A 60,948-nucleotide genomic window follows, 5' to 3' on the forward strand; every position below is an offset into this window, starting at 1 on the left:
GTCCCAGCTTCTCCGGAGGCTGAGGCAGGAGAATGTCGTGAACCCGGGAGGCGACGGAGTTTGCAGTGAGCAGAGATCGCGCCACTGCACTCCAGCCTGGGCGACAGAGCAAGATTATGTCTCAAAAAAAAAAAAAAATAAACCAACATATTACAAAATGTTACCTGAACAATAGAAAGAGGTGATAATTTAAATAGACACAAAAAGTACAACAGATCCAGCACCCATTCGTGATAAAACACTCAGAAATCTACTAGAAAGGAACTTGTAAGACTGGCTAAAAAGCATCTATAAGAAATCAATAGCTAATAGTATACTTAAAATGGTAGATGATTGCAGGCTGTATCTGTAAGTTTAAAAATGGAACAAGAATGTACACTTTTTCCACTCTGTTTAACATTGTACTGGAAGTATTAGCCAGAAAACTATACTGGATAAATAAATAAAACCTTCAGATTAGAAAAGAATTAGAATACTGTTTTCTTGCCATAATGTTATATAAAAAACTAATTTATCAAAAACGTACCTGAGTTAATAAATAATTTTATTAATATCACAAAATACAAGATTAATAAACAAGGTTAAATAATACTGTTATATAACATAACCAACAGACTGAAAATTAAATTATGAAAAAATAACATAAAAACCATTTAAGAATATATTAAAAGCAAGTACACATGCTTTACACTGAAAATTATTCAAAATGCTGAAAGAAATTTTTAAAACTAAAGATACATCTAGTATTCAAGATTATCAATGAGAAATATTAAGATCAAAATACCCAACAAATGTATCTACAGATTCAATGCAAATTTCAGAGTGAATTATTTTTCTTTTTTTTTTTTTAAGATGGAGTTTCGCTCTTGTTGCCCAGGCTGGAGTGCAATGGTGCAATCTAGGCTCACGGCAACCTCTGCCTCCTAGGTTCAACCAATTCTCCTACCTCAACCTCCTGAGTAGCTGGGATTACAAGCATGCACCACCATTCCTGGCTAATTTTGTATTTTTAGGAGACACAGGGTTTCTCCATGTTGGTCAGGCTAGTCTCGAACTCCCGACCTCAGATGATCCACCTGCCTCGGCCTCCAAAGTGTTGGGATTACAGGTGTGAGTCACCGCACTGGCTAGTTTCATGGAAATGGACAAGCTGCTCTTTCTAAATTCTATATGGACATGCAAAAAAAATCAAACACACATGAGAATTTTGAAAATAAAAATGAAATGTATTTCTGATATTAATTTTTACTAAAATGTTATACTAACCAAACAATATGGCATTACCATAAGAATTGATTTTGGGGGCCCACCCAGGATTGATACAGAGCCATAGGAACCCCCACCTCAGCCAAGAAAAATGGTGAGTGAATGTGCAACCCCAGGAAACCACACTTCTCCCAAAGATCTTTGCAACCCTTGCATCAGGCGATTCCCTTGTGAGCCCACTCCACCCAGGGTCTTGGGTCTCACACACAAAGCTGTGTGGAGTCTCAGTAGAGCAGCTGCTCAGACACACACAGAACACACACAGAGACCCAGGAACTTTACATACTTCAGCCTTGGGACATCCAATAAAGATGACCGCAACTCAGGCAAAGTGCATACCCCGAGGAAGGGAGTTGAATCCCTGGGGCTGTGCAGCATCAGTTTGTGGATCCCACTTCCATGGCACTTCACAATATAAGACCCACTGATTTGGAATTCCAGCCAGTTACTGGTGACAGTGTAGTACCTGCCTGAGATGGGTCAGAGCTTCTGGGTGAGGGGTGGGCTGCCATATTTGCTATTTGGATGACAAAGTCCTTGCAACCTGTGGGCTTTGGAGAGTCCAAATGATCTGAATGAGGAAGGGACCCCACAGCACGGCACAGCTGCTTTACCAAAATGTTGCCAGATTGCTTCTTTAAATGGGACCCCAATCCATTTCCCTCACTGTGTGAGTTCTCTCCAGCAGGGGCCTCCAGCCACCCCACCCATATTCTACGAACAGAGTTCTGATTTCTCTCTGGGATGGAATGCCTAGGGAGGAGGGGTGTGCTGCCACCTTGGCTGTTTGGGGACTAAGTCATTTAAGCCTGAGGGTTTGGAGATTCCAAGCAGACTTGGGCAGAGGTGGTTCCCCAGCATGCCATGGCTGTTTTGTTGAAGCATAGCTTTACTGCTTCTTTAAGTGGGACCCCGATTCACTCCTCCTTGGTGGGTCCTCCCAGCCAGGGCCTCCGTCTACTTCTGCCCAGGTTCTAAGGCCAATAGAGTTCTAATTTCTTCCTGGGATGGAGTGCCCAGGGGGTGGGGTGGGCCACCATTTTTGCTGTTTGGGCAGGTAAGTTAGTGCAGACTGTGGGCTTTGGATAGCCCAAAGCACTTGAGGGCTGAAGGGATCCACAACACAGCACAGGTGCTCTACCAGAACACAGCCAGACTGCTTCTTTAAGTAGGCATCTGATCCCATTCCTCCTGATTGGGTGAGACCTCCAAAGCAAAGCTGTCAGCCACCTTCTACAGGTGTGTTCAGGCAAGCAACAGGTCAGTATGCATTCTGGAATGGAGATTCCAGAGAAAGGGGCAGGCTGCCATCTTTGCTGTTTCACAGCCTTAACTGGTGATACTTCCAGATACTGAAAAAAACAAGGTTACTAGGGTCTGGAGCAGACCTCCAGAAAACCACAGCAGCCCTACACAACAGTGGTCAGACTGTTAAAAGAAAAACAAACAACAAAAAATAACCACAATAACCCTATCCAAAAGTCAGCAACCTCAAACATTGAAATAGATAAGGCCACTGTCTTAATTTAGTTTAGGAGAGCTAAATAATTAAACATGAGGCCAAAGTACATAAGAAAGCAGCAGCCTTTTATTGCAAATATGCATACACTCTCCGGGGAGATTCTCCAGTCCTCAAGTATGGGGCCAGGGAAGTCGCGCTGGGGCTCTCGGGTGAGGTTCTCCGGTCCACCAACGCGGGGGCCGAAGAAGTCACACCGGCTCCTGCCTCCAGGGACTTTTATGCATTGTTACTGGAAGTGGGAGGGCAGTGGGCGGGATAAAGGCGTGATAGGGGCATCTCCATAGGCGTGGCCAGGTAAGTTTCGATCTCTTCCGATTGATGTCACCTGGCGCATGCTCGGTTGTCCTGCACTTTCCCGGGCATGGGAGAGTTGGTGATGAAGAACCTGGAAGCAGTCGGGACTGTGCCATCTTGTTCACCTTCCTCCATTTTGTCCCTTCTCCCTCACCCAAACACCCACAAAGATGAGAAATGGCACAAAAATGATGAAAACTCAAAAGTCAGAGTGCGCCCTTTTCTCCAACCAACTGCAACACCTCTCCAGCAAGGGTTCAGAACTGAGCTGAATCTGAGATGGCTGAAATGAGAGAAGTAGGCTTCGTAATGTGAATACAAATAAACTTGGCTGAGCTAAATAGGCACATTGTAACTCCATGCAAGGAAGCTAAGAATCATGATAAAACAATGCAGGAGCTGGCAGCCAAAATAGCCAGTATGAAGAGAAACATAAATGACCTGATACAGCTGCAAAACACACTACAAGACCTTCACAATGTAATCACAAGTATTAATAGCAGAATAGATCAAGTGGAGGAAAAAACATCTCAGAGCTTGAAGACTGTCTTCCTGAAATCAGACAGACAGGCACAAATAAAGAAAAAAAAAGGAATAAATGAAACCTTGGAGACATATGGGATTGTGTAGAGACTGAATATACAACTGATGAGGGTACCTGAAAGAAATGGGGAGAATTGAACCAAGTTGGAGAACATATTTCAGGATGTCATCCAGGAGAACTTCCTCAACCTAGATAGATAGGCCAACATTCAAATGCAGGAAATGCAGAAAGCCCTACTAAGATATTCTATGAGAAGATTACTTCCAAGACACGTAATCATCAGATTCTCCAAGGTCAAAATGAAAGAAAAATATCTTAAGGGCAGCTAGAGAGTAAGGCAAGGCCACCTACAAAGAAAAGCTCATCAGACTAAGAGCAGACCTTGTAGGGGTTCAGACAGACTGGTGGAAAAAGTCTTAGTTGTAATAGCCATAAACCCTCTTGGAAGGCCTGAGGGTTTTGCAAAACTTTGGTAATAGATCTGGCTGAAGGCAGCCTGGTCGCTTTACCTTAAGTTATTAACTTAGGATGCAAATACAAAGGGAGGTAGAGTAGTTTATCTAACTAGCTTATTTACTCATGTAGTCCTAAGACTAACCTTTGATCTACGGTGGTTCCTAATTGCTTTCTACTCGGGAAGTCAGCAATATCAATTACCTTCTAGTGGTGTTTACTCAAAGTTTTGTTATTTAATCTTTACTGAATAAATGTAAGTTTCGCTGGCTGGTTGGGGCTGTTGCTGCTACTCCCTACAGCACCTCTGTTAGTCTGTGAAGCAGCCTGGACCCTCAGCTGCACTGGCAAAGCAGAATATCTGTGTCAGTGTACATTGTTCATCCATTGTAGAGTCAGGGTCAGCGGGTTGGACCCCTGCAAGATTTCTCACTGGAAACCCTACAAGCCAGAAGAGACAGAAATAACAGACTGGGTGCAGTGGCTCATGCCTGTAATCCCAGCACTTTGGGAGGCTGAGGCAGGCAGATCACTTGAGGTCAGGAGTTTGAGACCAGCCTGGCCAACATGGTGAAACCCCGTCTATAATAAAACTACAAAAAATTAGCCAAGCATGGTGGTGCATGCCTGTAATCCCAGCTACTTGAGAAGCTGAGGCAGAAGAATCGCTTGAACCTGGGAGGTGGAGGTTGCAGTGAGCCAAGATCATGAATTGCACTCCAGCCTGGGCAACAAAAGTGAAACTCTGTTTCAAATATATATATACAATATACCTATGTAGGGACCAGGCCACAGGGTCTGTGGGTTTTTCTCCCCGTGTGCAGAGACAAGAGATCATAGAAATAAAGATACAAGACAAAGAGATAAAAGAAGAGAGCTGGGCCTGGGGGACCACTACCACCAATACGCAGATACCAGTAATGGCCCCGAATGCCTGGCTGTGTTGTTATTTATTGGATACAAAGCAAAAGGATCAGGATAAAGAGTGTGAGTCATCTCCAATGACTGATAAGGTCACGTGAGTCACATGTCCACCGGATAGGGGGCCCTTCCCTGTTAGGTAGCCAAGGCAGAGAGAGAGAGGACAGCTTACATCATTATTTCTTCTATGTTATTTTCAGAAAGGTCAAATACTTTAATACTTTCACTAATTTTGCTACTGCTATTTAGAGGGCGGAGCCAGGTGTACAGAGTGGAACATGAAAGTGAAACAGGAGGGTGACCGCTGAAGCACAGCATCACAGGGAGATGGTTAGGCCTCCGGATAACCGCAGGCAGGCCTGACTGATGTCAGGCCTTCCACAAGAGGTGGTGGAGCAGAGTCTTCTCTAAACTCCCCCAGGGAAAGAGAGACTCCCTTTCCCGGTCTGCTAAGTAGCAGGTGTTTTTCCTTGGCACTGATGCCACAGCTAGATCACGGTCCACTTGGTAACGGGCGTCTTCCCAGATGCTGGCGTTACCGCTAGACCAAGGAGCCCTCTAGTGGCCCTGTCTGGGCGTGACAGAGGCTCACACTCTCTTCTGGTCACTTCTCACCTTGTCCCTTCAGCTCCTATCTCTGTATAGCCTGGTTTTTCCTAGGTTATAATTGTAGAGCAAGGACTATTATAATATTGGAATAAAGAGTAATGCTACAAACTAATGATTAATAATATTCCTATATCATCATATCTATAATTCATGTCTAGAATAACTCTTGTTATTTTATATATTTTATTATACTGGAACATCTCGTGCCCTCCGTCTCTTGCCTCAGCACCTGGGTGGCTTGCTGCCCACATACCTAAATGATTTTTATGATATTATTATTAAATGTGGTTTTTAATTTTCAGTATGTTGAATACTGTTATATAAAAGATGTATTTAACCTTGTCTATTAATCTTGTATTTTGTGACATTAATAAAATTTTTTATTAACTCAAGTGTGTTTTCGGTAAAGTTATCATAGTTTTTAACCCAATATTGTGGCAAGAAAATAGTATCCTACTTCTTTTCTAATCTGAATATTTTATTTATTTTTCTAGTATACTTTTCTGGCTAATGCTTCCAGGACAGTGTAAAAACAGAGTGGAAAAAGTGTATATTCTTATTCCATTTTTAAACTTACAGATACACCCTGCAGTTATTTACAATTAAGTACATTGTTAGAAGCTATTGATTTCTTTTTTTTTCTCTCTCTCTTTTTTTTTTTTTTTTTTTTGAGACGGAGTCTTACTCTGTCGCCTAGGCTGGAGTGCAGTGGCTCAATCTCGGCTCACTGCAACCTCCACCTCCCAGGTTCAAGTGATTCTCCTGCCTCTGCCTCCTGAGTAACTGGGATTACAGGCACACACCACCACACCCGGCTAATTTTTGCATTTTCAGTAGAGACGGGGTTTCACCATGTTGGTCAGGCTGGTCTTAAACTCCCGACCTCGTGATCCGCCCACCTCTGCCTACCAAAGTTCTGGGATTACAGACGTGAGCCACCATGCCCAGTCAGCTATTGATTTCTCATAGATGCTTTTTAGCAGGTCTTACATGTTCCTTTCTAATAGATTTCTGAGTGTTTTATCATGAATGGGTGCTGGATTTGTCATACTTTGTCTATTTACATTGACACTTTTTTCTATTGTTCAAGTAACACTGTAATATTTTAGTTGATTTTTAAAATATTAAGCCAACACTGCACTTGTGACAAACTATTAGTTGGTTATGGTATGTAATCAGGTTTACATGTTGCTGGATTTAGTGTGCTAACATGTCTTTTTTTTTTTTTTTTTTTTTTTGAGGTGGAGTCTTGCTCTGTTGCCCAAACTGGAGTGCAGTGGCACTATCTTGGCTCACTGCAACCTCCGCCCGTGTCCCAGGTTCATGCGATTCTCCTGCCTCAGCCTCCCAAGTAGCTGGGACTACAGGTGAGCACCACCACACCCAGCTAATTTTTGTATTTTTAGTAGAGACAAGGTTTCACCATGTTGGCCAGGATGGCCTTGATCTCTTGACCTAGTGATCCCCCTGCCTCAGACTCCCAAAGTGCTGGGATTACAGGCATGAGCCACCATGCCCAGCCATGTGCTAACATTTTTAATAACTTCATCAGGAATTCTATATTTATATGGAATTTTGGTCCATAGTCTTCTTTACTTGTGATTCTTTTGTCTGGCTTTGGTATCACAGTACCCCTGGCTAGTGAATTAATAGAAAAATGTTATCTCTGCTATTGATGAAAGTTTTTGTGAAAAAAAATTATATTACATTTTTATTAAATGTTGGTGAAATTTAGAATTAATGCAATTTGACACTGAACTTTTCTATGGAAAAATAATTTAATTAATACTTTCTCCTTTTATGTGGGTATTCACTTACTCTCATTTAATATATGTGAGTATATATTCTTCATTTTTGCATGTTGAAAACTGATTTCTCAGCATTATTTGTTGGACAAATTTCCCCCATTGGAATTTTGTGGCATCTTTGACAGAATTATTTTTACCTCAGATTAATACCTTCAACTTTATTATTTTAATTTACATAAATCAATTCCTATAGTAGTACTGTATTCTTTGATTACTATAACATTGTAACTATAACATTACTATCATAATCTTTACCTATCAAGAGGCTTTTTTTGCTTTTTTTTTTTTTAAGACAGTGTCTTGCTCTTGTTGCCCAGACTGGAGCACATTGGCACAATTTTGGCTCACTGCAACCTCTGCCTCCTGGGTTCAAGTGATTCTCCTGCCTCAGCCTCCCAAGTAGCTGGGATTACAAGTGCCCACCATCACACCCAGCTAATTTTTGTATTTTTAGTAGAGACGGGGTTTCGCCATGTTGGCCAGGCTGGTCTTGAACTGCTGACCTCAGGTGATCTGCCCGCTTTGGCCTCCCAAAGTGCTGGGATTACAGGGGTAAGCCACCTCGCCCGTCTGGACATTTATTTATTTATTTATTGAGACACTGTCTTGCTCTGTCACCCACTCTGCAGTGCAGTGTGATGATCTTGGCTCACTCCAACCTCTGCCTCCTGGGTTTGAGGGATCCTCCTGCCTCAGCCTCCTGAGTAGCAGGGACCACAGGCATGCACCACCACACAGGACTGACTTTTGTAGTTTTGGTAGAGATGGGGTGTTGCCATGTAGCCCAGGCTGGTCTTGAACTCCTGAGCTCAAGCAAAAGACAGTTTTTTAAAAAAATTTTATACTAGTTTACAAAAGTTTATATCCTAGGTACTTGACATGAAATAGTATGAAATAAAAATATAAAATAGGCCAGGTACAGTCACTCATGCCTGTAATCCTAGCACTTTGGGAGGCCAAGGTGGGAGGATCACAAGGTCAGGAGATCAATACCATCCTGGCCAATATGGTGAAACCCTGTCTCTACTAAAAATACAAAAGTTAGTTGGGTATGGTGGCAGGTGCCTGTAATCCCAGCTACTCAGGAGGCTGAGGCAGGAGAATTGCTTGAACCAGGGAGAAGGAGGTTGCAGTGAGCCAAGATCATGCCACTGCACTCCAGCCTGGGCAACAGAGCAAAACTCTGTCTTGAGAAAAAAAAAATAAAAAAAAAAAAAAAAATATATATATATATATATATATATATATATGGCCGTAACTTAATCAATAAATAACACAAAATTTACTCCATTATTAAGATGGAGAATATGACTATAATTGTGTTAGTTAATACTTACGTTTACTGTGGGAGACCAATTAGTTACTGAGTAGAAATGAAGTTAATAATATTGCAATTTGACTTTTGACTTTGGAATGCATAAGGCTAGCAAACCAAGCCTCCCTTCTATATTTATCAACATTTAAGTAAGACAAAATGAATTTTAATAAGAACAAATAAAAAAATAATAATATTGTATTTAAAGAAAGCTATGAACAAAAGATAATCTGACCATCACAGTCATCAGTATTTCTTCATACAATATGTAAGACAATATTTTAAGCCATTAAACATTTTTAGATTTAACACCCAAGAGTTTAAAGTGAATATGTTAAATATTTATTGAATAAAAAATTGGTACCTTTAAAAATTAGATTTTAATTGAAATAAAATTAACAGGCCAGGCATGGTGGCTCACACCTATAATCCCAGCACTTCAGAAGGCCAAGGCGGGCAGATCACCTGAGGTCACGGGTTTGAGACCAATCTGACCAAAATGGTGAAACCTGGTCTCTACTAAAAATACAAAAATTAGGCAGGTGTGGTGGTGCGTGCCTGTAATCCCAGCTACTTGAGAGGCTGAGGAAGGAGAATCACTTGAACCTGGGAGGCAGAAGCTGCAGTGAGCCGAGATCACGCCATTGCACTCCAATCTGGGTAACAGAGCAAGACCCCATCTCAAACAAACAAACAAACAAACAAAAAGATTATTCACAAAAATGGAAGTAAAATTTCCACAAATGTATAGAGCCAAAACCAGAGAAATAAATACAAATGGAACGGAGAGAAATTGTCCTTAAGGCTGGAAATGGGTTCTTACAATACCTTCAACAAAAAAGGGTAAATTATTTTCAAAATAAAAACATTAATTTGGTTATCAATAGGAGCTTCTTAAGTGTGTAGTTCAAGAAAAAAGAAATGAATATGAGTGAGAGAGTATGCACGAAAGAGAGAAGGGAAGGTTACCAGGGCTGGGCCCAGCCAAGGCTTTGACATCACCTTATTTGCCTACTATAGGGATGAACTAGGTGGACACGTGGCCGTATTATTACACTATATTAATACAAATACACCTTCCAGCCCTGGGAAGCAGCATACAATTCTGTAGCCAAGAGATGTTAGAATGCTGCTGGAGGATTCCAGGATCTCACAGGCTAGATTTCAGAGTTCTGAATTTTAGACTTTTCAAGGACATGTGCCCATCTGGGGTTCAGGCATAATCGACTATATTTACTGATGGTGACTGTGTGCATGCCACCAAAACATATTACACTATTAACTCACTTAAAGGACTCCATGAGGCAGATACTTCTATCTTGACTTTACAGAGGACACTGAGCACAGGCAAGTAAATTCCCCATGGTCACACAGCTGGAAATAGCAGGGCAGTTGGAATGCGAACCCAGAGTCTGTGTGCTTAGCCACAATACAGTCCTGCATAACTGCAAAACAAGCTTACGTGCGTGAGCATCTATCTGCCCAAGCAGACAAGTGTCAAACTACGCGAATGCCGTCCGAGCACTGCGTGAGCATACACTTCTCTGAAAGCGTTCTGCTCATCAACAGAGCCAGCCGGTGACTTTTCTGATCACTTAATGCACCTATCCAATGTCTCTCCACAGGCGGCCCCTGGGTCTGCCGGGGTGCTGGCGTCGGGGTGGCCCTGGCGCTGTCCCCAGCCCCATTCCCCAGCCCATGCAGCGCCATGAGGTGGGACTCCTGGGAGCGTTCTGGGCTCTGGCCCACCCGCGACGCCAGCTACCTGCGGGGCCAGACCCAGCTCCACGCCTCTGGGCTCCGCGGATCAGGGGGTCGCCCAGGGGCGCGGGCCCGGCTTCGTCCTCGACGCCCACGGTGTCCGCCCCGGCCCTGTCTTGGCCGACTGCGGCCGGGTCCGGCGGGGACAGGGGCTGCGCAGCGCAGCCTGGAGTGGGGGCGGCGGGGCCCCCGGGGGCTGCTCGGAACCGAGGGTCCTGGGGCCGCCCGCCCCGCACAGCTCCGAGCGAGCTTGGGGAGGGAGACACACTCTCAGCCCATCTCGCCGCGCCCGACAGCGCTCCGAGTCCGGAGTCCCTTACCCCCATTCTACAGACACGAAGCTGAGGCCAAAGACCGGACGCTCACTCCTGAGTATTTGCTGCCTACTGCTTGGACACCACCGACCTACTGTTTACAGAGGTCAGGGACCCGGCCCCCCAGACCCCCAGGACCCGCTTCCGGGGGAGGAGGGTGTCCTCAGCAACGGTGACCCGCACCACAGCGCTGCTCACCCGGGTCACTGCCCCAGCCCGTCCGAGGCCCGCAGGGCGCTGGGGATGAGCGACCGACTCCCGGGAACCTGCGCCTCAGGGTAAGGGAGGGCTGCGCACCCAACTCGGCTCTGTGAGGACCCACTGAGGTCGGCATGCGGGCTGCGGCCCCCAAGGCAGGGTTTCTGGAGAGGTGGTCCGAGAGCCTGGAGGAAGGATGGGCTGTGCGTGTGTGTGTGTGACTCTGTGTGTGTGACACTGTGTACGTGGCGTGCGACTGTGTGTGCGCGCGCGTATATGTCTGTGTGTGTACGTCTGTGTGTGCGTGCGTGTATAATTTCTAAGTGGACATCACCTTACACATCACAAGGTTAAAAAATGACCCCTGGGCTGTGCCAGGCCAAGCAGGGAGAGAAAGCCCCGCTTGAAAGTGCCTGGAGGACCCAGGCTGTCACTCTCGCCACATTCCGTGGAGTGTGTGGTTACAACTTCTGTCACTCAAGGCCTGAGGGCGGGGAGATTGGAGCCATATCCAATCAGGGCGCTGGAATGAGAACTGCCCAGTCAGGCACGCAGCCAGAGAGGAGGCGGTGGCTTCCGGGATGTGGCGCGGTCTTTGCGTCTGGCTCCTGCCAGGCCTTGGGTTGGGGGCTTCATCTCTCTGCTTAGTCGGTTCTGGGAGTCCTCAGTGATTTGGCCACAGCCTCAGCCTCCGTTGCTCTGTGACCTGCGGGTATTGGATGATTCCTAGCTAAGACTCCCGGATACCCCTGAAGTGGGGAAATGGTGAGTGTGCGGGGCAGGGCGTCCCAAGGCTGGGGAGGTCTCATCGGAACCGGCGGGAAATGGCGGCGGCGGGACCGAGTCTGCGAACGGAGTCCCCGCTGCTGCCGCTCAGCCCTCGGTCCTCAGTCCCCTCCGGTGAGGGACCCGGGCTCCTGTCGGTCCCCGCACGGCGGCTCTGCCCAGCCTGCAGCCCTCCTCGTTCAGCTCTGCGACCGCAGCCCCGCACCTTCCCCGGGCTGTGGGGTGAGGAGCTCACCGGGAAGACGCCGGCGAGGCGTGCGCGGTGCCTGCCTGGGAGGAGCTGTGGTCCGGGGTCCTGTCCCTTCTTTACTCTTTTCAGAGTGAGATGGAGGCCCCGTCAAAAGAGAGTTCATGTGAGGAAACGGGGACTCATTAGTGAGACAGCGCCCCCGTGGCTCGTGGTTTGGGCCAGCGGTCTTGAAGGAAAGGCTTTTGTGAGGTGTGTGAGGAAGGGAAGCAAATCGCCCGCCCGCCCCAACTTTCCACCGGTCCCCTTGCCCTGAGCGCCTCCTCCGCGTGGCTGTTCCTGAGCGGCATCTTTTAGAATACGCTGGTGTCGTGCGCACAGCGCTTCGCTGGGTTCTGTGAGTGGTTCTGCCACATTATGGAACTTGAGGAGGGTGTGGGCGCCCCTGGTTTGTTGCAGGTGTTGAGAAATGAAGACGGGTGTCCAGAGGCAGGGACTGGTGTCTTCAGGGGGGCAGTTGCGGGAAGAGCGCTGAGCTTGTGGGTCTGCGCTGACTCTGGGTGGGGTCGTTAGTGAGTTGCTGGACAGCCCGTTGAGGTTGGAGCATTGACGGGTGTTGAGGAAACTCCGCAGGTTTTCTGTCAGAAGAAAGACGTGGCTGAGCCTGGACTGGAGGGAGTCGCCTAGTGTCTGCGGGAGGCGCGGCCGGGTTTTGCACATGCGCGGTCCCGCTGGGCACTGTCCTGTTCCTCCAGGTCTCCTCCTGGGGAGAGGGGACTGGGAACTTAGAGGAAAGGAGTTCTGAGAAACGGCCCTTCCCTTCACCCTGCTGCCGGCCCCCACCCAATGCTAACCCACTCCTGAGCACGCCCACTGGGCATTCGAATGGCCACACTCATCCCAGGACAGGTTTCTACCCTCAGGAATTGTGGCCATGGCAGCTTTGCTCCTAGCTTTTTCTGCCAAGAACTCACACACTGCCCAGAAGACTCCTGGTTCATTTCAACCCCAGATCTGTAGCAGGAATCTGTTTTCTTCACCCACCTAGGCTTCTGGACCACCTGATCCTAATCTCCTCTGCCTTTATGGACTCAGGAATCAGTCAGAGCTTAGCCCTGCCTGGGCTGAGCTGAACTTGTAGCACAAACCAGTCCTTTCGTCAATCCTGCCTTGTCCCCACTCAAGGATCTTGATAGCACCTTTCTTCCGCGCTTTTCTTCGCCACAAATCCTCTTTCTTGTGCACACAGTTTGCCCGAGTGCATCCCTCATGTGCCACAAGAATTCAGACGTTGGTGAATTCAAGACAATGCCTTTAGACCTGGCTGTTATAGGACCAAATACAAATCAGAAGAGGCTTAATGCTTTCTCTTTAGAATGAGGGAAGAATTTTTGGTCTTCTCCCTTAAAGTATTTAGTTTGAAATTTTTTTTTTTTTTTTTTGAGACGGAGTCTCGCTCTGTCGCCCAGGCAGTGAGTGGCCGGATCTCAGCTCACTGCAAACTCCGCCTCCCGGGTTTACGCCATTCTCCTGCCTCAGCCTCCCGGGTAGCTGGGACTACAGGCGCCCGCCACCGCGCCGGGCTAATTTTTGTATTTTTTTGGTAGAAACGGGGTTTCACCGTGTTAGCCAGGACGGTCTTGATCTCCTGACCTCGTGATCCACCCGTCTCGGCCTCCCAAAGTGCTGGGATTACAGGCGTGAGCCACCGCGCCCGGCGAAAATTTTTATATTTAAATATTTTCTCTGCTTATTTGAAATATATATAAATCATTTTAATCTGTTAACTAGGTGATTTGTCTTTTTTGACTCAAAATTGTCTTTATCTAGGACATGGAACTATTGCTTTGAAATATGAATAGCAAGAATATACACCTTATTCCACAATTTCTGTAGAAGAGTAGGAGGTTGCTTTCAGCAGGTACCTGCCTTCACGTTTCAAAATCTGCCTTCTGTCACTAAGCTGTGGAAAGTTTATTTTCCCTTTGAATATTACCAATTAGAAAACCCAGATGACCTTCCACATTACTAGTGAAAGTGTAATAAACTGTGTATGATACATGGTACTGTCAAGTCTTCTACTTGAGAGCTAATTAGGGTGTTTCTCTTTGTTTTGGAAATCTCTTAGTAGATTGCCTGTAATGCACATCACATTTTGTTTAATTCTATAACACATTTTCTTGCAGTTCTATTTTTATGGAGAGTATTTTAGGATTGTAGATGATTTTGCTGTTAGTTATATTTTCCACACACTGTCAAGAATTACTAGATCTTATACAAAAAGTGCCCACCAGGCTTCATCTTACAGAAAAATCTTCTTTCTCAGGATTACGGTCACAACCCACAATTGTGTGACAAAGTGCAGCAAAGTGCTCCCCAAAGCTGCAAACGAAATGATCTCTCTATTTGGGATCTGCAGTCCCTTCTATAGCAGTTAGACTAGTTTTCTACAAAAATAACTTTTTAAGATAGCAATCAGTTTTTGTACCTCTTTCAGTGCACCAGGCATCTTCAGATCTGACACTGAGTCAGAGATCATGGGGCCCATAAATCCAGCCAGGATCACACATGTGCATTGATTAAACCTGAGAACTTCAATTCTCTCCCTTCTCCCCTTGCCCAAATGCCCACAAATGTGCGTAGCTTACCAGCCCTCCAAGTCTTAAATGTGCAGTTCCAAATTCTGAGTTTATGTCCTGGGATTTGAGAGAAGAACAGAACTTTTATTTGAGAAATACAAGTTCTTTTAATTATGAGAACCAGTGATGTGTTAAAATGAGACCACAGTCCTACTCTTCCCCTCCTTGAACTATTTGTCTTTTGAAATTACTTGCTATTGCCACAAATGGATATAAATTAACCTAATAATGCCATACTGGACACTATAACCCACACCTTATAGCTTAACAACATATATAGCCAATCACTAACCAAAGTTACTTCTATAAACCAGTAAGAATTTCTGACAGCTTTCTGTCAGTTCCCCGTGCCTTTCTTTTTGCCTTTAAAAATATACTTGTAATGGCTTCTAATTGGAGTGTATATTCAGGGCAGCTTTATGGTCCAGGGTTGCAATCTTCAAGCTTTGGCTCAAATAAACTCTCTTCTTATATTATGTTTACCCCAACTTTTTCCTTTTAGGTCAAAATGGTTTTTTTGTTTGTTTGTTTGTTTGTTTGTTTTTGAGACAGAATCTCACCCTGTCGTCAGGTGGGAGTGCAGTGGCACGATCTTAGCTCACTGCAACCTCCGCCTCCCAAGTTCAAGTAATTCTCCTGCTGGGACAACAGGCACATGCCACCATGCCCAGCTGATTTTTATATTTTGTAGTAGAGACGGGGTTTCATCATGTTGGCCAGGCTGGCCTCAAACTCCTGACCTTGTGATCTGCCTCCCAAAGTCCTGGGATTACAGACGTGAGCCACCGCGCCCGGCCAAAATACTCTTTAGAAAGTGTTGAAGGAGTCTCCGGGAGGGGATCTCTCCTAGTTTTACTCTGCTTGCTATAACCCGTAAGAATGCTGAGGCACATTAATCCTACCTAGAATCTGCACATAAAAGCTGGCCTCTGCCTAGGATTCCCAAGACTGGGCCAGACTTTGGGCGAAAGACATACAGAAAACTCACAGAAGGCATTTTCTGCATCACGAGAGGTCAACATAGACATCATAAGCCCCACTTTCAGAGTGGAGCCCTTTGAGTTTTCCAGATCTTCTCCAATTACCTGGTATAGCTGTGTGCGAGACTTCTGGTGTAAACAGAATCCTGTGGCAGATTCTGTAAGTGTAAACAAGCACTTTAGCAGTGGGAGCTCAGGGCCACAAAATCTCCAGAGCCATAGTCACAACTATGCCTCCCTGTAGACTGTGTTATTGGAGTAGAGTGCTTTTGTCCTTCCCCTTGCCTTAGAGTTAGTTGAAAAGGGACAGGGCTTTCACATCTGGATCCAGGATCTGCAGCTCCACCAAGGCTGTTCCATTTTCTGTTTGCACTCCACAGTCAGTCTGTCTCTTCTGCCTGGATCACTATGGGGGCAGCATCTGCCCAGGGTCGCTGGGGACACTCTCACCAGCATCTGTGAGTATTTGAGACATTTGACGATGTCCTTTGCAGACTGGGGTCAATCTGACCCCAAGGTCTGATTCTGCTTCCATTTCAGAGAAAGAGAAATGATTCATCCAGGGTTTGTTCCTCCCCTCACAGAAAGAATCCCCTTGGTTTGTACCCAGATAAGAGTTGCTCCAGTTTTCTGGTATTGGTGAAAAATGAGGAGCTCTGAAGACTCAAACTGATCAATAAGCTAATTGCTTCTATTTCAGATGTTCATTAGAAAAAGGCATGAAGCAGTCATGGTTACTACCATCAAACTTGCAGTCTAGAGCACATGAATAAATGGTTGAATTCAGCATCATGTGTTCAGTACAAAGATGGAAACTGTACAGGCAACTTAAGCTTCCTTTGGGCTACTTCCCCTCTACTGTGTTTGTGAGGTTTTTTTGTTTTTGTTTTTTTTTAAATAGACAGTATCTCTCTGTCACCCAGGCTGGAGTGCAGTGGTGCTATCCTGGCTCTCTGCAACCTCCACTCCCCCGGTTCAAGCAATTCTCCTGCCTCAACCTCATGAGTAGCTGGGACTATAGGCGCCCTCCACCACATTGGCTAATTTTTTTTGTATTTTTAGTAGAGATGGGGTTTCACCATATTGGCCAGGCTGGTCTCGAACTCCTGACCTTGTGATCCACCCATCTCAGCTTCCCAAAGTGCTGGGATTACAGGCGTGAGCCACCGCACCCAGTCTGTTTTATGAGTTTTGATGCCACTACGTGAATGGCTATTCATTGACAGAAGAGAAATTGTTATTATTTGTATTGTGTTTACCTTGCTAAGAGTAAATATTTAACTTCTAATATAATTGCTCTAGAGAAACATAAGGATTTTGGTTAAATTCCTTGTTACTGTATGTTATACAAAAGACAGAGAAGTGGCTAAAATAGATTAAAATTTCACAAATTCTGGGAATCAAATTTGTCTTGGGCAGGCTTAGAAAAGATAAAACGAAAGTACTTAGTGACATAGAGAGCAGAAGCCTAGGGCCCACTTTCTGTCCCATCCCTGCTGAGATCCACCCTCTTCTAGTCCTCGTCCAGGTCTGAGGCCACACTGAAATCTCTCACAGAACTGATTAGTAGAGGAGATCAGAGTTTCGGGTGGCTACTCCTACCTTCTCTCCAGAGCTGGTGCCCACAATTTTCTGAAACCCAAAAGCCAATAAATAGGGAAAAACTATTTACCTTGAGGCCTTAAATCTTTTCTATAAAATTAAAACTAGTGTTTCTAGAAACATCCCACGTAGCAACCTGTTCTTCATCCCTGCAGTTTCAGTGGCTTTTTCTTACAAGTCTCCAAGTAAATACAAACACAAAAATAAAAAATTCCTCTGAATTGTACTTAACACTTTCTTTCTGGCTCTCTCCCATCTATTTATATTTAGCTATTATTCTATACATTGAAAAAAAATCAGTCAGGGGAAACAGAAAGGAAATGAAAATTCTGGGCCCTGCATTTAAATCTGGGAAGTATGGGACACTTAGTGTCTACCTCCCAGAATGTTATGAGAATTAACACACATAATGTGAGCTTCCCATCACAGTGCTCTGTGACATACGTCTGAGCACATATTACATGCCCCATAAAGATGGCATTAATGCAGGTGCACATGTTGTTTTTCAGATGCAGACTTAACTCAGACATTGCCACCATTTCCAACTTCTGTAACCTTATGGGGTCTACAGAGAATGCCATGTTTCAGAATGATGATTGGTGGTCTTGTCTTGGGATAAAAAGTATTTGTGTTGTGATAATGGTGTTGGGGTAAGGGACTCTGTGTGCTGTGTCTGCTTTCTCTAACTGAGTGGTACTATAATGGGTCTAGAGAGAGGAGCATCAACATTAACAGGAGACTTGCTGTAAAAAGCTAATTCATGGACCCTTTTCAAACCTGCAGAATTTTGTTACTTACAGTGACACCTAGAATATCAAATAATTTATATGTACATTGAAGCTTGAGAGGCAGTGCTTAGCTCAGTGACCCTCAGCCCAGTCTTCCAGTAGGATCACATGGACAGTTTGAAGAGAAACTATCAGCTGTGCCCTCTTCACAGATCCTGTCTATTTTTCTGGGTGAAAACATCCTTATTTTTAAAATTCAGTTCCTTGCATGATTCTACAGTGAGGCCAGGGTCACACATGAGGGCTTCCAGATACTTTACTGAAAGGTGAGTTCACCCTTTGTTCCAGGAGGTCACAGGGCCTACTCTGCTTGGTTTTGGTAGGGGCGTGTCAGTGTAGCCCATTATTTTTATTGCAGCAACAGAAACTGTTGGAATGCCTTCCTTTTTCTGCAGAGCTATAGAATACTTTAGAGAACATTACTGTGTTGAAAGTTATTTTGTCAGATAATCCCAGTCAGTCACATGTCAGAACTAGCTCTCTTAACTCATTTCACCTGTAGTCAAATTAAGACCTCTGTCACTTGATACGTATATATTTTCAGGAACTCTTAACATTCAGGGATGTGGCCATAGAATTCTCTCCAGAAGAGTGGAAATGCCTGGACCCTGCCCAGCAGAATTTGTATAGAGATGTGATGTTGGAGAACTACAGGAACCTGGTCTCCCTGGGTGAGGATAACTTTAATACATAATTCTTAATTCATCTCAGAGCTTTATTTTATTCCTTTGAAAAATTTCTCCTGGAAACTTTTATGTTTTATCTTTACATAAACCTTCTCTTTTCTTGAGCTAATTTGAGTCCTTCACTCTAGATTAGTGGTAATTCTAGAAATTCAAGGACATGAAATATTGTTTCCCACATCTTAAAATCCAATTTGCACTAGTTATTTTTTATTCAGTAGTACTGGGTAGTGGAACTTGGAATCTGCAGATTTAAAATACTTAAATATTCTAAAGATTCTATCAGGAAACAATTTTTGGATTAATTTTCTAGAATCTTCCATAATATCTCTCTATTCTGCTTAGCATAATACTAGGTTGGTAATTGGAGAATCCCCATCAATATTCATGTTATTCTTATTTTTTTTTAAATAAAACAGGTGTTGCTATCTCTAACCCAGACCTGGTCACCTGCCTGGAACAAAGAAAAGAGCCCTACAATGTGAAGATACGTAAGATCGTAGCCAGACCCCCAGGTAGGTGAGAGTGAATGAAGCAGAGGACACAGGCAAGGGGATCAAAGGTCAAGAAGGAAGCCAGGCCTTAAAATGTGGTTTGGGGCCGGGTGCAGTGGCTAACAGCTGTAATCCAAGCACTTTGAGAGGCTGAGGCGGGTGGATCACGAGGTCAGGAGATCGAGATCATGCTGGCCAGCATGGTGAAACCCTGTCTCTACTAAAAATACAAAAATTAGCTGGGTATGGTGGTGCACACCTGGAGTCCCAGCTACTCAGGAGGCTAAAGCAGGAGAATCACTTGAACCTGGGAGGTGGAGGTTTCAGTGAGCCACGATCACACCACTGCACTCCAGCTGGTGACAGAGCTAGACTCTATCTCAAAAAAAAAAACAAAACAAAAACAGGTAGTTTGGGAAGCTCTGCTCCAATGAAAATAATTTCTGAAAAAGCTGCATTTTTTCTGTCCCATGCTGTTAAATCTTCAAAGAATTCTCTTTTTGCTTTATTGATCTCCCTTTAAGTTTACAGAGAGAGCTAATGTCCATCCACTTTATCGCTTATAAGGGGCTGCATGATGTGACTGCTGTTCCATTGCTTTTGGAGACATTGGAATATTTGTGTTATTGAGGAGCTCTATGTCAAAGTATTTTTTTCTTTTCTTTTTTTTTTTTTTTTTTTTTTGAGACGGAGTCTCGCTCTGTCCCCCAGGCTGGAGTGCAGTGGCCGGATCTCAGCTCACTGCAAGCTCCGCCTCCCGGGTTTACGCCATTCTCCTGCCTCAGCCTCCTGAGTAGCTGGGACTACAGGCGCCCGCCACCTCGCCCGGCTAGTTTTTTGTATTTTTTTAGTAGAGACGGGGTTTTACCGGCTTAGCCAGGCTGGTCTCGATCTCCTGACTTCGTGATCCACCTGTCTCGACCTCCCGAAGTGCTGGGATTACAGGCTTGAGCCACCGTGCCCGGCCTGCAGTGGATCTTTACATTAATTTTATCTTACAAAAGTAAAATGTAATACTCAATAAACAAACTGCCCTTTTCCTCTCTTTCTTCAGCTCTTGGAAAACACCATTTTACTTACTGTTTCTATACTTTTGACTGATTTTTATATTGGTATCACTAATTAATATCTGTTTCTTTTTTACTGTTTTTTTTTTTAACATAATGATCTCAGTCTTTGTTTTTGTAAGTTGTGTCAGAATATCTTTCTGGTTTTTTTTTTTTTTTTAATTTAAGTTCTAGGGTACGTATGTACAACATGCAGGCTCGTTACATAGGTATACATGTGCCATGCTGGCCTGCTGCACCCATCAACCCATCATTTACATTAGGTATTTCTCCTAATGCTATCTCTCCCCCCACCCCACGACAAGCCCCAGTGTGTGATGTTCCCCACCCTGTGTTCGAGTGTTCTCATTGTTCAGTTCCCACCTATGAGTGAGAACATGCGGTGTTTGGTTTTCTGTCCTTGTGATAGTTTGCTCAGAATGATGGTTTCCATCTTCATCCATGTCACTGCAAAGGACATGAACTCATCCTTTTTTATGGCTGTATAGTATTCCATGTTGTATATGTGCCACATTTGCTTAATCCAGTCTATCATTGTGGACATTTGGGTTGGTTTCAAGTCTTTGCTATTGTGAATAGTGCCGCAATAAACATACATGTGCATGTGTCTTTAATGGAGGATGATTTATAGTCCTTTGGATATATACCCAGTAATGGGATGGCTGGGTCAAATGGTATTTCTAATTGTAGATCCTTGAGGAATCGCCACACTGTCTTCCACAATGGTTGAACTAGTTTACAGTCCCACTAACAGTGTAAAAGTGTTCCTATTTCTCCACATCCTCTCCAGCACCTGTTTTTTACTGACTTTTTTTTTTTTTTTTTTTTTTTTGAGACAGAGTCTCGCTCTGCCACCCAGGCTGGAGTGCAGTGGCCAGATCTCGGCTCACTGCAAGCTCCGCCTCCCGGGTTTATGCCATTCTCCTGCCTCAGCCTCCCGAGTAGCTGGGACTACAGGCGCCCGCCACCTCGCCCAGCTAGTTTTTTGTATTTTTTAGTAGAGACGGGGTTTCACCGTGTTAGCCAGGATGGTCTCGATCTCCTGACCTTGTGATCCGCCCGTCTCAGCCTCCCAAAGTGCTGGGATTACAGGCTTGAGCCACCGCGCCCGGCGTTTTTTCCTGACTTTAATGATCGCCATTCTAACTGGTGTGAGATGGTATCTGATTATGGTTTTGATTTGCATTTCTCTGATGGCCAATGATGATGACCATTTTTTCATGTGTCTGTTGACTGCATAAATGTCTTCTTTTGATATCCTGTGCCCACTTTTTGATGGGGTTGTTTCATTTTTTTCTTGTAAATTTGTTTAAGTTCTTTGTAGATTCTGGATGTTAGCCCTTTGTCAGATGCGTAGATTGTAAAAATTTTCTCCCATTCTGTAGGTTGCCTGTTCACTCTGATGGTAGTTTCTTTTGATGCGCAGAAGCTCTTTAGTTTAATTAGATCCCATTTGTCCATTTTGGCTTTTGTTGCCATTGCTTTTGGTGTTTTAGTCATGAAGTCCTTGCCCATGCCTATGTCCTGAATGGTATTGCCTAGGTTTTCTTCTAGAGTTTTTATGGTTTTAGGTCTAACATTTAAGTCTTTAATCCATCTTGAATTAATTTTTGTCTAAGGTGTAAGGAAGGGATCCAGTTTCAGCTTTCTACATATGGCTAGCCAGTTTTCCCAGCACCAATTATTAAATCGGGAATCCTTTTGCCATTTCTTGTTTTTGTCAGGTTTGTCAAAGATCAGATGCTTGTAGATGTGTGGTATTATTTCTGAGGGCTTTGTTCTCTTCCATTGGTCTATATCTCTGTTTTGGTACCAGTACGATGCTGTTTTGGTTACTATAGCCTTGTAGTACAGTTTGAAGTCAGGTAGCGTGATACCTCCAGCTTTGTTCTTTTGGCTTAGGATTGTCTTGGCAATGGAGACTCCTTTTTGGTTCCATATGAACTTTAAAGTAGTTTTTTCCAATTCTGTGAAGAAAGTCATTGGTAGCTTGATGGGGATGGCATTGAATCTATGAATTACCTTGGGCAGTGTGGCCATTTTCACAATACTGATTCTTCCTATCCATGAGCATGGAATGTTGTTCCATTTGTTTGTGTCCTCTTTTATGTCATTGAGCAGTGGTTTGTAATTCTCCTTGAAGAGGTCCTTCACATCCCTTGTAAGTTGGATTCCTAGGTATTTTATTGTCTTTGAAGCAATTGTGAATGGGAGTTCACTCATGATTTGGCTCTCTGTTTGTCTGTTTTTGGTGTATAGGAATGCTTGTGATTTTTTCACGTTGATTTTGTATCCTGAGACTTTGCTGAAGTTGCTTATCAGCTTAAGGAGATTTTGGGCTGAGGCGATGGGGTTTTCTAAATACACAATCATGTCATCTGCAAACAGGGACAATTTGACCTCCTGTTTTCCTAGTTGAATACCCTTTATTTCTGTCTCCTACCTGATTGCCCTGGCCAGAACTTCTGACCCTGTGTTGAACAGGAGTGGTGAAAGAGGGCATCCCTGTCTTGTGCCAGTTTTCAAAGGGAATGCTTCCTGGCCAGGTGCGGTGACTCATGCCTGTAATCCCAGCACTTTGGGAGGCCAAGGCAGGCGGATCATGAGGTCAGGAGATCAAGACCATCCTGGCTAACACAGTGAAACCCCGTCTCTACTAAAAAAAAAAAAAAAGAAAAAATTGGCCAGGTGTGGTGGTGGGCACTTGTAGTCCCAGCTACTCAGGAGGCTGAGACAGAAGAATGGCGTGAACCCAGGAGGCAGAGCTTGCAGTGAGCCAAGATCATGCCACTGCACTCCAGCCTGTGTGACAGAGCGAGACTCCATCTCAAAAAAAAAGGACAGGGGGAATGCTTCCAGTTTTTGCCCATTCAGTATGGTATTGGCTATGGGTTTGTCATAAATAGCTCTTATTATTTTGAGATACATCCCATCAATACCTAGTTTATTGAGAGTTTTTAGTATGAAGCACTGTTCACTTTTGTCAGAGGCCTTTTCTGCATCTATTGAGATAATCATACAGTTTTTGTGTTTGATTCTGTTTACATGATGGATTAAGTTTATTGATTTGCGTATGTTGAACCCGCCTTGCCTCCCAGGGATGAAGCCAACTTGATCGTGGTGGATAAGCTTTTTGATGTGCTGCTGGATTCGGTTTGCCATTATTTTATTGAGGATTTTTGCATCGATGTTCATCAGGGATATTGGTCTAAAATTCTCTTTTTTTGTTATGTCTCTGCCAGGCTTTGGTATCAGGATGATGCTGGCCTCATAAAATGAGTTAGGGAGGATTCCCAATTTCTCTATTGATTGGAATAGTTTCAGAAGGAATGGTACCAGCTCCTCTTTGTACCTCTGGTAGAATTCAGCTGTGAATCCGTCTGGTCCTGGACTGTTTTTGGTGGGTAGGCTATTTATTATTGCCTCAATTTCAGAACCTGTTATTGGTCTATTCAGGGATTCAACTTCTTCCTGGTTTAGTCTTGGGAGGGTGTATTGTGTCCAGGAATTTATCCATTTCTTCTGGATTTTCTAATTTATTTGCGTGGAGGTCTTTATAGTATTCTCTGATGGGAGTTTGTATTTCTTTGGGATTGGTGGTAATATCCCCTTTATCACTTTTTATTCTGTCTATTTGATTCTTCTCTTTTCTTCTTTATTAGTCTTGCTAACCGTCTATCAATTTTGTTGATCGTTTCAAAAAACCAGCTCCTGGATTCGTTGATTTTTTTTTTTTTTTTTTGAGACGGAGTCTCGCTGTGTCGCCCAGGCTGGAGTGCAGTGGCCGGATCTCAGCTCACTGCAAGCTCCGCCTCCTGGGTTCACGCCATTCTCCTGCCTCAGCCTCCCGAGTAGTTGGGACTACAGGCGCCCGCCACTGCGCCCGGCTAGTTTTTTGTATTTTTTAGTAGAGACGGGGTTTCACCGTGTTAGCCAGGATGGTCTCGATCTCCTGACCTCGTGATCCGCCCGTCTTGGCCTCCCAAAGTGCTGGGATTACAGGCTTGAGCCACCGCGCCCGGCCTCGTTGATTTTTTTTTTAAGGGTTTTTTGTGTCTCTATCTCTTTCAATTCTGCTCTGATCTTAGTTATTTCTTGCCTTCTACTAGCTTTCGAATGTGTTTGCTGTTGCTTTTCTAATTCTTTTAATTGTGATGTTAGGGTGTCAATTTTAGATCTTTCCAGCTTTCTCTTGTGGGCATTTAGTGGGCATTAATTTCCCTCTACACACTGTTTTAAATGTGTCCCAGAGATTCTGGTATGTTGTGTCTTTGTTCTCATTGGTTTCAAAGAACATCTTTATTTCTGCCTTCATTTCGTTATGTACCCAGTAGTCATTCCGGAGCAGGTTGTTCAGTTTCCATGTATTAGAGCGGTTTTGAGTGAGTTTCTTAATCCTGAGTTCTAGTTTGCACTGTGGTCTGAGAGACAGTTTGTTATAATTTCTGTTCTTTTACATTTGCTGAGGAGTGCTTTACTTCCAACTATGTGGTCAATTTTGGAATAAGTGTGATGTGGTGCTAAGAAGAATGTATATTCTGTTGATTTGGGATGGAGAGTTCTGTAGATGTCTATTAGGTATGCTTGATGCAGAGCTGATTTCAATTCCTGGATATCTTTGTTAACTTTTGTCTCATGGATCTGTCTAATGTTGACTGTGGGGTGTTAAAATCTCCCATTATTATTGTGTGGGAGTGTAAGTCTCTTTGTATGTCTCTAAGGACTTGCTTTATGAATCTGGGTGCTGCTGTATTGGATGCATATATATTTAGGATAATTAGCTCTTCTTGTTGAATTGATCCCTTTACCATTATGTAATGACCTTCTTTATCTCTTTTGATCTTTGTTGGTTTAAAGTCTGTTTTATCAAAGACTAGGATTGCAACCCCTGCTTTTTTTTTTTTCTTTCCATTTGCTTGGTAGATCTTCCTCCATCCCTTTATTTTGAGCCTATGTGTGTCTCTGCACGTGAGATGGGTCTCCTGAATACAGCACACTGATGGGTCTTGACTCTATCCAGTTTGCCAGTCTATGTCTTTTTTTTTTTTTTTTTTTTTCGAGACAGAGTCTCGCTTAGTCGCCCAGGCTGGAGTGCAGTGGCGCGATCTCGGCTCACTGCAAGCTCCGCCTCCCGGGTTCACGCCATTCTCCTGCCTCAGCCTCCCGAGTAGCTGGGACTACAGGCGCCCGCCGCCTCGCCCGGCTAATTTTTTGCATTTTTAGTAGAGACAGGGTTTCACCGTGTTAGCCAGGATGGTCTCGATCTCCTGACCTTGTGATCCGCCCGCCTCGGCCTCCCAAAGTGCTGGGATTACAGGCGTGAGCCACCGTGCCCGGCCCAGTCTATGTCTTTTAATTGGAGCATTTAGCCCATTTACATTTAAGATTAATATTGTTATGTGTGAATTTGCTCCTGTCATTATGACGTTAGCTGGTTATTTTGCTCATTAGTTGATGCAGTTTCTTCCTAGCATTGATGGTCATTACAATTGGCATGTTTTTGCAGTGACTGGTACCAGTTGTTCCTTTCCATGTTTAGTGCTTCCTTCAGAAGCTCTTGTAAGGCAGGCCTGGTGGTGACAAAATCTCTTAGCATTTGCCTGTCTGTAAAGGATTTTATTTCCCCTTCACTTATGGAGCTTAGCTTGGCTGCATATGAAATTCTGGGTTGAAAATTCTTTTCTTTAAGAATGTTGAATATTGGCCCCCACTCTCTTCTGGTTTGTAGAGTTTCTGCCGAGAGATCTGCTGTTAGTCTGATGGGCTTCCCTTTGTGGATAATCCGACCTTTCTCTCTGGCTGCTCTTAACATTTCTTCCTTCATTTCAACCTTGGTGAATCTGACAATTATGTGTCTTAGGGTTGCTCTTCTCGAGGAGTATCTTTCTGGTGCTCTCTGTATTTCCTGAATTTGAATGTTGACCTGCCATGCTAGGTTGGGGAAGTTCTCCTGGATAATTTCCTGAAGAGTGTTTTCCAGCTTGGTTCCATTCTCCTCATTACTTTCAGGTACACCAATCAAATGTAGATTTGGTCTTTTCACATAGTCCCATTTTTCTTGGAGGCCTCGTTTGTTTCTTTTTTTTCTCTAAACTTCTTTTCTTGCTTCATTTCATTCACTTGATCTTCAATTTCTGATACCCTTTCTTCCACTTGATCGAATTGGCTACTGAAGCTTGTGCATGCATTACGTAGTTCTCGTGCCATGGTTTTCAGCTCCATCAGATTATTTAAGGTCTGCTTTATGCCGTTTATTCTAGTTAGCCATTTGTCTAATCTTTTTTCAAGGTTTTTAGCTTCTTTGCAATGGATTCGAACATCCTCCTTTAGCTTGGAGAAGTTTGTTATTACCGATTGTGTGAAGCCCTCGTCTCTCAACTTGTCAAAGTCATTCTCCATCCAACTTTGGTCTGTATGCTGGGGAGGAGCTGCGTTCCTTTGGAGGAGAAGAGGCACTCTGATTTTTAGAATTTTCAACTTTTCTGCTCTGGTTTCTCCCCATCTTTGGTTTTATCTACCTTTGGTCTTTGATGATGGTGACATACAGATGGGGTTTGATGTGGATGTCCTTTGTGTTTCTTAGTTTTCCTTCTAACAGTCAGGACCCTCAGCTGCAGATCTGTTGGAGTTTGCTGGAGGTCCACTCCAGACGCTGTTTGCCTGGGTATCACCAGCGGAGGCTGCAGGACAGCAAATATTGCACAACGCCAAATGTTGCCGCGTGATCCTTCTTCTGGAAACTTCATCTCAGAGGGGCACCCGGCTGTATGAGGTGTCAGTCAGCCCCTACTGGGAGGTGTCTCCCAGTTAGGCTACTCTGGGGTCAGTGACCCACTTGAGGAGGCAGACTGTCCGTTCTCAGTTCTCAAACTCCGTGCTGGGAGGACCACCACTCTCTTCAAAGCTGACAGGGATGTTTAAGTCTGCAGAAGTTTCTGCTGCCTTTTGTTTAGTTATGCCCTTCCCCCAGAGGTGGAGTCTACAGAGGCAGGCAGGCCTCCTTGAGCTACGGTGGGCTCCACCTAGTTCGAGCTTCCTGGCTGCTTTGTTTACCTACTCAAGCCTCAGCAATGGCAGACACCCCTCCGCCAGCCTTGCTGCTGCCTTGCAGTTGATTTCAGACTGCTGTGCTAGCAGTGAGCGAGGCTCTGTGGGCGTGGGACCTTCCGAGCCAGGCATAGGATATAATCTCCTGGTGTGCCGTTTGCTAAGACCATTGGAAAAGCGCAGTATTAGGGTGAGAGTGTCTTCTTTTGAGAAATGTCTGTTCATATCCTTTGCCCACTTTTTGATGGTGTTATTTTTTTCTTTAAAATTTCTTTAAGTTCTTTATAGATTCTGGATATAAGCCTTTGTCAGATGGGTAGATTGCAAAAGTTTTTTCCCTTTCTATAGGTTGCCTGTTCACTCTGATGGTAGTTTCTTTTGCTGTGCAGAAGCTCTTTAGTTTAATGAGATCCTATTTGTCTATTTTGGCTTTTCTTGCCATTGCTTTTGGTGTTTCAGTCATGAAGTCCTTGCCTATGCCCAAGTCCTGAATGGTATTTCCAGGTTTTCTCCTAGGGTTTTTATGGTTTTAGGTCTAACATTTAAGTTTTTAATCCATCTTGAATTAATTTTTGTATAAGATGTAAGGAAGGGATCCAGTTTCATCATTCTACATAGGACTAGCCAGTTTTCCCAGCACCATTTATTAAATCGGGAATCCTTTCCCCATTTCTTGTTTTTGTCAGGTTTGTCAAAGATCAGATGCTTGTAGATGGGTGGTATTATTTTTGAGGGCTCTGTTCTGTTCCATTGGTCTATATCTCTGTTTTGGTACCAGTACGATGCTGTTTTGGTTACTGTAGCCTTGTAGTATAGTTTGAAGTCAGGTTAATATTGTTATGTGTGAATTTGCTTCTGCCATTATGATGTTAGCTGGTTATTTTGCCCGTTAGTTGATGCAGTTTCTTCCTAGCATCGATAGTCTCTACAATTTGGCATGTTTTTGTAGTGGCTGGTACAAGTTGTCCCTTTCCATGTTTAATGCTTCCTTCAGGAGGTCTTGTAAGGCAGGTCTGATGGTGACAAAATTTCTCAGCATTTGCTTGCCTGTCTGTAAAGGATTTTATTTCTCCTTCACTTATGGAGCTTAGTGTGACTGGATATGAAATTCTAGGTTGAAACTTCTTTTCTTTAAGAATGTTGAATATTGGCCCCCATTCTCTTTGGCTTGTAGAGTTTCTGCCAAGGGGTCTGCTGTTAGTCTGATGGGCTTCCCTTTGTGTATAACCCGACCTTTCTCTCTGGCTGCCCTTAACAATTTTTCCTTCATTTCAACCTTGGTGAATCTGACAATTATGTGTCTTGGGGTTGCTCTTCTCAAGGAGTATCTTTGTGGTGTTCTTTGTATTTCCTGAATTTGAATGTTGGCCTGCCTTGCTAGGTTGGGGAAGTTCTGGATATTATCCTGAAGAGTGTTTTCCAACTTGGTTCCATTCTCCTCATCACTTTCAGGTACACTAATCAAACATAGATTTGGTCTTTTCACATGGTCCCATATTTCTTGGAGGTTTTGTTCATTTCTTTTTACTCTGTTTTCTCTAAACTTCTCTTCTTGCTTTATTTCACTCATTTGATCTTCAATCTCTGATACCCTTTTTTCCTCTTGATCAAATCAGCTATTGAAGCTTGTTCATGTTTCATGTAGTTCTCGTGCCATGGTTTTCAGCCCCTTCAGGTCATTTAAGGTCTTCTCTACGCTGTTTATTCTAGTTACCCATTCGTCTAATCTTTTTTCAAGGTTTTTAGCTTCCTTGTGATGGGGTCCAACATCCTTCTTTAGCTCAGAGAAGTTTGTTATTACCGACCCTCTGAAGCCTACTTCTGTCAGCTCATCAAAGTCATTCTCCATCTAGCTTTGTTCTGATGCTGGTGAGGAGCTGTGATCCTTTGGAGGAGAGGAGGTGCTCTAGTTTTTTGAATGTTCAGCTTTTCTGCTCTGTTTTCTCCCCATCTTTGTGGTTTTATCTACCTTTCTATCTACCTTTTATCTACCTTTTGATGTTGGTGACCTACAGATGGGGTTTTGATGTGGATGTCCTTTTTGTTGATGTCGATGCTATTCCTTTCTGTTTGTTGTGTTTTTCTTCTAACAGGTCCCTCAGCTACAGGTCTGTTGGAGTTTGCTGGAGGTCTACTCCAGACCCTCTTTGCCTGGGTATCACCAGCAGAGGCTGCAGAACAGTAAATATTGCTGCCTGATCCTTCCTCTGGAAGCTTTGTCCCAGAGGGGCACCTGCCTCTATTAGGTGTCAGTCGACTCCTACTGGGAGGTATCTCCCAGTTAGGCTACACGGGGGTCAGGGACCCACTTGAGGAGGCAGTCTGCCCGTTCTCAGATCTCAAACACCATCCTGGGAGAACCACGGCTCTCTTCAGAGCTGTCAGACAGGGACGATTAAATCTGCAGAAGTTTCTGCTGCCTTTTGTTCAGCTATACCCTGTCCCCAGAGGTGGAACCTATAGAGGCAACTGGCCTTGCTGAGCTGCAGTGGGCTCATCCCAGTTTGAGCTTCCCCAGCTGCTTTGTTTACTTACTCAAGCCTCAGCAATGGTGGACGCTTCTCCCCCTGTCAGGCTGCTGCCTCGCAGGTCAATATCAGACTGCTGCGCTAGCAGTGAGCAAGGCTCCATGGTTGTGGGACCTGGCAAGCCAGGCACAGGATATAATCTCCTGGTGTGCTGTTTGCTAAGACCATTGGAAAAACACAGTATTTGGGCAGGAGTGTCCTGATTTTCCAGATACAGTCAGTCACAGCTTCCCTTGGCTAGGAGAGGGAAATCCCCCAACCCCTTGTGCTTCCCAGGTGAGGCGATGCCCCTCCCTGTTTTGGCTCACCCTCTATGGGCTGCACTGCACCCATTGTCCAACCAGTCCCAGTGAGATGAACCAGGTACCTCAGTTGGAAATGCAGAAATCACCCGTCTTCTATGTTGATCACACTGGAAGCTGCAAACCGGAGCCATTCCTATTCAGCCATCTTGGAATGGGATGTCTTTGCTCTATTTTTAAATTGCGTGTTATTTTTGTTGTTAAGCTTGTTAAATATTCTAAAAGTTTATCTTTTGTGTGCATTTCACAAATATTTTCTTTCACTCTGTAGATTATCTCTTCACTTTGTTAATGTTTTCTTTGCTGTGCAAAACGTTTTTAGTTTGTTGTAATCCCATTTGCATAATGTTGCTTCTTTTGCCTGTGCTTTTGAGGTGTTACTTAAAAATTCTTTGCTCTGTAATAAGTGGTAAAGCATTCCTCCGTATTTACCCAAATAGCTTTATAGGTTTGGGTTTCACATTTAAATCTTTATGTGCGATTGGGTTTTTTATATCATAAGAGCTAGGGGCCTACTTTCATTTTTTGATTATCATGTAGATAATCAATTTTCCTAGCACTATTTATTGAAAAGACTGTCTTTTTCCAAATGTGTGTTCTTGACATCTTTGTTGAAAATCACTTGCCTCTAGGTTCATGAATTTATTACTGAGCTCACTGGATAGTTTGATATGTCTGTTTTTATGCCAGTATCATGTTGTATTGCTTATTATAGCTTTATAGGATATTTCGGAGTCAGGTAGTGTAATGCCTCCAACTTGATTCTTTTTGCCAAGGATTACCTTCGCTATTTGGGGGTCTTTGGTTGGTCCTGGTTAATTTTAAGCTTGTTTGTTCCATTTCTGTGAAAAAGTCATTGGTATTTTGATACAGATGGCATTGAATCTGTGTATCACCTTGGGTAGTATGGCCACTTTCCTGATGTTTTTTCAGTTCATAAGGAAAAATATCTTTCAATTTTTATGTCTTTTTCAGTTTTTTATCAATTCTGTTGTTGTTTGTTTTCTGAGACGAAGTCTCACTCTGTTGCCCAGGCTGGAGTGCAATGGTGTGATCTCAGTGCACCACAACCTCTGCTTCTCGGGTTAAATGATTCTCTTGCCTCAACCTCCTGAGTGGCTGGGGTGACAGGTGCATGCCACCATGCCCCGCTAATTTTTGTATTTTTAGTAGTGATGGGATTTCACCATGTTGGTCAAGCTGCTCTCGAACTCCTGACCTCGTGATCTGCCTACCTTGGCCTCCCAAAGTGCTAGGATTACAGGCATGAGCCACCACGCCCAGCATTATCAATGTTTTTAAATTATCAGTGTAGAGAGTATTCATCTTTTCAATTCAGTTTGCTGCTAGACATATTTTATTTTACTTTATTTTATTTGGGATGGAGTCCTGCTTTGTCACCCAGACCGGAGTGCACTGATGTGATCTCGGCTCACCACAACCTCTGCCTCCTAGGTTCAAGCAATTCTTCTGAGTAGCTGGGAGTAGCTGGACTGCATCCAGCTAATTTTTGTATTTTTAGTAGAGACAGGGTTTTGCCATGTTGACCAGGCTGGTCTTGAACTCCTAACCTCAGGTGATCCTCATGCCTCAACCTCCCAGAGTGCTAGGATTACAGGCATAAACCACCACACCTGGCCAGCACCTTTATTTTTTATTATAGATACAGAAGAAACATTGCCAAAATTGAACATGCCTTTGTGATTTAAGCAACTCAACAAATTAGGTATAGATTATATGTACCTCAATACAGTAAAGACCATATATGATTAATAATGATCAGATTAATAGCTGATACCATACTGGATAGGAAAGAGCAGAAAACTTTTTATTTGAGATCTGGAACAAGACAAGGATGTTTTTATTTTATACTATAATTGACAGCATCCGACCATGTACACTGTAAGACTGGAGCACAAGTCAAATATGGATCACTGATATGTCTATTTCCAGTATGAGTCTGTGTTTATTTATCTGTATGCATATTGTTTTTGTTTTGTTTATGAGTTGTATATTTGTTCTGTTTGTGTATACAGTTGTGGTTTTGAGTAGTCATTGAAATCCTCCTAATTTTACTCTCTATTTATTTGTAAATCTATATTTATGTGTGGGAGAAACACTTTTGCGACTTGAAGATAAGTTCAAAAACTGTCATGTGTCTGTATCTCAGATTTTAGATACTTTTTTTTTTTTTTCTTTTTGAGGCGGAGTCTCGCTCTGTCACCCAGGCTGGAGTGCAGTGGCCGGATCTCAGCTCACTGCAAGCTCCGCCTCCAAGGTTTACGCCATTCTCCTGCCTCAGCCTCCGGAGTAGCTGGGACTACAGGCGCCCGCCACCTCGCCTGGCTAGTTTTTTGTATTTTTTAGTAGAGACTGGGTTTCACCGTGTTCGCCAGGATGGTCTCGATCTCCTGACCTCGTGATCCGCCCGTCTCAGCCTCCCAGAGTGCTGGGATTACAGGCTTGAGCCACCGTGCCCGGCTAGATACTATTTTTAATTGTCAAAAACACATAAACTTTACAATCTTTTTTTTTTTTTTGACATGGAGTCTCAGTCTGTCATGCAGGCTAGAGTGTAGCGATGCAATCTCCGTTCACAGCATCCTCCTCCCAGATTCAAGTGATTGTTTTGCCTCAGCCTCCTGAGCAGCTGGTATTACAGGTGTGTACCACCACGCCCAGCTAATTTTTGTATTTTTGGTAGAGATGGGGTTTCACCATATTGACCAGGCTGGTCTTGATCTCCTGACCTCGTTATCCGCCCACCTCAGCCTCCCAAAATGCTGAGATTACAGGTGTGAGCCACTGCACCCAGCCAAAACTTTACAATCTTAAATACCATTTTTTTCCAAATTTTGTTATTACAATTTAACTTCTGGGGTACGTGTGAAAAACATGTTACATAGGTATATACGTGCCATAAATACTTTTAAGTATTCACCTTAGTCATATTATATCAATATTGTTATGCACTCTATCTCTGGAATATGTTTATCTTGCAAGTCTTAACACTCATACACATTAAACAACTACCTACTTTTTCTGTTTTCTGGTGCTTTACAAAAACAATTCTGTTTTCTATTTTAGAGTCAGACTGCTTTAGATGTCTCATGTAAGTTGACTCATGCAATTTTTGTCTCTTCTTGGCTGACTTATTTCATGTTACACAGTGCCATCAGTTGGGGGGTGCGATGGCTCATGCCTGTAATCCCAGCACTTTGGGAGGCTGAGGCGGGTGGATCACAAAGTCAGGAGATTGAGACCATCCTGGCTAACACAGTGAAACCCTGTCTGTGCTAAAAATATAAAAAATATTGGCCAAGTGTGGTGGCAAGCATCTGTAGTCCCAGCTACTCGGGAGGCTGAGGCAGGAAAATGGTGTGAACCCAGGAGGTGGAGCTTGCAGTGAGCCGAGATGGCACCACTGAACTGCAGCCTGAGAGACAGAGTGAGACTCTGTCTCAAAAAAAAAAAGAGAAAAAGAAAAAAAATATTTCTCAGTCATTATTTTTGTATTTTTCACTTCTGTGATTTTTTATATTTTTAATGTTTTCATTTATATATATATTTTAAATTATATTTAGTTGTGTTACCATTTAGCTCATTGAGCTTTATTCTGGTCAAATTTTAAAACTTTGTTTATCTTCAGTTTTAATTATTGTTCTGAACTTTTGTTTTTGTTTTGTTTTGAGATGGAGTGTCATTCTGTCACTCAGGCTGGAGTGCAGTGGTGTGATCTTGGCTCACTGCAACCTCTACCTCCAGGGTTTAAGCAATTCTTCTGCCTCAGCCTCCTTATTAGCTGGGACTACAGGTGTGTGCCACCATGCCCAGCTAATTTTTGTAGTTTTAGTAGAGACGGAGTTTCACCATTTTGGCCAGGATGTTTTTGATCTCTTGACCTCGTGATCTGCCTGCCCCAGCCTCCCAAAGTGCTGGGATTACAGACATGAGCCACTATGCCTGGTCTTTTCTGAAAATGTGTGTGTGTGTGTTTGTGTGTGTGTGTGTGTGTGTGTGTCGGAGTCTCACTCTGTCGCCCAGGCTGGAGTGCAGTGGCATGATCTTGGCACACTGCAAGCTTTGCCTCCTGTGTTTACACCATGCTCCTGCCTCAGCCTCCCACGTAGCTAGAACTACAGGTGTCCGTCACCACGTCCGGGTAGTTTTTTTTTTTTTTTTTTTTTTTTGAGGTGGAGTCTCGCTCTGTCGCCCAGGCTGGAGTGCAGTGGCATGATCTTGGCACACTGCAAGCTCTGCCTCCTGGCTTCACGCCATTCTCCTGCCTCAGCCTCCTGATTAGCTGGGACTACAGGCACCCACCACCGCGCCCAGCTAATTTTTTGTATTTTTTAGTAGAGACGGGGTTTCACTGTGTTAGCCAGGATGATCTCAATCTCCTGACCTTGTGATCCGCCCACCTCGGCCTCCCAGAGTGCTGGGATTACAGGCGTGAGCCACTGCGCCCGGTCGTCCGGGTAGTTTTTTTGCATTTTTAGTAGGGACGGGGTTACACCATGTTAGCCAAGCGGTCTCTTATCTCCTGACCTTGTGATCCTCCCACCTCAGCCTGCCAAAGTGCTGGGATTACAGGCGTGAGCCACCACGCCCGGCCCCTTTTCTGAAAATTTTAAAATTGTTGGACCATGTTGTTCTAATATTTTGTGTACATTGTAATGTTTGGTTGTTATTTGAACATTAACAAAAAACTATTTGTCACAATCTTTACAATGTAGGTTTTTCTTGACATGGTCTGAAACCAATTGTCCTTGAAGGAGATTATGGTAACCTCTCATACATCTTCTAACGATGTGTCTTCTCTGGAATTTTGTGTTTACTTTTCAGTTAAAAGTGTTTGTTCATGTTCCTTCTTAACAGTCTCTAGGGCCGGGCGCAGTGGCTCACGCCTGTAATCTCAGCATTTTGGGAGGCCGAGGCCAGCGGATCACGAGGTCACAAGATCGAGACCTTCCTGGCTAACACAGTGAAACCCCGTCTCCACTAAAATTACAAAAAATTAGCCGGGCATGATGGCGGGCACCTGTAGTCCCAGCTATTCGGGAGGCTGAGGCAGGAGAATGGCGTGAACCTGGGAGGCGGAGGTTGCAGTGAGCCGAGATCACACTAACGCACTCCAGCCTGGGTGACAGAGCGAGACTCTGTCTCTAAAAACAAAAAAAAAAAACACAGTCTCTAATCACTTGTTCCACCTCTTGCCTGTATTTAGCATGGCAGTCTGCTCCTGAAACATTTACATTTGGTTTCAGCAGACCCAATCTGTCCTCCCAAAGTATACCACCATTTCAGCACTCTGTGGTATTGGAGACAAAAACCAGGCTCTGTAAAGACACCCAAAAGCCAGAAGTAAGGATATCTGTATCAGTATTTTTCTTCTCTTTAAAGGAAGAAGCCAGGAGTTGATACTTCATTCCTAATGGCATAGTGCTATTGGGGAGGAGGAAGAGCTGTTGGTGGGTAAATGTAGCAAACATTCCTTCCTGTTCAATGTGGCTCTTGGCATTTTGCTTACCTGAGGCATTGCATACAATTAACTCATTTATAGGTTTCACAGAAAGGCATCTTTTTTAGTACATGTTTGCTACATGTATATGTCTGTAAAGAAATTATGGCCTGTGGGATTTTGTTATGCTATCTAACTAATGTAGTTTGAATAATTTCATAAGATTTACAAAGTATATTTATATGAATATACTAAGTGGGATAATTTGTAATTTTTATTCCTTTCAGCTGTGCGTTCTCATTTCACCCAAGACCGTTGGCCAGTGCAGGGCATAGAAGATTCATTCCACAATCTTATACTGAGAAGATATGAGAAATGTAGACATGAGAATTTACAATTAAGAAAAGGCTGTAAAAGTTTGAATGACTGTAAGTTGCAGAAAGGAGGTTACAATGAATTTAATGAATGCTTGTCAACTACCCAGAGCAAAATATTTCAGTGTAAAGCAAACATCAAAGTTGTTAGTAAATTTTCAAAATCAAACAAACGTAAGACAAGACATACTGGAGAGAAACAATTTAAATGTAAAGAATGTGGCAAATCTTTTCCTAAGTTTTCACACCTAACTCAACATAAGGTAATTCATGCTGGAGAGAAACCCTACACATGTGAAGAATGTGGCAAAGCCTTTAAATGGTCTTTAATATTTAATGAACATAAGAGAATTCATACTGGAGAGAAACCTTTTACTTGTGAAGAATGTGGCAGCATCTTTACCACATCCTCACACTTTGCTAAGCATAAAATAATTCATACTGGAGAGAAACCCTATAAATGTGAAGAATGTGGCAAAGCCTTTAATAGGTTCACAACCCTTACTAAACATAAGAGAGTTCATGCTGGAGAGAAACCCATCACGTGTGAAGAATGCAGGAAAATCTTTACCTCATCTTCAAACTTTGCCAAACATAAGAGAATTCATACTGGAGAGAAACCCTACAAATGTGAAGAATGTGGCAAAGCCTTTAATAGGTCCACAACCCTTACTAAACATAAGAGAATTCATACTGGAGAGAAACCCTACACATGTGAAGAATGTGGCAAATCCTTTAGACAGTCCTCAAAACTGAATGAACATAAGAAAGTTCATACTGGAGAGAAGCCCTACAAATGTGATGAATGTGGCAAAGCCTTTGGACGGTCCAGGGTCCTGAATGAACATAAAAAAATTCATACTGGAGAGAAACCCTACAAATGTGAAGAATGTGGCAAAGCCTTTAGACGGTCCACAGATCGGAGTCAACATAAGAAAATTCATAGCACAGCTAAACCCTACAAATGCAAGGAATGTGACAAAGCCTTTAAACAGTTCTCACTCCTGAGTCAACATAAGAAAATTCATACTGTAGATAAACCCTACAAATGTAAAGATTGTGACAAAGCCTTTAAACGGTTCTCACACCTGAATAAACATAAGAAAATTCATACCTGAGAGAAATCCTACCCATGTGACAAACTTTTGGATGGTCCACAAACCTGAATGAACATGAGAAAATTTATACTGGAGAGAAACCCTGGAAATGTGAAGAACATGGCAAAATTCTTTACCTCATTCTCAAAACTTGCTAAACATAAGAGAATTCATACCAGAGAGAAACTGTACAAATGTGAAGAATGTGGCAAAGCCTGTGGATGGTCCACAAACCTGAATTGAGCAGAAGAAAATTATTACTGGAGATAAACCCTGCAAATGTAAAGAATGTGACAAAACCTTTAAACAGTCCTCACTGGTGAATAAATATAAGAAAAATCATGCTGGAGGGAAGCCCTACACATGTGGCAGAATGTGGCAAAGCATTTAATTGGTCCTCAACGCTTAATAAATATAAGATAATTCATACTGGAGATGAACTTCATATGTGAACAGTGTGATAAAGCCTTTAAATGGTCCTCAATCCTTAATGAACATAAGCAAATTCATGCTGGAGCAAAATGCTTGACATGTGAAGAATGTTGCACCGTCTTTACCACATCCTCAAACTTTGTTAAACATAAGAGAATTTATACCAGGGTGAAATCCTACACATGTAAAGAATGTGGCAAAGCCTTTGATAGGTTCTCAACCCTTACTGTACACAAGAGAATTCATTCTGGGGAAAACATGCTATAAATGTGAAGAATGTGGCAGAACCTTCAGACCATCCACAAACCTTTATGAAAATTCACATTTGAGCATAGAAGATTCATTCCACAAGCTTATCTTGAGAAGATATGAAAGATGAATATAAGAAAATTCATACTAGATATAAAACCATAGAAATGTAAATGATGTGGCAAAACCTTTAATCCATACTCCAGGCTTCTTAAACACATGAGAACTCATACTGGAGGAAAGTCTTACAAATGTGAAGAATGTGGCAGTCTTTAAATCTTCCTCAAGTCTTTTCTAATCATAAGATAATTCACACTGGAGAGAAAATGCAAACATGAAAAGTGTGACAAAGCTTGTAACCACACCTCAATCTATTCTAAATATAAGAGAAATGATACTGGTGAGAAGCCATAAAAATATGAAAAATGTTGCAAAGCCTTCAAATGCTTGTCATATCTTACTGTATATATATAATTCCTATTGAATAAATCCCCTGGAAATACAAAAAATGTGGCAAAACTTTTACCAATGCTCATCTTTTTGCACATGATAGCCTTTATACTCAAGAAAAGTTGTAGAAATATAAAATATATAGAAAAGATATCTACTCACATTTTACTAACTAGCAAAGTTTGTACATATTAAAAACATTATAAATGTAATTTCTGTTGAAAGACCTTTCAGAAAATTATAGGCCTTAAAAGTGAAGAAGAGTATTCTTAAGACAAGCAATACAAACATAAAGAGGGTTGTAGTACCTGTACTTCTATCGTGGATTTTGTTATACACATTTTGTAATAGGGGAAAACCCTGAAGGAGACTTTCTTCAACATCAGAAAATTTATATTGGCGAGAAATCCTACAAATGTAGTAAATGTGGAAAAACATTTGTTCAAAAACTGCAGCTGAAAAAACACCAGAGAGTTTCTGCTAGAATATAATTTGTAGATGCAGTAAATGTGAAGAAATATTTAGTCTAAAATTAAGACTGTAAACATCAGAGGATTTACAGTAGAAAGAACTAAGGAACTAACACTTTGGACACTGCAGTAAATCAGAGTATTAAATATAAAAAATAATGCAAAGTTTAACCTGTTAGAGAATTTCTTTGTATATAAGTTGAAAAGATTTTTGAAGAGATACTACATTTAAAGTATATTTTTTCACTTGAAAAAAGTATAGATTTTTTGAAAAGCATATAATAGTTAATTCAACTCAAAGTATTTCATACTATTTCAACACATTCCTGTTTATATGAAAGTGTGTGATGAATCGTTGCTGCGTCAGAGATAAGAGAGATTCTCTTTCATTCAGTGGGCATTATTCATGAATTTTTACAAGAAAGGGTAAGAACATAAATGAAAGATCCATAATGAAAATCTAAGCAGAGAGGCTTTTTTGTAGTTGACAATATTGAGTGATGCATGAGGTAGGTGTTCAGAGTAATATTCTTCTGCATTATAGTGAGAGAAAAACAATCTGTATTTTACTAGTAAATTGTTTTACCAATTATACATTTAAGTAATAAAATACAGTACATTTTTAAATTATTTTAAGATTATGTGGGAACAATTTTTTAACTAAAGAAAATTGTTAACGTTTTGAAATGTTGCTTGAATGAAGTGTCATTATGCCACCAACTTAACACCTATCCCACCTTACTCAAGGGTGTAGGTAAAAGATGGTAACAATGGTAACATAGTTGAATGACATTTTTAGTATTCTCTTTTTCCAATGGCTTTAAATAGCAAATATATTGAAGAATATCTTTCCCATTTGTTGCATTTTTACTCTTATTTTCTAAAATTTTTGTGGGTACGTAGTATGCATATTTATCTATGGCATATATGGGTTATTTTCTTATACAGGTATACAACATGTAATATACCACAGTAAATGAGTTATTCATCACCTCAAGCATTCATCCTTTGTATTACACACAATCCAATTATACACTTTAATTATTTCTAACTGTACAATTATGATTGTAGTATTAGAGTGTAATTATAATTCATACATTTATGCATCCTGAATACTTTTAAAAATGTTTTACATTTATCTTTGAACATGTGGCATCTTTTCCTGCAAACTTATACAAACGTTAGTTCCCGTTACATGAAGTTAAGTATATAAATGTGTTGCTCTAAAGATAAACCTTAGGTGTAAGAAAATTATGGAGCGATCAATTGTGTTTGTGTGAGTTTGTACCTATTTTCCAAAGAAAATAGCAATATTAGAACAAAGAAGATTACGTTAATACCATGGATAATTTACTGGAAATCTAGAAGCCTCAGACATTCTGAAACCACATTTATATTTTCATATTTTTATTTAATTAATTAAAATCTAATGGATTGTTGTTGAGAATCTCCCCATATAAATTCCCTGTTTTTATTTGATGCTCATGCTAGAGCTATAATTTCTTTGATTCTCTTTTTTTTTTTTTTTTTTCACCTCATGAAGTATTTATTATGTGAGCTGGTCAGAAATTATAAGAATGATTTTTATAAAATTTAGTAGTGAACATAAAATTTTTAGATGTAATTTCATAATATATGTATTAAGTTATGTTTTAGTTAGAACATTTCATTTTGTTTTAAGAACCCTATATAAGCTGTTTTGTTTAGTTATTGTTCCTTTCAGTTTTTATAATTGACATAAATTAGTTTATTTTACCAATTTGTTCAGGTAAGTACTGGGAAAACTTTGTCAATTATGGGGATGTTTTGATGTATTATTGTAGTGAACAAATAGAAAGTTCTGGGTGTTTAATAGTTACTTCATGATTAGCCATAAATATTCCTGGAGTTAATTTGTAGCTCCAAGTAAGAGATTGAAAATAATCTATGGTGAACAGATTCATTGTGGTGAACAGATTCATTGTGGTGAACAGATTCATTGTGGTGAACAGATTCATTGTGCATGTGGAGAGGACATCTGTTCCCAGGCTGCAGAACCAACTCATTATGAATGTAAAGAGGATTTGTGTTCTTATTTTCTACTTATCTTCAGTTTTGTGATGTCTTTATGTATTTATGCCCAGGTATGTATGCCCCAGAGCCTTTCTTCATTTTTGTATTATGGCTAGTTTCTCACTGTTCTCTTCATGCCACGTAATTTCACGTGGACTTTAGGTTCTGATGAGAAGTTTGAAGTTTTTACTATGGTAAATTGTTTTTAACTGGGGTGTTTGAGGTTATTTATAGGTTATCAGTGCAACATTTAGATCACGTAATTGAGATAAGAGTAATTCACTGTCCACAGGTAAGAGGATTAAGTCAGTCGGCATTGTTTTTCTGTGTTTGTAAAAGAAAAATTGTATGAGATTCTATGACAAAGTGTGTAAAATGTAACAAAAGCTAGAACAAGGAAAGCATTAATATAAGTGGGTTGTATATTGTACCACCATATGTAGAAACACATCAGAATTTTGAAATTTCTTAAGAGGAAATATATCTTAGTAATAAAATTTTTAGGCCAGGCGTGGTGGCCTAAAAAGTGCTGTAATCCCAGCACTTTCGGAGGCTGAGACAGGCAGGTCACGAGGTCAAGAGCCAAGATCATCCTGGCAAACATGGTGAAACCCCATCTCTACTGAAAATACAAAAATTAGCCAGGCATGGTGGCACGTGCCTGTAGTCCCAGCCACTCCGGAGGCTGAGGCAGGAGAATCGCTGGAACCCAGGATGCGAAGGTTGCAGTGAGCTGACGTTGTGCCACTTCAGTGCATCCTGCCAACAGAGCAAGACCCCATCTCAACAACAACAAAAAGGAAGAAAATTTTTAGGAGATAATGGTAAGTGAAGAATTTTACATTTAATTTTCTGTGACATAGTAAAACTTATTTTTCCATACAAAATCTTCTATTTATTTATTTTAGATGGAGTCCCACTCTGTCACCAGGCTGGAGTGCAGTGGCTCAATCTCAGCTCACTGCAAGCTCTGCCTCCCAGGTTCAAGTGATTCTCCTGCCTCAGCCTCCTGAGTAGCTGGGAGTACAAGTGCCCGCCACCACACTCGGTTAATTTTTGTTTTTTGTTTTTTGTTTTTGAGACGGAGTCTCGCTTTGTCGCCCAGGCTGGAGTGCAATGGCATGATCTCCGCTCACTGCAAGCTCCGCCTCCTGGGTTCACGCCATTCTCCTGCCTCAGCCTCCGAGTAACTGGGACTACAGGCACACACCACCACGCCCGGCTAATTTTTTGTATTTTTAGTAGAGGGGGTTTCACCGTGTTAGCCAGGATGGTCTCGATCTCCTGACCTCGTGATCTGCCCGCCTCGGCCTCCCAAAGTGCTGGGATTACAGGCGTGAGCCACTGCGCCCGGCAATTTTTGTATTTTTAATAGAGATGGAGTTTCACCATGTTGGCCAGGATGGTCTCAATCTTTTGACCTAATGATCTGCCTGCCTTAGCCTCTCAAAGTGCTAGGATTACAGGCATGAGCCACTGTGCCAGGCCAGAATCTTATATTTTTGAGTGTGAATGTTAAATGGTGGAAAAACAATAGAATTATCTCTGTAGATTCAAACTCTGCAATGATCTTTTTTGTCCATATTCATATTACAATCTTGAGGAATTTCTCTTCAAATTTTTTGTTTTAGTGGATGCATTTCATGAGCTACAGTTTTCATTTTTAGTCACCTTACTTTATGCAAGTCCTTGGTCACTTTCTCTGCAAAATGTTTGAAGATTATGGCAGCTATTGAATTCAAATATTTTCTCAGTGATTTTTTTTTTTTAATTATTTTTTTTTTGGAAATGGAGTCTTGCTCTGACACCCAGCTGGAGTGCAGTGGTATGATCTCAGCTCATTGCAACCTCCACCTCCCAGGTTCAAGTGATTCATTCTCCTGCCTCAGCCTCCCGAGTAGCTGGGATGCAGGTGCCCAATACCACGCCCAGCTAATTTTTGTATTTTTAGTAGAGATAGGGTTTCACCAAGTTGGCCAGTCTAGTCTCAAACTCCTGACCTCGTGATCAACCCACGTCAGCCTCCCAAAGTGCTGGGATTAGTGGCGTGAGCCACCGTGCTAAGCCTCTCAGTGATTTTTGATGAAAATTCATTTACTGTGTTCACAGAGTGGCCAATTATGGGACCTTTAGCATCACTCGCCCTTTTAGTGTCTGTCTTATATATGATTTCCATCAGCACTAGAAACTCCAGGTACTTCAAGCGTAAAAGTAAAAGCCCTAGAGTGCATTGTCTTGTATTATATATTGTTCTGGGTCTAAGACATGCTAGTAAATATTAGAGTTCCTATGATTATTTTCTTTTTTATTTTGTTTTTGAGACAGAGTCTCGCTCTGTCGCCAGGCTGGAGTGCAGTGGTACAATGTCAGGTCACTGCAACCTCCGCCTCTTGGGTTCAGACGATTCTCCTGCATCAGCCTCCTTAGTAGCTGAGATTACAGGTGTGCACCACCACGCCTGGCTAATTTTTGTGTTGTTAGTAGAGACGGGTTTCACCATGTTGGCCAGGCTGGTCTCGAACTCCTGACCTTGTGATCCTCCCACCTCGGCCTCCCAAAGTCCTGGAATTACAAGTGTGAGCAACCATAATCTATGGTTATTATATTACAAAAACAGCACAAAAACTATACATTTTTGATAATATTCAAGTTGTTTGACAAAGAGACAGCATTGGCAACATTGTAATTTTGAAAATACATTTTTTAATTGACAGATAAAATATCCTGTAGAACATGGTGTTTTGCAGTATATATAGATTGTCAAAAGCTTAATTCTAGCTACTTAACAAATACTTCACTGCACATAGTCATTACTTTCGTGATAAGAGCTCATAACATTGGCTGTCTTAGCATTCTCCAAAAATGTATTATTAACTGTAGTCACCATGCTGTACAATAGATTTCTTGAATTTATACCTCTGAGGCAACTATGTCTTATTTTACAGACATGTCTCCAGATGCCCCTTTCTTGTAAATTCCCAAGCATCTGGTAACCAGCATTCTACTGTCTTGCTTATTTCACTTAGCATAGTGTACTCCACATTTATCCACATTGTTTCAAATGAAAAGATTTCCTCCCTTTTAATGTTGAATTGTAGTTCCTTGTGTATACCACATTTTTGGAAAAATACATTCATTTATTGGTTGAAAAACTCATGTAATGAGAAGATATTTCTGTATTAAAGAATGTATTGTAATTCAGTATATACATGTTTTATTAATAGTTGATTTCTACTAAATGCTAACCATTATACTGTATATGTTTTAATAAATTTTATTTTTGGTCTGGCACAGTGGCTCACACCTGTAATCCCAGGACTTTGGGAGCCCAAGGCAGGTGGATCATGAGGTCAGGAGTTTAAGACCAGCCTGGCCAACATGGTAAAACCCTGTCTCTACTAAAAATACAAAAATTAGCCAGGTGTGATGTTGGGAGCCTGTAATCCCAGCTACTCAAGAGGCTGAGGCAGTAGAATTGCTTGAACCTGGGAGGTGTAGATTGCAGTGAGCTGAGATCACACCATTGCACTCCAGCCTGGGTGACAAAAGCAAAACTCCATCTCAAAAAAAAATAATAATTTTCACAGATGATTAATAACATAGGTATTATTATTATCCTCATTTTACAGAAAAAGAAACAGAGCCATAGAGAAAAATGACTTGCTCACAACACAGGCAACTTTGACTCTAGAGATAATACTTATTACAGTAAAATCCCTCTTCAAACAGAAACATGATTATCTTCAACACATTCTTAATAAAAATTTAACAAAAATTGTTAAATGTTTCTTGTCATATTTGTATGTGCAAAACGTATAAAATATACAGAAAAGAGAAATGCTTCCTGTATTTAAACCACATAAACTCTAGAAATTGCCATTTGATACTGACGTACTTGGAAACAACTTTCAACTGTCCTTCCCCACCCCTTTAGCAATTCAGAATACTTATAGCATAATTTTTACCTGTATCTGTAGTCAGTAAATGCCGTAATGTAATTAAATATTATTTACTTCAAGCTGGGCATGGTGGCTCACGCCTGTAATCCCAACACTTTGGGAGGCTGAGGTGGGCGCATCACAAGGTCAGGAGACCGAGACCATCCTGGCTAACACGGTGAAACCCCGTCTCTACTAAAAATGCAAAAAATTAGCTGGGCATGAGAGTGGGTGCCTGTAGTCCCAGCTACTCGGGAGGCTGAGGCAGGAAAATGGTGTGAATGAACCCGGGAGGCAGAACTTACAGTGAGCCGAGATCACGCCACTGGACTCCAGCCTGGGTGACAGAGTGAGACTCCATCTCAAAAAATAAAAATGTAAATAAATAAATAAATATTATTTACTACAAATGCACATAGTACAACTATGATTTTATTACTTTTATAAATACAAATTTACTTCTTGAATTAAATATTGCACTCTATTAATGTAGTTTCCTTTGTGCCTATTTCTCAGTTTTGCCTAAATACTACCAATTATCTTACACTGGCTCCCCAAATAGGTTTTTATTTGTTTATAAAACTTTAAATTATCTCTAGGAACCTTAGCCCAGCAGTCAAAACTCACAGCTCTGACCAAACCCCTAGAACTAAGAAAGAACCAAAAAGTTACTATTAATACAGACTTCAAATACGCCTTTTTTTGTTTGTTTGTTTGTTTGTTTGACGGAGTCTTACTCTGTTGCCAAGGCTGGAGTGCAGTGGTGCAATCTTGGCTCACTGCAACCTCCACCTCCCAGGTTCATGCAGTTTGCCTGCCTCAGCCTCCCTAGTAGCTGGGACTGACAGGTGTGCTCCACCACGCCTGGCTAATTTTTGTATTTTTAGTACAGAAGGGGTTTCACCATGTTAGCCAGACTGGTCTCAAACTCCTGACCTCAAGTGATTCACCCAGGTCAGCCTCCCAAAGTGCTGGGATTACAGGCATGAGGCACCATGCCCTCAAACATGCCTTCTTAGTACTCATGTTTATGCAGCCATCTGGAAAGAAAGGAGACTTTTGACAGCAGAGAATACCCCTATTAAATATGGCTCACAGATTTTTACCCTAGTCCAGCCCATCCACCTACCATAGAAAGTAGCTGTAGTTCATTGCTGGCGCCACCAGAAGGGTCAAGATGAAATTGCTCAGAGAAACAGGAGGGCTGACCAAGCAGCTAGGGCCACCACCATCTCTGGGAACTTTTTGTGGCCCTTATTCCACCTTTGCCTAACAACCTACCCACCCTGCAATATACTCAAGACAGAAATGGCGATCAAATGCAAATACACCCTAGAACTTGAAAAATTGTAATAATTGGGCAAGGTTCTTTATCCTCCCAGGCCCTCCAACAGAAAGTAATAAGGGCACTTTATAATTCTCGTCACTTTGGGAGAGACCATCTCCATCAAACGTAAAAAAAAATAAAAATAAAAAAATAAAAAAACATTTTTGGAAAGTTAGTAAAGCCTGTCCATTCTGTGTCTGCAATAATCCTCAAGGCCCTAAGCTGCTTCCCTTAATTTAGCCAGTTCAGCAATAAGAAACCTACCCAGCAGAAAGACTGGCAGATAGACTACTCAATTCCCAGCCTGTTGAGGCTATAAATACCTTCTGATTTTTGCGGACACATTTACTGGCTGGGTTGAAGCCTTTCATACTAGAACAGAAAAGACTCAAGGCCGGGCTCGGTGGCTCAAGCCTGTAATCCCAGCACTTTGGGAGGCCGAGACGGGCGGATCACGAGGTCACAAGATCAAGACCATCCTAGCTAACATGGTGAAACCCCGTCTCTACTAAAAAAAAAAAAAATACAAAAAACTAGCTGGGCGAGGTGGCGGGCGCCTGTAGTCCCAGCTACTCGGGAGGCTGAGGCAGGAGAATGGCGTGAACCCGGGAGGCGGAGCTTGCAGTGAGCTGAGATCCGGCCACTGCACTCCAGCCTGGGCGACAGAGCGAGACTCCGTCTCAAAAAAAAAAAAAAAAAAAAAAAAAAAGACTCAAGTAGTTGCCAAGGCTCTCCTCAAAGAAATTATCACCTGGTTTGGGCTTTCACAGTCTTCACAAAGTAATAATGGTCCATGTTTACTTTATAAACTATACTCAATTAGTGGCAAAAAACCCTAGGGATAAAATACATTCTACACTTCTCCTTAAGGCCACAATCTTCCTGGAAGGTAGAATTAATGAAGCCATTAAAAGGACCCTGAGCAAATGATGCCAGGAAACCTCTTTACCATGTCTAGAACTGCCCATGGCACTTCTCCAGATCTGAACAGCCCCGAAATTACATCTATGCCTTAGTTCCTTTGGAATCCTATGTGAGAGACCCTTTCTACATGCAAACCTAATGTACCCAGTGGTTACCAAATTAAAATCCATGACTTAATTTCACACGGCCATCCAGGAGTTGGGATAAATGATGCTGACTGAGTGTGACTCCTGTAACAACCAACAACCCTTATGATAGGCAGGGTCACACGTCCTCATTAAAATCTGGAGAGATGGGTCTCTGGGATCTCAACTAACCCAGTTACAAAATAAGCCTTTTACTATCATACTTTATACCCTAATAGTTATCAAAGTTCCTGGCATCCCTGGTTGAATACATCACTTCTGAATAAAACCCTGGAAAGATTTTTTTTTTTTTTTTTTTAAGATGGAATCTTACTCTGTTGCCTAGGCTGGAGTGCAGTGGCACAATCAGCTCACTGCAACCTCCACCTCCCGTGTTCAAGTGATTCTCCTGCCTCAGCCTCTTGAGTAGCTGGGATTACAGGCACACACCACCAGGCCCGGCTACTTTTTGTATTTTTAGTAGAGATGGGGTTTCACCATGTTGGTCAGGCTGGTCTCAAACTCCTGACCTCCTGATCTGCCCGCCTCAGGCTCCCAAAGTGTTGGGATTACACATGTAAGCCACCACACCTGGCCAACAAGACTTTAAGGAACCAACACTCAGCTACTCATGTGAGCCACTAGAGGATTTAAAATTTCTCTTTAAAAGAGAGGATAAGTAATGCTCCCACTCCTTTACCTCACAGTAGGGTAGTCCCAATATTGGCAATCTTATTTTCAAAGATACTGTTTATTCTTACTTTAACCCTAACTTGTGCACTGCCCAAAGTTTCAGTAAGAGCTATCTTTAGTATGATTTTTTTTAGCCTAATGATTTAGTTATTTTACTTTTGACTGCCTTAGTTCATCAGCAATTGTTAGTAATATTTTGGCCTTTATATTGCAAGTTGTAATACTCTATGCAGACTTACTAATAGGCCTTTATTACTGTAAACCATCACGCTCTCCAGGGAAGTGTTTGCTATGCCCCTCCTAGATTTAAACTTCAAAGTCATAATCTGAGTATTGATCTCTCTCTCTAATACTCATTGTGTTCACAGTATCTCTTAATCAGCAAGCTTCTCACTTTGGCCCTAATCTACTTTCCTTGGAACCATGCAACCTAATTCTCTATAGTCATCAATCTTCTGGCTAAAATCACCTTCATGTGCACTAACTGTCAACAGTCTTTTTTTTAGCACTCTATAGGCAGCTCCACAACTACTAAAGTCTGCCAGTTCTTCCTATGTCTCAACATGTTAGCTACGCATGAATTCCTCTTCATTCATGGTAGGAATGTCCTACTTGGTCATAATACAAGAATGGCCAACTCCTTAGTCCCAACATGGCTTCAACTACGATCGAGACCTCACTATACAAAAGCTTCCCCCTACTAATGTACTGTTTCTAACACAAACTAAAGTGGCTTTAAAGATTTTATTCCACAGCCTTAAGCCCCTTGTTCTCCCCTGTTACCCTTATTGAACTGACACCTCTATACATCTGTGATACCATAAGTTGCAGAACCCTTGTGGGTGAACTTGACTAAGCACAATGTAACACAAACAGCACCATTATTGATACCTCTCAAACTTTTTTTTTTTAACCAAATGAGATTCTCTGGGCCCTTCAAATATTTTAACTCCTGGACCATTCATCCAAAATGATGCCACTGAATTCTGCTTCAGTCACCCTTCTTGCAGTCAATCTAACTCATGGTATTGACCAAGCTGGTATAGATTATGCAATAGGTTTCAACTCTGTAATTCCTTCCAGAAAACTCTTCTCCTTGATACTCCTTGAGCAGTTCATCTAATTTCTTTCTGCAATGAGCTTGGTACCACAAGTGCTACCACAGAAATAGCTGGCATTATTATTGCCTCCTCAACTTACCAACACCTGTCTCTGGAACTGACTCACAAAATAGAAACCGCGCTCCGCTTCTCCTTGATACTATTAGACACATGCTCTTGTGAGAAAATAGGACCCATTGTCCTATTCAAACTAATCACCCATGTCTAGCTCCCTGATAGCAGCAACTTTATTGGCAAAATATCATATATTGGGTAGCCAACAAAGCACACCGGTCAATGTTTGGATCTGACCTTACCTCCTACATTCATTCTTGGTTTTGTGTTTGTTTTTGTTTTTTTGAGATGGCGTCTCACTCTGTTGCCCAGCCTGGAGTGCAGTGGCGCGGTCTCGGCTCCCTGCAAGCTCCACCTCCCAGGTTGATGCCATTCAACTGCCTCAGCCTACTGAGTAGCTGGGATTACAGGTGCTCAGCTAATTTTTTGTATTTTTAGTAGAAACAGCGTTTCACTGTGTTAGCCAGGATGGTCTCAATCTCCTGACCTCGTGATCCGCCTGCCTCAGCCTCCCAAAGTGCTGGGATTACAGGCGTGAGCCACTGCACCTCACCTCATTCTTGTTTCTCAACTGCAGAACTTTAATTCCTCTGGGAAATGCAAGTTTATCTCTGCCTCCCGGCAAACTGAACCAGAACATACATTCTGGCTTACCTCACCCCTTAAGTTTCCATTGTCCCAGGTGATTCTCCTCTGCTATTACCCTTATTTACCACACCATTTAACACTTATTTACTCAACACCAGATTGACTGAGCAGTTCATCTAATTTCTTTCTGCAATGAGCTTGGCACCACAAGTGCCACCACAGAAATAACTGGCATTATTATTGCCTCCTCAGCTTATCACCACCTGTCTCTGGAACTGACTCACAAAATAGAAACCACTGCTCCAACTCTGAGTCACAGCAACAAGTTCTCTCATGGTTGTAGTTCTCCAAAGTTGTAGAGGTCTTGACATACCGGCTGTAGCTCACAAAGGAATTTGCCTTATTCTAGGAGAAAAATGCTGTTTCTGGGTTAACAGAATAGGGAAAGGCCAGAATTAAGTTAGAGATTTTATAAACTAAGCCATCCTAAACATGCCACTGAGAGCTAGTTCTCCTAGGATGCCAACTGGTTCCAATTCTCATGACATCTCATTTTCTTGGGATCTCTGGCCTTGTTCTTATCTGTTTGTTTGTTTGTTTGTTTGTTTGTTTGTTTTTCCCCCATCCTTTTTGGGCCTTGTTCACTAAATCTAGTAACCAGGTTTGTTTTCTCTCACCTCAGACTACAAGCAGTCCTGCAACAGGAACACTGATCTATCTTCTTCATGTTCCTCCACATTTCCTCTGGACACTGCAAGTTGAACCTTCTGGGGAAACATAGAAGGTATCTTTCCCTGAAAGGGAGCAAGAGAATGAGACACTGATGAGTTCTTTGTCTCATATCAGCAGGAAGTAGTTACAGAAGACCCACAGTGCCCCTAGACTTGAAGATTTTTAGTCGCAATCTATTGAGAAGCGAATGTTAGAGTAGGCCAATAGTTAGAAATGACCAGAAAAAACAGCCCCTTAAGACCGATGAGGAAATTTTTTTTTTAAGTGCAAGATAATAAAAATTGCAACATGGAACTCTCAGGGCAGTTTTCAATTGGGCCAGCCCACTCCTCTTTTCTTTTTTTTTTTTTTTTTTTGAGACGGAGTCTCGCTCTGTCGCCCAGGCTGGAGTGCAGTGGCCGGATCTCAGCTCACTGCAAGCTCCGCCTCCCGGGTTCACGCCATTCTCCTGCCTCAGCCTCCCGAGTAGCTGGGACTACAGGCGCCCGCCACCTCGCCCGGCTAGTTTCCTGTATTTTTTAGTAGAGACGGGGTTTCACCGTGTCAGCCAGGATGGTCTCGATCTCCCGACCTCGTGATCCGCCCGTCTTGGCCTCCCAAAGTGCTGGGATTACAGGCTTGAGCCACCGCACCCGGCCAAGCCCACTCCTCTTGGAGTGTACTTTATTTTCCTTTAATAAACTCTGCTTTTTTCACTAAATTACCTCTTGGCTAAATTATTTCTCTCAAGAAGACAAAAATTAAGGACCTTGCACTTCTTGGTAACACGTTCCTCCTCCCCCAGCTCTTGACAAACACCATTCTACTTTCTGTTTTTATGAGTGGACTACTAAAAATATCTCACATAAATGAAATTATATACTCCCTGTTACTTTGTTTTTTTTGCGTATTTCTCTTTACTTAATGTTGTAAAGATTTACTCCTTTTTGGAAGATATGCAGTCTCCCTGTGTTGTCCAGGTTGATCTTGAACTGTTTGCCTCAAGAGATTCTCTCTCTCTCTTTTATTTTACCTCCCCAATTATGTGGATTACAGGCATGAGTCATCACACCTAGCCCTCAAGGTTTATCTTTATAATAGTGTGTGAATTAATTTCATTTTATAAAATAGAATTATTTCCCATTGCATGTATATTCCATTTTACAAATCCATTTATATGTCAAGGGTTATATAAGTAGCTTCCAACTTTTGGTTTTAGAATAATACTGTTTATGAACATGGGTGTGCAAATGTCATTTCTAGTTCCTGCTATGCATACATAAATAGGTAAGTAATGTTTTGTACGTTGTGCAAAGGAAAGGTCTAAGTTAATTTTTGAAAGTTTCAATATTGAGTTTTTTAATATCTTTTGTTGGAGAGTCAGCCCTTTCCCCATTGTTGGTCATGATAACAGCCATGCAACTCCAAGATGAAGCTGCTGCTGCTTCCATTTCTGTAGCATCCAGTCATGAATGTATTTAGATCTCCCCCTGGCAACCCTGGTTAGAGTGTGGAGATGGTGGAAACCATTGGATCTTCTGACTTCCTTGCCTAGGAAGCAGCCAGCCCTGCCTGCCCTACCACCCATGACATCATGCACGTAGTGGTCCTGTCACCCCTCCTCTCAGCCAGCCACTGCCTCTGGTTCCCTCAAAACACCTCCTTCTTATTCTCATGGTTGGGCACATGGATCCTTAGAGGCACAGGAACAGCACAGATCCTTATATCCTGCACAGGTGAAATAAGAAGGTGTGGAGGCTGGAAGCAAAGCTATCTGCCTCCTGGAGAACAGGACCTTCAGGGACCAGGGAGCTGCAGGCACAGATTACAAAGTGACAGATGCAAGGGCCCTGATGAGAGTGATGGTGGCCTGAGGGCTCCTTTTTTGGCATGCACCAGTGTGCCAGAGGCTGGGGCCTACACTGGGGCCTGCAGTTGCTCTCCAAAACTCCAGAACCAGTGCTCCTGCTGTCCCACCCCATGTGCCACCAATGCTCCATGTGGCCTTGTGGTCTATTAAGCCAGAGGATTGTGCCACTGTCTTCCTGAGAGTGGAGGTGCTTGCTCTGGGGCAACTGTTTCAAACAGTTATGATTTAAAATATCTGCTCTTCACATTTACACATATCCATTTGAAAATCTATGGGGATTTTTTTTCAGTAGTATATCTAGGTTGTATACAGGATTGTTTGGGTGAATGCTTTTCTCATTCTTATTTGGTAATTTTGTATGTTTTTTTTTTTTTTTATGGTAGGTTTCTTGGTGTCAGTGTATGGTGTGTTTGGTTTTACCTGGGAGTGGTGATTTTGGATGTCAGTGATTCTGGATGTCAATTTGGAACTCTCTAGAAACACTGTAAGTCAATGTGGGGCTTAGTAGGAATATGCCATATTCATCACCAATCAAATTATGCATGTATTTGTCTTCCTCTAAAATCATAACCCCAACTTTCTGCATGGCTTATCTTGTCTATTTGTGTTCTTGGCTTGTGCTGAAGGTTGTTTTACCCTGTTGAGTCAAGTAGTCATGAAAAGAATATTAATTTCACTCTGTGCTTTTGGATGAATCTAAGTGATTTTGTGGGAGCAAAACACTTTTGTAATTTGAAGATAATTTAGGAACACTTTATTATGCTGAATCTCTTTTAAGTACTTTTCACAAATTTTTAATTGTCAGGAAAACACATGATATTGGCCGTCTTATATTTTTAATGTGTACAGTTTAGCAGTGCTAAGTATATTTACATTGCTCTGCAACAAAACTCCAGAACTTTCTTTTTTTTTTTTTTTTTTTTTGAGGCAGAGTCTCACTCTATCACCCGGGCTAGAGTGCAGTGGCTCAATCTTGGCTCACTGCAAACTCCGCCTCCTGGGTTCAAGTGATTCACCTGCCTAAGCCTCTCGAGTAGCTGGGATTACAGGCACCCACCACCATGCCTGGCTAATTTTTGTATTTTTAGTAGAGATGGGGTTTCACTATGTTGGCCAGGGTGGTCTCAACTTCCTGACCTCATGATCCACCTGCCACAGCCTCCCAATGTGCTGGGATTACAGGTGTGAGCCACTGTGCCCAGCCAAGAATTTTCACATCTTACAAAGCTGAAACTCAATACCCCTGAAGCACTAACTGCCCCTTTTACTCTCTCTCCACCTTATGAAATTACATCATTCTAATTTCTGTTTCTGTAAGTTTGACTACTTGAGATAGCTCATATAAATGGAATTATATGATCTTTGTCACTTTGTTTCTGGCATGTTTCACCAAATGTCCTAAAGTTTTATACTTTTTGTAGCACCTGCATAATTTGCTTTCAGAACGTAGAGCCATATTCCATTGCATGCATATGCCACATCTTTATCGATTTATCTATCAAGAAACTTTTAGCCGGGCGCGGTGGCTCAAGCCTGTAATCCCAGCACTTTGGGAGGCCGAGATGGGCGGATCACGAGGTCAGGAGATCGAGACCATCCTGGCTAACACCGTGAAACCCCGTCTCTACTAAAAATACAAAAAACTAGCCGGGCGAGGTGGCGGGCGCCTGTAATCCCAGCTACTCCGGAGGCTGAGGCAGGAGAATGGCGTAAACCCGGGAGGCGGAGCTTGCAGTGAGCTGAGATCCGGCCAGTGCACTCCAGCCCGGGCTACAGAGCAAGACTCCGTCTCAAAAAAAAAAAAAAAAAAGAAACTTTTAAGTAGTTTTCATCTTTTGCGGGGGGGAATGTTATTATACACATGTGTGTGCAAATGTCCATTCCAGCTCCTGCTTTGCATACATAGATAGATACCCAGAAATGGAATTGCTGGATTGTAGGATAATTTCATTTTTCTGAGATAGCATCTTAACATTGTCACCCTGGCTAGAGTGCTGTGGTGTAATAATGGTCACTGCAGCCTTAACATCCTGGGCTGAAACAATCCTCACACCTCAGCCATCCCAGTAGCTGAAACTACAGAAACATGCCACCACACCTGGTTAATTTTTGTAGAGATGGGGTCTCACTATGTTGCTCAGGCTGGACTCAAACTCCTGAGCTCAAGTAATTATCCCACCTCAACCTCCCAAAGTGTTGGAATTACAGGCAGGAGCCGCCACACCAAGATGCATTTTATTTTTAATATTTTGAGAAATCTCCATCCAAATTTTCTTGGGGGCTGCATTATTCTCTCCCACCACAGTGCATGGGGGTTCTAAATGCTCTGCATCCTTGACAACATTGATTCCTTTTGTGCGTTGAATAGTGGCCATGCTAATGGGTGAGAGGTAAGAGCTCACTGGGATTGTGCTTTGCCTTTCTCTGAAGTAATTTTGAGGCCAAGCACAGTGGCTCACACCTGTAATCCCAGCACTTTGGGAGGCTGAGGTGGATGGATCACAAGGTCAGGAGATCAAGATCTTCCTGGTTAACACGGTGAAACCCCGTCTCTACTAAAAATACAAAAAATTAGTCAGGCGTGGTGGCAGGTGCCTGTAGTCCCAGTTACTCTGGAGGCTGAGGCAGGAGAGTGGTGTGAACCCAGGAGGTGGAGCTTGCATTGAGTTGAGACTGCACCACTGCACTCCAGCCTGGGTGACAGAGCAAGACTCTATCTCAAAAATAATAATAATAATTTTTATTACCTTTCCAAATGTCTCTCGGCCATTTGCAAAGCTTTCTTTAGAAAATGTCTTTGAAGATCTTGGTCCATTTATTGAAACTGAACTTATTCGCTTTTGGCTGTTGTGTTTCAGAAAACAAATCTTTGTTCCTTTATTTTCTTCTTCTTCTTCTTCTTCTTCTTTTTTTTTTTTTTTTTTTTTTTTGAGGCAGTCTTGCTCTGTCGCCCAGGCTGGAATCCAGTGGCATGATCTTGGCTCATTGCAACCTCTGCATAAGGAAGAAATTGCTAGTGATCTGTTTGACAGGAGTTAACATCCATTCCATTATCTTTTTAGATGTATCATTGTCAAGTCGGAATGGCAATAAAAATGCCTTTCAACAGTTGAACATAACGTCCACCTTTGGCTCAGTCACACAGACAAAGACCCAGAATCTGTGTTTCTCAGCTGTGGTGCCTGTGCAAATGCTGGAACTCAAAGAATATTCAGTGGTAGACACACAGACACTGCCTAATAAAATTATGTATGATTAAGTTTAATATAAATGGAATTTATATTGTCATGTAAAATGTTACTTAATTTTATAAGAAAACTGAGTTGATTTTCTAAAGGTATTAAATGCAATTTTAATAGGAAACCATGAAATATGTGTGCACTTGGTGTATAAATGACTGAATTTTCGGCAATTCAGTAAAGGTCATGTCAGGCCTCTGAGCCCAAGCCTGTACGTATACATCCAGATGGCCTGAAGCAAGTGAAGAATCACAAAAGAATTGAAAATGGCCAGTTCCTGCCATAACTGATGACATTCCACTATTGTGATTTGTTCCTGCCCCTCCTTAACTGAGCGATTAACCTTGTGAAATTCCTTCTCCTGCCTCAGAACTTCCCCCACTGAGCACCTTGTGACCCCCACCCCTGCCCATAGGAGAAAAACCCCCTTTGACTGTCATTTTCCACTACCCACCGAAATCCTATAAAATAGCCCCACCCCTATCTCCCTGTGCTGACTCTCTTTTCAGACCCAGCCCTCCTGCAGCCAGGTGAAATAAACAGCCTTGTTGCTCACACAAAGCCTATTTGGTGGTGTCTTTACATGGACGTGCGTGAAGGTCACATATGACTGTGAGTCATTGTTGACGAAACGCTCCTACAGATAGCATATTGCACATGCGTTTTGATTTCGTCTTTTACCTGAGGTCAATTTTTCTTTTTCTTTTTTTTTTTTTTGAGATACAGTTTTGCTCTTCTTGTCCAGGCTGAAGTGCAATGGCACAATCTCTGCTCACTGCAACCTCTACCTCCCGGTTCAAGAAATTCTCCTGCCTCAGCCTCCCGAGTAGCTAGGATTACAGGCATGTGCCACCACACCTGGCTAATCTTTTGTATTTTTAGTAAGGGATGAGACTACCCCTCATATCTTGTTATGCCCAATTTCTGCCTCCAAAGAAAGAAGAAGTTAAAACTAAAAGGCAGAAATGAAATCCACGGGCAGATAACCTGGCGCCGCACCCTGGGCCTAGTAGTTAAAGATCGACCCCTGACCTATAATCAGTTATGTTATCTATAGATTACAGACATTGTATAGAAATGCACTGTGAAAATCTCTATCTTGTTTTGTTCCGATCTAATTACCGGTGCATGCAGCCCCCAGTCACGTACCCCCTGCTTGCTCAATCGATCACAACCCTCTCACATGCACCCCCTTAGAGTTGTGAGCTCTTAAAAGGGACAGGAATTGCCCACTCGGGGGGCTCAGCTCTTGAGACAGGAGTCTTGCCGATGCCTCCGGCCGAATAAACCCCTTCCTTCTTTTTTTTTTTTTTTTGAGACGGAGTCTCGCTCTGTCGCGTAGGCTGGAGTGCAGTGGCTGGATCTCAGCTCACTGCAAGCTCCTGCCTCCCGGGTTTACGCCATTCTCCTGTCTCAGCCTCCTGAGTAGCTGGGACTACAGGCGCCCGCCACCTCGCCCAGCGATATTTTTTTTGTACTTTTTAGTAGAGACGGGGTTTCACCGTGTTTGCCAGGATGGTCTCGATCTCCTGACCTCGTGATCCACCTGTCTCGGCCTCCCAAAGTGCTGGGATTACAGGCTTGAGCCACCGCGCCCGGCCCCCTTCCTTCTTTAACTCGGTGTCTGAGGAGTTTTGTCTGCTGCTCATCCTGCTACATTAGTAGAGATGAGGTTTCTCTATATTGGTCAGGCTGGTCTCAAACTCCTGACCTTAGGTGATTAGCCCACCTCGGCCTCCCAAAGTACTGGGATTACATGTGTGAGCCACCGTGCCCAGCCCAATTTTTCTTAATTTTATTCAAGTATTATACATTTTAGACAAAGAGATCTTGTACTTATCATGTGCTCTACATGGTAGAAATACACATTTTCAGGCAAAACCCAGATATATTGTATCAAAATCTAAACTTCAAGTATTTCCAGGTGATTCACATGCACATTAATAATTGTTAAGTGGCAGTAATTCTATATTTGAAAGGGAAAAGTATATAAGATGTATTGATTTGTCAGAAAGGTACAGTAAAGACTATGTTTCAATGCATATACATCTTATCTTACAGAAAATAAAAACAGTAATAAAGTGGGGACGGGGAAGGAATTGAAGTAGAAATTAAACAGAAATGAGACTTAATTAGTAGATGTTGAGGCTGAGCATCAGTCTATTATACTATTTTGTTTATTGCGTGTAAAAATTTAAAATATTCTCTGATAAAACACATATTTAAAAAAAACCCATCGGCCGGGCGCGGTGGCTCAAGCCTGTAATCCCAGCACTTTGGGAGGCCGAGACGGGCGGATCACGAGGTCAGGAGATCGAGACTATCCCGGCTAACACGGTGAAACCCCGTCTCTACTAAAAAATACAAAAAAACTAGCCCAGCGAGGTGGCGGGTGCCTGTAGTCCCAGCTACTCAGGAGGCTGAGGCAGGAGAATGGCGTGAACCCGGGAGGCGGAGCTTGCAGTGAGCTGAGATCCGGCCACTGCACTCCAGCCTGGGTGACAGAGCAAGACTCTGTCTCAAAAACAAAAAACAAAAAACAAAAAAAACCCATCTATAACACTAGCTCTTAAGCTTGTACTTACATCTGGGGAGGAGGAAAAGAGGAAATAGTTTGTGGGCAAAAACAAGCATAGTTCTATAGTTTCACAAATGTATTGGCTTTGTTATAATTTATTGAGCATTACATTAATACTTCATTGCAGAAGTATTTCTGTATGCATGTTATATATCAATAAAAATTTAAATATTACATATTTAAACCTAAATTAATATTTCAGAATAATAGCAATGTTTGTTTTTTGAAACAGAGTCTCACTCTGTCACCAGGCTGGAGTGCAGTGGCATGATCTCGGCTCACTGCAACCTCTACCTCCTGGGTTCAAGCAGTTCTCTTGCCTCAATCTTCCGAGTACCTGGGACTACAGGCGCACGCCAGCACACCTGGCTAATTTTTTTTTTTTTTTTTTGAGACAGAGTCTCACTCTGTCACCCAGGCTGGAGTGCAGCGGCGCTATCTCAGCTGACTGCAAGCTCCGCCTCCCGGGTTCACACCACTCTCCAGCCTCAGCCTCCCAAGTAGTTGGGACTACAGGCGCCCACCACCATGCCCAGCTAATTTTCTGTATTTTTAGTAGAGACGGGGTTTCACCATGTAAGCCAGGATGGTCTCCATATCCGATCTCATGATCCACTTGCCTTGGCCTCCCAAAGTGCTGGGATTACAGGCGTGATAGTCTTCCATTTTTTACCTCAGTTGAGTAAGCAGCATGGTTTTAGTTTTGGGGAATGCAATTTCTTACAGCAAAGTCCTTCCTCCATAATAATATTCACTACGGTCAGGCCATCTAGCACCGTGGGCTGCACATAGTGTGCACTCAGTGTTTGTAGAACTGGTTTGAATTAGGAACAAAACAAGTAGCAGAGGTCAGTTTTGCAAAGGACAGAATGTAGACAATACAGGTAGGACTGAAAAGCCACAACTCAACAGCAAACAATTTTTACATTATTTTGAGAAATATTTTCAACTAGTTCTACGAAAGATGTTGGTTTACAGCAGACATTTGTGAGTGTGGTTGCATATTGTAATCACCTGGAGAGCTTTAAATCACACTGTTGCCTGGGTCTCACTCTAGAGATTCTGGCTTAATTATTCCCTTGCAACTTGGGTTTGGGAACTTTAAATACCACTATCCACACGCACAGCAGGCTAACATGCATCCAAGGGAAAGAAGCATTGCTTCAGGGTCAGAAATGTATTGGTTGTGTGTGATTTCTATGTGTGCTCCAGACATTTGCCCTATAGCTGCTCATAAAAGTGGGATCTTAGAAAACATCTTGGCCCTTCAAAGCATACTCTGCTGGTTGACTAAATTGCAGAGGGAAAAAATATCAGCAGCCCTATTGCTATGTCACTTGCCTTCGGAGCAAAAGTTGTTTCAGGAACAGTAATCTGACTTAGTCTATATTAAAAATCATAAATAGTCAACAAATTAAAAAAATACAAAGAGTTTGCAGATATGATGAGTGCATTATAGGTGTTTTCAAATTTCTCCTATGATAAATTAAAAATATAATGTTGGGCATTAATTTCCTAAACCCAATGCTCAGCAATTTTCTCAAATTGTTTCCAGCTTTTCCAAGACACTTCAGAACCATTCCCTGGAATGAATTATTTCCAATGGTGAAGAGTAAGGGGTGGATGGCATGAGATTCTCAAAAAGAAAACAAAAAAGAAAACAAACAAACAAAAAAAAAAACTTGCTTCTACTTCAGAAGTGTCACTCTTCAGCCCCTTGAAGGACCAGGAAACCTGGCTGAGTAGTGTGGTCTATGGAGGCGCATGGGCTTCAGAGTCAGGCTAACATTGATCCTGAGTCCCAGCCAGCTGCTTAGTAGCTGTGGGATAGTTATATAAGACACAACTGCAAGAAAAGTAATGATAAAATTGATTGCAAAAACAGCAATTTGAAAAATTTCTTTTTTTTTTTTTTTTTTTTTTGAGACGAAGTCTCGCTCTGTCGCCCAGGCTGGAGTGCAGTGGCCAGATCTCAGCTCACTGCAAGCTCCGCCTCCCGGGTTCCCGCCATTCTCCTGCCTCAGCCTCCCGAGTAGCTGGGACCACAGGCGCCGCCACCTCGCCCGGCTAATTTTTTGTGTTTTTAGTAGAGACGGGGTTTCGCCGTGTCGGCCAGGATGGTCTCGATCTCCTGACCTTGTGATCCGCCCGTCTCGGCCTCCCAAAGTGCTGGGATTACAGGCTTGAGCCACCGCGCCCGGCCTGAAAAATTTCTTCTTCATGTCCTTGGAAATGGCTTTTATAGTCATTCCTATCCAGAGACAGATTCTGTTTCCCAAACCTTGAATCTCTCTTGACTTATTTGCACTGGCACAGTGTGCCAGTTTGGGCCCCAGGTTTAAAGGCCCTAAATGCTTCTGTTATCTTTTTCAGAATTCTTCCATCTTTATGACAACAATCCCATTTTAGCTTTCTGGAGGATAAAATAGCATGCTGGGAAAAGCCAAAGTGTCTCAGTTTACAGACAGTTCACTCCCAGAAGCAGAGCCACCTAATTCACCAGCAGCTGACCACTCACACCTGTAGGAGCCAAACTGAACCCAGAAGAATGGTCCAGCTGAGCCCAGCCTAAATTTCTAAACAGCTCAATGCTGAGCTAGTATGTTTTGGGATTGTTTGTTATGCAGTTATGGCTTAGTATTATATATACCCATTAAAGACAGGATTCCAGGATGCCAGGACAGATTGATTACAAATAACCTGCAAATGCTTGGCACCCTGTAAGTATTGATTTTCTTTTTTCCTTTATTTAAAGTTAAATTTGTTGTAAGATGGTATTTACTTACACAGAAGTGAGGCAGGAGAATAGGGTCTGGAGGCAGGGAACTTAAGGCCAATTCATGCTGACTTCCTAAAAGAAAAAACACCAAGGTCTGGGAGCAGGGAACCTAAGGCCAATTAACGTGAACTTCCTACATGTAAACCAAAAGGAGAAACCTCATCTGCACCCGAGTAGCAAAGGATCAAAGGCAACTGTTGCTACAGCCCTCCCCCTGGCACCAGTTCTCTGATAGAAAAGGAGAGTGCCTTGGAGTGGCCGAGGGCCAAGCACAGGCCATTCCTTCATCTGCATGGAGTACCAATTCG

The 60,948-nt window shown here is 42.5% G+C and overlaps 2 protein-coding genes across 2 annotated transcripts; one reads left to right on the top strand and one right to left on the bottom strand.

The window, feature by feature from the left end:
* Positions 1 to 11,700: 11,700 nt before the first annotated feature.
* Positions 11,701 to 15,490, bottom strand: LOC141410266 (uncharacterized). Its single transcript, XM_074039167.1, has one exon. It carries the CDS (start codon positions 12,696 to 12,698, stop codon positions 12,141 to 12,143), a length of 558 nt encoding a protein of 185 aa, XP_073895268.1. The 5' UTR covers positions 12,699 to 15,490; the 3' UTR covers positions 11,701 to 12,140.
* ZNF141 (zinc finger protein 141) lies at positions 13,991 to 38,230 on the top strand. Its single transcript, XM_074040921.1, has 5 exons — positions 13,991 to 14,017; positions 15,894 to 16,055; positions 18,532 to 18,658; positions 19,090 to 19,185; positions 35,857 to 38,230. Exons 1-5 carry the CDS (start codon positions 13,991 to 13,993, stop codon positions 37,059 to 37,061), a joined length of 1,617 nt encoding a protein of 538 aa, XP_073897022.1. The 3' UTR covers positions 37,062 to 38,230.
* Positions 38,231 to 60,948: the final 22,718 nt, after the last annotated feature.

The sequence above is a fragment of the Macaca fascicularis genome, chromosome 5 (assembly GCF_037993035.2).
Source record: "Macaca fascicularis isolate 582-1 chromosome 5, T2T-MFA8v1.1".
NCBI classification, from domain to species: domain Eukaryota; kingdom Metazoa; phylum Chordata; class Mammalia; order Primates; family Cercopithecidae; genus Macaca; species Macaca fascicularis.

Bases quoted from the DNA above. Each gene is read 5' to 3' on its own strand.
- LOC141410266 (XM_074039167.1), bottom strand. From the start codon at position 12,698: ATGTGCAAAACCCGGCCGCGCCTCCCGCAGACACTAGGCGACTCCCTC.
- ZNF141 (XM_074040921.1), top strand. From the start codon at position 13,991: ATGACCTTCCACATTACTAGTGAAAGT. The intron at 14,018-15,893 runs GTAATAAACTGT...CCTTAGAGTTAG, and splicing joins TCCACATTACTAGTGAAAGT to TTGAAAAGGGACAGGGCTTT. The intron at 16,056-18,531 runs GTGAGTATTTGA...ATATATTTTCAG, and splicing joins GGACACTCTCACCAGCATCT to GAACTCTTAACATTCAGGGA.